This window comes from Bacillus rossius, chromosome 12, assembly GCF_032445375.1.
Source record: "Bacillus rossius redtenbacheri isolate Brsri chromosome 12, Brsri_v3, whole genome shotgun sequence".
Lineage (NCBI taxonomy): Eukaryota > Metazoa > Arthropoda > Insecta > Phasmatodea > Bacillidae > Bacillus > Bacillus rossius.
In genome coordinates, this window is record NC_086339.1 from 44,452,485 (window position 1) to 44,513,432 (window position 60,948).

The 60,948-nt window shown below is 41.9% G+C and overlaps 1 protein-coding gene across 2 annotated transcripts; it reads right to left on the reverse strand.

The window, feature by feature from the left end:
- Positions 1–21,948: 21,948 nt before the first annotated feature.
- On the reverse strand, positions 21,949–41,213 carry LOC134537889 (gastrula zinc finger protein XlCGF26.1-like). Of its 2 annotated transcripts, XM_063378803.1 has the most exons (5): positions 41,045–41,213; positions 40,281–40,337; positions 33,773–33,832; positions 33,639–33,695; positions 21,949–28,626 (listed from the first exon to the last, which is right to left on the reverse strand). In XM_063378803.1, the coding sequence occupies exons 3-5, from the start codon at positions 33,824–33,826 to the stop codon at positions 27,208–27,210; spliced, it is 1,530 nt and encodes a 509-aa protein (XP_063234873.1). In that variant the 5' UTR covers positions 33,827–33,832; positions 40,281–40,337; positions 41,045–41,213; the 3' UTR covers positions 21,949–27,207. The 2 variants fall into 2 exon arrangements, 1 of the variants encoding a protein (XP_063234873.1); XR_010076062.1 differs by lacking the exons at positions 21,949–28,626; positions 40,281–40,337; positions 41,045–41,213 and adding an exon at positions 28,633–33,313 and having other exon boundaries at positions 33,773–33,806.
- Positions 41,214–60,948: the final 19,735 nt, after the last annotated feature.

A 60,948-nucleotide genomic window follows, 5' to 3' on the forward strand; every position in this document is an offset into this window, starting at 1 on the left:
AATGTAGCTTGATAACATATTAGGTTTGTTTGACTCGAGGTCTCTTTTTGACCTGTCAACTCTCGGGGCGCCCTTTTCCGGAAGCAGTTAGGCGGATGGTCGTTTTACTCGCGGGGGCAAGTTGCTCTCAGGTCACTCAGGTCATGCTCTCGATGCTCCTCCTCTCGAGGAAGAGTTGCGAGAGCAAGTCGTCTGCTGGTTGTTTTGGCGCGACTTTGACGATGGAGTCAATATGTTATCAAGCTACATTTGGTGATGACGGTAATATTTCAATTAGATGACGACATTGAAGCGGAAAAACATTTCAATATAACTTATTTGACGTCCTTTATTTAAAAATCACAAGATTTGCAATCGTTTCCTAGTACAGGTTAGCTTATGCATACCACAAGCGGTTTAAAGTCAAAAAGCAATATTTATATATTTTTACCTTCATCGAGCTCTCTCATAATTTGTAGTCCAATATATGGTAAATCAATAACAACTTCATCTTCATATGAATCTTCATTTCCAAACAAATTTCTCACGATGTCTGCTATATTTTCCGCCATCATTGTTTAACAACAAATAGCGTTTTCTTCGTGTATTAAAAGTTACCGACTCTTTTTGCCCTCAGGTCAACTTGCTCCCAACTCTTTCAACTCCCAAGGAGCACGAGAGACCTCGAGTCAAATAAACCTATTGACTACATCGTCAAAGTCGCACCAAAACAACCAGCAGACGACTTGCCCTCGCAACTCTTCCTCGAGAGGGGCAGCATCGAGAGCATGACCTGAGTGACCTGAGAGCAACTTGCCCCCGCGAGTAAAACGACCATCCGCCAAACTGTTTCCGGAAAAGGGCGCCCCGAGAGTTGACAGGTCAAAAAGAGACCTCGAGTCAAACAAACCTGGTAAAAATTGGGTAAAAAAAACACGTTTCAAAATTATTTTTTTGTTCCCGAGACATAGATGTACTTCTCATACCTTTAATGTCCATGTCTGAGCTTTTTACATTCTCACCCTGCAAAAAAGATGAACTCGGAAAGAAATGTGTTTCTAATTTTTGACATGATGTCATATAAATCGATAAATGTCGGCTGCACGCACGGAAAAGCATGACTCATTGCCACGTTCCGCCTGAGCCGAGCGTGCAAGAACCGACCAACCACAGTGCGAGAAAATCTTCTATAATATCAAACAGATTAAAGCGGGCTTTTTAAAAGCAGCAATTTGAAAATTTGATTCTTTTTTGTCCAATTTCGTCATTTCAAATTAACAATTTATCGACATTGATTTGATTTCAGTTTATTTATATAACTAATTGTTCTCATTATATTTAAACAAATTATTTCAATTAAACTTGCAAAAACCGTAAATAATATTTGAAAATTAAAAAGTATGCAATTTTTCATTAATGTTTTGTTATGACGTTAACACGTAAAATAATCGTCCGTAAACCGACTTTACAGATAAGTAAATGGACCAGATGGAACATAAACACATCGTTTAGGTGATGGTTTGCTGCCAGGAGAGAAAATATGAGGGGGAAGGTCCGCCATATTGCTTGGTAAATAATATCGTTGATTTCGCCATTTGATTACATGCGAGTAGTTGAAAGTTTGTTAATTTATGTATCGTTAATTTGGTTTTTGAGTGTTGTAGGTGAATCTGTTGTAATTTCTCAAAAGTTTAGTTGGTTTAGAAGTATAATGTGTGATTTTGAACCAGTGTGACAATCTATAAAGCATTATATCGATGCAGTCCCTGCTGCCTGTTTAGAATTAATGAAAATTAAATAGGAGAAATTTAGAATGTTACTCGAGGGCGGGGTTCTTTGCCTCATGGCTGCAGGCAGGGACGCGTCGACAAAGGACTCCCCGGGCTGGTTAGGCCACCCAGGACTCTGTAACAATTAAAAGAACAAGTGAATATAACTAGATTTATTAGCACGTCACATGGTACATTACGTCACATGGTACATTACGTCACCTGGTACAGTATGCCGCCACATAACTGGCCGTATCATCGTCTACCTTCTCATCTCCGCACACACAGTCCTCGAATGGCGGTACTGATTCACGGTTTGCGGAATTCCCTGTAAATACCCCACCGAGGGTTGCAGGCTACCTTGAGATTGGCATTAGTGGCGATGAAGGCACGTGGCGCGTCTGGATGTTGCGGATAATGATACTCCGGACGGTGAAACAAAGAAATAGTTCAACTAATTAATTATTAAATGACCTAAGTGAAACACTGGAATTACACAACTATACGTGGCTGATGGCTGAAACTAATTCTAGCATTAATACCGGGGAATAGAGTCTAACATGGAAACGTCCCATAGGTCGGAATGAATCTGATACAGGAACACAGCTCAGATTAAATTAACATAATTACCGAGAGTCCATCCTCGTAGTGGCATGGGGCCATGTAATGCTGGGCGCAAGCGCGGCGGTATCGGGGCACGGAAACTCACTCACGACCGCGGCACGTCCCAGGAACTGATTCGTTAGTAAGTTACTGTTCGCGTTTGGCACAACGCCGCCCCGCGTGGGCAAAGTTCAATCTCCTGACGGAGGAATTATGGCGTGAAGCGCGGGGACATCGGCGTGCTGCCCAAAACGATACGAATTACTTATTAAGAGAAATGGCTCATGACTGAGCCACACACACTTAGTTACAGACCGTGTGACACTTCGCACGGTCGATTTAGGGCCGGCCATGGAGTGGATGAAAACAGATTTAGATTTTTACCTATGGAAGCTACATGCTGGTTTTGGCACGAGAAGTGAAGGCTCCACGTGTGCGGAGCTGCCGGCCCTGGTGAGTGCTGAATGGCGACTAACTTCTCTCCCTGGCAACCCAGCCAGGGAGGGCTCGATTTCCCGCGGAAAGTTACGGAGCGCGGGAAGATGGTGACTGCCAGTTTTATGACACAAAAGCATTTGCATCAACATGAATTATTTCTTTAAGAATATTAAAGACATAAAAAGTTTTAGTTAATTCTCTTAATTATAATTGCATGTCACTATGTTCAGATTGTGCATTGCCACACTCGGCCAGGCGCTCGCAAAACACAGCCGGCCGTGACTAGCGTCACGTCGTTCGGTGCACTGCCTTAACCTACTCTACCTGGCATGCGAGGGCGTGTTCGTTACACTAACCTAATTCGGGTGTTGACACATAACGGCCTGTGCTCTCAGAGGGAGTACCGACAGGCTGCGTCAATATATTAATATATTATGGCTTCGTGTGTTACGTATGGTTGTGTGAACAGAAGTTCTAGGAAAACTTAGAGCCAGTTACTGAAGTAAAAGCATAAAACAATAACCTTTCACAGGTAAATTGTGTTTGATTATTTTAGTGAAATACTATTTTTATCGGCTCTATTAGTTGCTATCTATATGATAATTAAGATGTAATAGACAATGTCGCAATTCCGTAGGACCAAATGTAATCAGACAGTATTGAAAAAGTAGTTTACGCATCAAATGTTAATAACTGTTGGATGGATTCAATGTTTTATTTATTGCTATTCTGTGTAGTTAAGTAAGTGTTAAGCCCCGTCTACAATAGCAATGTCCTAAACTGTGTCCGAAGGACACTCGTCGCTGATTGGTCAACGTGACTCTCTGACGTCATGCGTCAAGTGGGCGAAGGTCCGAACCTACCTGCAGGTCGAGCATGGTTCTTTCGCTCGCCACCGTCATAGCGATGACGCGTCGCCGGTATGACGGCTGAGTTATGACGACCGCGTGAAAATGCGAGCACGGATCCCATCGTCATATCTCTCCCGTCATCGCTAAGGCGCCTTACCTACGACGGCTTGGCAATCGATAATATGCAGAGGTTGCCAGTGAATTTACAGAAAGGAGGTGTTTTATTTGGCAGTTGGTTTATCTGCTAGCAATTTACAGCCAATAGAAAACTACCTACACGAAAACAAGATAGTGGACATTCATAAAACTTAGGCATGATGTGTCTATCGAATTATATATTTTCCACAACTATATTCAATATTTATATCATTTTTCATTGTACGCCTGTTGGTTTTCCGTAAATATAAGTTTTACAGACTATTTTTTGCCCAGTGAAACACTCGTCACGTCTCAGTCTCAAAATATAATAAAATGATTTTACATAGCAAAGTATTTTATGATTATTAAATAGGTAGTATATAAGAAGGTTAAGGAGTGTATTAGAAACTGTGAAAGTTTATAGTTTTTAATATGAAAATATTATTTAGCGATCTTGTGAAACGTGTTGCCCGTTATTATTAATTTTGTTTTCAATGGTCAGTTGTTATTACTTTAAATCATATGACGAAGAAAAAAAATTTAAAAACACTTTTCTGACTCGACGTGAAACATTACAATACTAGACTTGATTTAATCATTATTTGGTAATTTTCGTCACCGTTTAAGTTAATTTGCCGATTTGAAGGTACCGAAACAACTCGGTGTGCTATACGTCCCTTAAAGACTGTTCAAAAAATACTACTGTTATATTTAATTACATTATTCTTAGACGGGTTTATAGCATATTTTCTAGTGCACTGCAAGTTTTATTCACACTATTTTGTATCGTAGCATATGTATTGGGTGAATACGCTGATAATATTATTTATTTAGCATCTTGCAAGCTTGAACAATATAACACGAAGTCGGTGTTGTTAATTAAATGCCTGAATATAATTTATTAAGTAAACTGTAGTTGACAGTATTGTGTCTGCATTTTAAAACTACCAGAAGAGTAGAGGAAATAAAAATACCCATTAACGGAATTAATTACTTTCTGTTCACACAAGCCGCTCCTCTCACAAATTACAATTTTCGTATGAACTATAAACACGAAACCTCTAAACTCTACGTGAAACACTATTATTCCTACATTGTTACCATTTTATCATACTGAAAGTATCTGAGCGAATCTTAGGTGAATAAAATACGTTTCAATATGCGATACAGCAGGAGCAAACCTAAAAGTTACTAAATCTTTGGAGGAAATGCTTTCTGTTTAAAATGCGATAAAACGAAGGTTTAAAATAACCATCAGACTACTATGTATTTATCAGGGGTATTCTTGTGTATTTTCAACCTTATCAATGCATGTATTTCATTTTTACAAGTGATTTTTTAAATTACACGTATGGAAGCTGAAGGGGAAATTAGTAGTTGTTTTTAGAAGTTTAATAAGCCACATGATGTAGGTGTTTTACACTTAACTTTTATACAGAATAATTAACTAATGTGATGTTATCTTCTATCTAGTTGAAATATAACGTTATTTTGTCCTGACCTTTACTTTTTTTATTAAGTGATATGACAAAAGTAGGCAGATTGGCAGTTTTTTTAGTATGATATATTTTGGTAAACCTAGTATTGTGCAGTTAAAAATAACGAGAAAAAAGAATCAGTGCGTCTTATTCACACGAAACATAGAAACTATTTATTTATACGGCGTGATTATTATCGGAAACAAGTTGTTTCAAAGTTTGTTCAGAGAAAAACATAACTTTTTTTTAGATACATCGTATATCTCACACACGTAATTTCTGAGTAAATAGAATTGAGGCAAAACCTTAAATTTCACGAAAATATATTATTTAACTCATTTGAAAGAATTATTTCCCAGTATAAAATTAAAGTTACACACGTAGTCGGCTGTATGGCGGGGTTATGACGGCTATGACGGCCTTACGACGGGCAAACAATCCCGCCTTACCTATGACGGGCATGTCATAGCTAAGGCGTCTTCCAGAAGGCGAAAAAAGATCCATGCTCGCTTTTAGTAGCGAAGCGTCATACCGATGACGCGTCAACCCTATGACGGGCGAAAAAGAGAACCATGCTCGCCCACCTGGTCCTAAGACATTCGTCAATTTGAACTTTTTGTCCCAACCTGTGTACTTCGGACACAGAAAAAGAACAGAACACTCACGATATTTGAATTTCCGGTTCCCGTTTGAAAATGCGGTGTTTGTTTTTGTTATTGAAGGAAATGGAAGGTGTTGTAAGTCAAGAAAAGCAAGACGACATTTAAATTAGTGCTGTTCGATTGCTGTGATATGAGTTTATTTTTTTAGCATTTACATTTGCCACTTTGCCTTACTGAATAAATATATAAAATTGAACTCCCACAACTTTCAAAAGTTCAATCTCAAACTACAAAGCATCAAAACAATAAACAAAAACATTTTGTTTGGCACATTTACTGTGCTCTGGTAGCAACTTTAGAAATCAATACATTCGGACATCGGACATCGCAATTGTGGACAGGGCAGTTTTCGGTGAGACAATATGATGTCACTCACATTCGGATAAGGACATGGACCACGCACAGGTTCGGACTATAGTAGGCGGGCCTTTATCCGGCATACTTTTCAATTATGCTAAAGTTTTTTAATTTAGTGTAACAACAAATTACTTGATTTACAGCTTGTTTTTACATTAATATTATTACGATTCTTAAATCACAACGTTGCTGTATTCTTGTTGCTGTAGGTAGGTATCAATTTCTTGTTTGCGAGAATCAAATGTTTTTTCATGTAATTGGAGAATGATGTCATGTGAACATGAGCCAATAGGTGATTACGTATTGATTAATTAAAAACGGTGGCTGCGTGTATGCACGTTTTGGACAACTTATATTTATAAAGGTCAATTGATTACATTATAAATACTTTAAAACTTTGCGGACGGTTAGTTAGGTTAGTAAATCTACTTTAAAAATACTGTCAAATCATTTTGATGATTGTTTAGGAATTTCTAATTTAATATGTAGCTATCCTGACTTATCAAATCATTCACACAATCTCCCAATTTTTTTAATGTATCTATACAAACCTAATTAACCATCCAAAATCATTATTTTGGATGGTTAATTAGGTTTGTATAGATACATTAGAAGTATAACACGTGTGTTTGTTTGTTGTTTAAAACAGCTGTTCATGTAAACAATTTTGACGTTTCCTGGCAACAGCGTCCAGGGCTGGAGTGGCTTGAGGTTGGGTGAAAGGCCCACTCTGGTATGCTGGCAGCTGCTCCTTGTCTCTCGGATATTGGTGTTTGACTGAGATGCCTGCGTCCTGCCCTCTTGCTGGGCAGGGTAACAAGGAAAGGGAAAGGTACTAGAGCATAATCCTCGAGAGGCCACTCTAGGAGGAGGGTCCTAGAGCGTAATCCTCGAAAGGCCGCTCCAGGGGAAGAGGGATGCTAGAGCGTAATCCGGAAGGTTGCTCCAGCGAAGGATTCCAGAGGATAATCCCGAAAGCCGATCCGGAGGAAGGAGAGATAGAACGAATGAGAGGGGAGAGGAGGAGAGCAGAAGGTAATACACCCAATTCTAGATTCCTGCTGTATTTCTCCAGATTTCTCTGGGGTAAGGATCTCTGACTGGTACAGTACAAGCCAAGCTTATATACAAGTCGGTTACATTATCATTACAGTCAATATTTACAGATTTAGCCTTTGCAGCATGTTCTATAAGATGCCACTGACTGTCCTGATCATATGCTAATTTCTGACTCTGGATGCTCCCAACACGAGCGAAAGCCTGCTCCTTCCTTGAGTAATGACACAATGAATCCCACTTATTTACATTATGCAGCAGGCGCCAACTATTGGCGCCGGGTGCATCACCATCTTACAGGATAACTAGCTTAGGCATAGAGATTATGTAAAAAATACTCTGCGGTGTCGGGGCAGCCATTTTTGTTTCAGGGATGAGCATGTAGCATTCGCACAAGGGGGCCGAGGCCAAATGCAGGACACGACAATTAGACCCCTCCCTCTGTGGCCTTGGCCTGGATCGTCGCACCTGCCAGAGGTCAGTAACCTGGGCTTCAGTCCCAGGGCTGACCTCCCTACACTGGTCACTGCACTATGCTGAGGTTAGCCGTAACGGGCTGGTCCGATTAGCCGTTCCCGTGGTCGTAGGGTCCTGGAGGTACCTGCTCTGGTGGAGAGGGGCTAGTAGGTTCCTGGGGTTCGGGGTTTTTTGACAGATCTGTTTACTGTCTCCATGGCTGCAGGTGAATCCCGTTCTGGGGAATCCCTATTCCTTGGTCTGGAAAAGACTTTATTCCGGTTGCATCTTGCCTTTATGAAGGCGCCGCTCGGCGGCTGTCTCCATGACTGCATGGTCGATTTCCCCTTTGGGGTTCCTCCTATCTGGCACTACCGAAAACCACTGCCTGAGTTATTTTGGCTCAGCTTTGTTGTGGCAGAGCATGGGGAAGGAGTTTCTTGGGGTCGCTGGTCCCCTTGCGCCAACACAACCATATAGGGTGGTCTCTTTGTTGTTCTGTGCAGATTACAGGATTAGTGTTAACACCACACTGATTAGGGGCGTTCGGGTCACACATTCCTGTGGTGCCCCAGTTAAGTTCGGTAGGACGTTCGACCGAAGCATATAGTTTTATCTTCGAAGTCCAATGTCGCCTGCTGCTGTGTGAGCCAATTTTGGCCCAGCACGAGTTCTTCTCGACGGTCCTTTGCGACTATACATGGGATCTCCATCTCCACATCGGCTATGCAGCATTGCCCAGTAAGGTCATGGTGGATCCCTGGGTGGCATACTGGGCCATTTGGGGTTGGGAGTTAATAGGGGTCCCTAATATCTGCACAACACTCTCGCGCACAAAATTAGTGGTGGTGGCCGAGTCGATAAGGGCCTGAATGGGCTGCGAGTCCAGTTGCGCCTTGACTCTTGGCAGTTCTTGTTGTGGGTGGTGCTGTGTGCACATAATGCTCGGGGTAGGTCTACTTACGAGCCGAGCTTGGGAGTTGAGGTCTTCTACCTTGGGGGTGGGGGTAGAGCTCGTTGGCAACACTTTTTCCCTACAGGGGCCTACTGTGTTGAGGCTGTTCCTTTCAGACTGTTTGCAGCGGAGCACTGGGCAGTCTTGGCGAAAGTGTTGTTCAGGACAGTACCAACACTTCGGCAATATTTTGTTAGGGGTAGCATACTCTTGTACCGGGGTTGGTGGTGACCAAGGTTTACTAATTACAGTGCCCCTAGTTTCGAGACAGCTCGCTGCACGGCAGTAGCTCGAACCATAAGTTCGGATAAATTCTCGGGAGGTGGATGCCGCAGAAATGGCCGTAGGTTGGGCTGCACCAGCTCCAATAATGTAGGGAGAAATTCATTTGGGTCTCCCCCTGGGTGTAGCCTCTCATAACGTTTCCTTTTCTGTAGTAAGAAACTTTCGACATCCTCTCCTTCCTTTTGTTTGGTACCATATAATTGGGTGGTAAGCTTTGCCAGTCTTGGCTGGTTTCCAAAATGGTTCAGGAAGCCCCCTGTGAACTCCTCCCAGGTGTCATAGAACCCTTCATGGTTATCCCACCATCTATAGGCTTCCCCAAGTAGTAATAGACCTATCCGGTCCACCCATTTGGTGTGGTGGATTGCATATGCCCGTAGGGCTTGCTCCCATTGGTGGATGTATTGCACAGGGTCCTCATGATCCTGACCTCTAAAGGGCCGAAGGTGTAGTGGGATTAACTCTACACTGGGCGCAGGTAAATGACATCCCAGCAAGGTTCAGTGGTGTATCCTCCCAGCCTAGACAGGCGAGATGGTAGTCGCGATGGCAGGCCTGGCAGGTGATGAGGACTAGGGCTGTCCAAAGGCAGTTCAGTGCAAAGCAGTGCCGGGGAGCTGGAACTGTTGGCTTCTTCTCCACCAGAAGTTGTCTGCAGGGCTGGCATATGTGGATGTATGCCTGTTCAATACATTGTTCCATGAAACCAAGGCAGTGTAGGTGAAACTGGGCATTGCAGCATACACAAGGAATGCTTGGTCCATCTGGTGCACTGCAGCAAGGTGCTGCACAGGATCCAGATGACATATTTCAGATGGGTTGGGTGCCATCAGGTGTTTGCTGCACTCCTGGGAGCGAGAGGTGAGAGGGGGAGAGCAGAAGGTAATACACCCAATTCTAGATTCCTGCTGTATTTCCCCAGATTTCTCTGGGGTAAGGATCTCTGATTGGTACAGTACAAGCCACGCTTATATACAAGTCGGTTACATTATCATTAGTCAATATTTACAGATTTAGCCTTTGCAGCATGTTCTATAAGATGTCACTGACTGTCCTGATCATATGCTAATTTCTGACTCTCGGGATGCTCCCAACACGAGCAGCAGCCCACTCCTTCCCTGAGTAATAACACAATGAATCCCACTTATTTACATTCTGCAGCAGGCGCCATCTATTGGTGCCGGGTGCATCACCATCTTACAGGATAACTAGCTTAGGCATAGAGATTAGGTAAAAAATACCCTGCGGTGTCGGGGCAGCCATTTTTGTTTCAGGCATGAGCATGTAGCATTCGCACAAGGGGGCCGAGGCCAAATGCAGGACAAGACAACTTCTCAGCTACATAGGCGCTATATTGCTTAGTGAATGCCACCTTCAGGAAGTATCGGTTATATTCCATCTGGTACATTTACTTATATCTGCAGACAACCCCCTTTTTTTTAAGTTTTATCTAGCATAGATACACTGTTCTGTTAAATCATTCTAAATTTTATTTTCAAATATTTTAATTTTAGACTTCTCAAACCAAACTGTTTATTTCTGTGTGATTTTGACACCAACCGCCGGTGCTCCCTCTAACAATTAAAAGATACTGAATTAATATGAGAATTATGTGCAATTGTAAAATAATCAAGTAATATCAAAATTAACATTTAAGTCCAAAACTGGTCGGAGCTGTTTTCCTGCGCTACACGCGTCTTGGCATCTTGGCGCGAGGTCGCGCCGCGCTCTAGCGCCAGTTGCCGTCAGGACCTCACAGGGGTCGGTCGGTCGCTCTGCGAACGCAGAGCCTACAGTTTTCGCACCATGTCCAGTTCATCGCAATAGTCGTAAGTTTACCATATCTTAAAATTAGCTCTGCGCCCGACCCCACTCAGCCGTACGTTCTTACGTGCGGCTCTTCGCATAATCATTTTAATCCAAACAGAGATATTTCGACATACTTACTACATAAATTTCACATCCTAAGCATTCGGACAGCAGACTTAAGCCATACGCATTTTCGAGGCTTCGACGCCAGTGAATTGTAATTTGTTAAGGGCTTCTAACAAGTCTTGAGTATCATGGTGTACTAACTATACGTGTCTTCGATTTAGATACTTTTGACTGTGTAATTATATGTATTTGCAATCTAACCAAGTATAACTTAGTTAACCTGTAATTAGCCACTGTTACTCTCATATGATTTTCATCTAGCCGGGCTAACGCACAATTTGAAACATTCACATTGTAGTGGGTTAGATTGCAATCACCTTTAAGAACGTTTATAATATACTGCTGTCATTGTATGTTTAAATTCATTTACCGTAAAACGGGGTGAATAGGATCAGCGGGGTGAATAGGATCAGCAGGGTGAATAGGATCAAATTTGAGGAAAATGTAAATGATTTCATAATTAATTGAGCAATTATTAAAAAAAAAAAAATTGGTTATGGCATTTGAAAGGAAAAATACTGTAGAACATGAAAATGGTGTAAATTCAATTCAAAAGTTGCAAAACTGAATATTTGGAGGGTTGGCAACAGTTGCTTTAAGTATCAGCTGATTAGATAGCATCCATAACTTTAGTTGTTGTGCAGGTTAGGTGATTGGTATCAGTGTGGCTGTATCAGTAATTAATAGTTGTTTGGTGCCAGAAACATCTATATAATCAGATTTGGTGAGTATTATCTCTGTTATTTTTAATTGTTACTTTACAGTTTTTGACCTGATTATTGTAAAAAAAAAAAAAAAGGGGGGGGGGGGGGTGAATAGGATCATGACTGTAATTGTGCTGAATAGCAGATTTGAGTTTTAATATTGTCTGAAATTGTGTGTCAACTGTTTTGTATTCAACATGAGTTGAGAATGCACCAAAGGGAACCCGAAGTACATCGGGCTGGTTTGATAGCGAGTGCTTTGATGACTGGTTGAAAACAATAGTTGTGCCTTATTTTTCACAACTACAAGGTAAAAAAAATTTTGCTTGGAGACAACCTGTCCTCACATCTTTCGGTTGAATCTGTTAGAGTTTGTCACGATAATGACATTAGGATGATATTCTTGCCTTCAAATTCGACGTACCTCACCCAGCCACTTGACGTAGCATTTTTCAGGCCACTGAAAATTTGTTGGAGAAAACGTTTGAACAACTGGAAAATGGGAACAGGAAGGAGAGAGAGCTCAGTTCCTAAGGATGTTTTCCCGCGGTTGTTATCTCGGCTAATGAGTGACATCGGGCACAATGCTAGCTATAACTTGAAGGCAGGTTTCAAAGCATGTGGCATTGTGCCCTTTAATCCAGCAAAAGTGCTTGACCGAGTGCCATCTGCTGAAGAAAGGACACAAGCACTTGGAAATGACGTCGATTAATCACTAATTGAACTGCTTCGAGAAATGAGAGGAAAACCAGAAGCTAAACCTGCACGAAAACAGAAGTCCAGAATAACAGTAGAAGCTGGGAAAAGTGTTTCATACCACTATGACGAAGACAACTTGAAGTTAGTGATGAAAGTGTTGATGATCCAGATCCTGAACCCGACGAACATTCCGACAAACACATAATTTTGAATCACAATTGTAACAGTGTGACTACTTCTGGTCCTCACAGAGGCTGGAAATAGTAGCCAAGACATTGAGGATGTAAGCAACACCCCAATTCTTCCAGGTGGTTTTGCAATTGTCAAATTTCAAACAAGCAAACGAGAGAGGAGGTTTGTAGCACAAGTTGAAACTGTAAACGAGATGGTGTTGACTGTAAAGTTCCTCCATAAACGAGCCGGGAAAAAGGACACATTCTTCATTTTTCCAGATGTAGATGATATTTGTGAGATCAGCCATCAACAAATTGAAATTCTCCTCGTCTTGAAAAGAACACAAAGAGGGCAATATCACTTCCGCTGTGACACAACTTCTTTGGAGTGATTGACTGCACAATGTTGATTTTGTAATTTAAGTTTTTGGTGCCATATTTAGTAAGCAACTATGAGTTCATGGAATTATTTCTGTGCAATGTTATTTGTTAACGGTTTTTCAAGCTAGCTATCTTTGCTAGCTTTGTTTGCTACATTATGTTAGTTTTGTATTTTTCAGGATGTGTGTGTGTGTGTGTAAAGTTGATATAAATAAAAATTTTAATTAATCATGTTTAAAACCATTATTTATGTTTCCAATTTGTTTCCAATAAAATAATTTATCTTTACTGTGATCCTATTGGTCCCAAAACCAGTAGAATGGGTTAACTCACATAACACTAGTTGGTGATCCTATTCACCCCAACTTTCGGACTAATAGGATCAGAGCACTAAAAAAAATATATAAATATATATGCCATACTTAAATGAAATTCGGAACATACATTCGAAACTAGAAGCCAAAACTCAAAGAATGCAATAGTCATATTTGAAAACTACTTTTTTTATGAAAACCTACAGCCATTCGAAGTTATAAAATGATCCTATTCACCCCGTTTTACGGTACCATATAACAGTTGCAATCTAACAGCTCTACGATAATTTGCCACAGCCTTCGTGTTGTTAGTAACGATCACAGGATAGAACATTATACACGAGTTTGCAGCTTATCCTGTTCGCGTGCAACGTCAATGTGTTGAACCAATCGTGAAGCGATGGTCTGACAACAGACTCGGCCAGGCGTTGGACCAGCAAGTGTATCAGTCTTAATAAAGTGCATTATCTTTTCAGTCGGTTTCCCTTTTATTTCAAGGTGTCCTGGGTGGCCTGAACAGCCCAGGTAGTTTAAAATCACGACGTACTCCTGCCTGCAGCCACGAGGTCGGACCCCCCTTTTTGGCCCCTGAGATCATTTTCAACTTAATATTTATTCAAAACTTAATCAGGCAGCGGGAGTGGCGTCAACTTAACCTCAACAGTGAACGTTGGTATAGGTTAACCTCACGAAGTATAGTACATTAAATATTGTAAGCAAATGAATATTCATTATATCAAAGTGTTTGTATTCGAGATCGAATCAAATACGAATTGTAAAACAATTTGTAATTGTACATCAAATATTTGAATATTTGCTCATGCTGTGATACAACAGATCACAGAACACTGAACCTTTAATTTAAATAATTTATTTATGTTTTTCAGTATTTGTTTACATTTTTATTGATGTCAAATTGATATATTTTTCGTGTTTATTAACTTCTAAAGTTTGTGTTGGATATTGTTATGAGCATTGAATCATTTCTCTGTCTATAATGTAAAATATTGTCTTTTAAATACGTAATTCAAGGCCGGTGATTGGCCGATAGATCGGCGGATCTTTTGAACTGAAGTTCAAAGACATTGTTGTAAGAGACGCTATAATAAGACAGAAGAAAACAGCTTCTGTGTGCCATCTTGTGGCTTGTGTGTGCTCTTTTAAATAGTTTCTGGCATTGCTACGTCTCCCGAATTGGTGAGAAATTACGCCCCGAGCTTCGGCGAAGCTCTGGTAATATTAGTGTTATTGGGGCTTAAGCTGAAAACCAGATATCAGCGGATAATCAGGTATGACTATAGGCTGTGTTAAATCCTGATCTGTCGCCGTACTGAGTCATAGAACAAATTGTGTTGGTGACTATCTGCTGCTTAAGAACTCAAACTGTTTTTAATCAATCGTCTTTAAATACTTTTAAAGCCTCTAGGTTCTTGAATTTATGGCACAATTAATGTCTCACACGACTTCACTGAGAGGTCTTAATGTATTTAGATTCTCATGCGAACCAACGAATTTCGAACTAGCAAATTTTATTTTAATTTCCAAATAACTGAACTCTTGTATCTGTTGTGCCCAACGTAATTTTAATAATTAATTAATATGTTGTTTTACTTTTATGGATAAGTGTAAGCAACCTTATTTTTAATGGGAGTACATTAAAGGCGATAAAAGGTCTGCTGTATTTGGTGACGAATAAAAAGTGCTAGGTATAGTGTTATAACTTCAGTCCGGTTATTTAATAGCCATACCTCGTACATTTAACTGTGTACTCTGTGTTCAGACCTGGACAGCTTTTTGTATTAGATAATTTAGAGCCCTAGTATGTGATAGCATGCAAGTCAAGGTGTGCATAATACATACAGTATTGTGCAAATTAATGTGAACACGACCAAAAAAATTAGTATTTTGGTTATGACAACATTGTTATGTCAATTCTGGCAGTTATTTTGATGGCAAATCATAACCTTATGATCGCCATTACTTACTGCTGAAAACCTTGTACAATTATAATTTTTGAAATTTTTTTTAGGTTATGTCAGAGTTTTTTGATATTTTGCAAAAATATTTGATAATTTATAGGATTGTTACGATTGTTTGGCATCATGGATATTACGTACTCCAAGAAAAAGACGAAAGATCACGCTTTGTGAGCATATATCAATGACACAGAGAAGCATTTTAATGGAATGTGGTGTGAGTTTCGATGCTGTAAATAAACCATTAAAGCAGAAGAGAGAGAGATGGGATCTGTCGAAGTGCAGCGAAAAGGGAAATGTTGAAGGAAAAGAAAGACCACTCCTAGAGAAGATGCCAGCCTTCTGCGTAACACCAAATTACACCCAATTAAAACAAGCTACAACCTTCAACAAGATCTTGAACAGGTTGGGGTTAAAATCCATATAGACTATGTATGCAGAAGACTCTTAGAAGGTGGAAGAAAAGCCATAATGCCACAGAAAAAACAATTCTTGACTGCTACTACGGTGAGAAAGAGACTGAATTGGGCTAAAAAATTTGTCAATTGGACCAAAAATCTCAGAGATACACTTTCTAGTGCAGGGCCAACAATCAAAATTCATTCATATGGGGGTGGACAGAAAAACTTATTGCAGCCCTTATTGTACAATCAGTCAAACATCTAGTTAAGATTATGTTCTGGGGCTGTTTTTCGTACTTGGGACCTGTCAAACTTATTCCAGTAGAAGGAATAATGAATAGTGAAAAATATAAATCAATGATGTTTGGTTCAGGAGGCTGGAGAAAGTTCAAGCCAATGGAAATGCAATTTTTCAACAAGACTCGGCTCCATGCCATATTTATAAGAAAATGGTGAAATATTTAATGACAAGAAGATTGGAATTTTGTACTGGCCTGGAAATTCACCAGATCTCAATCTCATTGAGAATTTTTAGGCAATCTGCAAGGCTAGATTACAAAAGAGGGACTGGATGACGTAAATCAAGATGGTGAAAGCAGTAGTTCAAGTATGGTTTTGAGAGGAGGCAAAAAAAAATTGTAAAAATTTAGTTTTCAAGCCGTGATTAAAGCAAAGGGAGGCCATGTTCCTTATTAAATAATTGTATTTAAGCCTTGTTTATAGTTTTAAGAATTTTTTTATTTTGAATAAACAATATTATACGGGAAAAAAAATCATTGTGTTCACATTAATTCGCACAATACTGTACCTTTTACGCGTGTAAAGCTTAAAATGGTTCTCAAAATAATTTGGCAGAGAAGGTGAAGAGATTCTAGTAAAATTTTTTTCCTTTTCTCAAGCTGTTCCATCATCCACCAACTGAAATTTAAGTAGTCATTAGTGAATCGTTTGCAAACATTGAATTATTATTAGTTGTTCCAGTTTACTTGGGTTTGGACCAGGATATTTTTAATTTTACAATAATTTCAAAAGTTTAAAATGCACATGGTCTGGGTTACCCAAAATTAAGGAAGATAGTAAATTCATTCTATCATGCTTGTAGTTGAATATGTTAACAGGAAAGAATAGTTTAATTATATAATTATATATCACAGGTAAGTTCATTATATTTATCTGTAATTTTTTACATACACTGGTGTGTCACTTAAGTCTTAAAATTTTGTAAATACTTTTCGTGAAAACTAATGACATTTCTCTATTTACCCTGAAAACAGTGTTCACAAATTATTACTTGTTTCTGAGAAAGAAACTTTTTATTGTAACATGACATATCATGTATCAAACATATTAATTCCTGCTATACGTCAGGTTACGTGCTATCGCACGTAACAAGTCAGCGTTCCGCGCCTCCATACTAAAAAAATAAAATTCCTCTCGAGGGTTGATGCTTGAGTCTGGATGCTCAGTAGGATTCACATATAAAATTTTTTCATTCTCATTTACCCTTCACTGCATCACAAATTCTCAATATGAAATATACAAGTACTGACATATCGATAGGATAGAGTTGCTATGCTAAAGCATAAAGGCTACCTAATGTAACCTATAAACTGTATTTTTGCAGACAACAGTAAAAATTTTAAAACACTGTTAGCATAAATACAGGCACACCTTTAGTGTTTTAAAAAAAATATTTTTGGAGTGTTTTTATTTAGTTACGGAAAAGCTGCGACATGAGAGTTGTACCCAAATTAAAGTTCTTTCTTCTTCCGATTTTCATGCAGTATGGATGAGCATTGGTTGGTTACTGCAACAAGGCATTTACTCATACCATTGTATTATGGAAACAAACAAAAAAATTGACAAATTTAGTTGTTTAAAAAAAATGTTTTCTAGTCCTGTAGCAACCATGTAGTAAGTGAAATTGTGGCAGAGTTGGTTATGTATAAATCAGCTTTATACTGATGACCTTGCAGATGTTCTGATTATGTTCATGCCACACTTCATAGCACATTGTGTTGTTTCATCTGAAACTTTTTTATATTTGAATTTCTAAATGATTCTAGGTGCCATTTGTTTTTACCACCGGCATTTAAACATGTGCTGTCTGGTTTTCCGTTTTATATATTTTGTTTAGTATTAAGACATAAGCCCTACCTAAACATCCTGTATATATGGACATTGCGGAAATCACAAATATTTTCTCTTTGAAAACACTTCGGTCTTATTTCTTTAACACAACAAAAATGATTAATTCAAATTTTATCGCAAATGATGATATTCTGCTACTTTTGAATAACTCTTAGTAACTTTACCTCTATTAATTAAGCCAGTAATCTCCAGAATTATTGTAAATAAATTCTGCTTCATATTATTTATCCATGATACACACCCAACAAAATAAATGGCAGTGTGGTAAAATTAATGCAGTTTAAGATAAAAATATGTGTTTTTGCAAACAATTTCTATTGATTCTCCTGAAACTATTGAGTAAAGGCTATCGAACACGTAAACATGCGTAAAAATGTTTTTCTTTGTAAAAACAATGTATTTACTGAAAAAACCCTGAGAACTCACTAACAGAAGAAAAATCAACCAAATGTTGTCATATTAAACATTTCCAAATTTTTTGAGGTGCCTCAACATCAATGAAAGTGGTATCATCCATTTCACTTTTGTCAGCACAAGAAGACATCCAGAAATATGTTGTGATTTCCCTGACTTTCCCCTGTTTTCTAGTCCTGTAGCAACCATGTAGTAATATTGTGGCAGAGTTGTTAAGTATAAATCAGCTTTAAATTTAATCCCATTGTAAATTTAAGAATGGTAAACACTGACAGGTCAAACAAAATGTGGTGAGATTTACAGAGAAGAGAAATCCTTCGTTCCTTGAAAGCTAGGACACAACGATGAATCATGACCTACATTTGTTATTTTAATGTAGATAGGGTGTCAGAAATGGTTCTCTCCGGAACCAATGTATGTTTAATGTCCCTGCAAAGACTAAATAACCGATTTGTTAAAAGAAAATTGTGAAATATATACTGTTCATTGACAAATACTTTTTAAGTTGTTAGTAATCTATGTGTTTTAGTTTTAGCAGTTATAAAAAGGGGCCTTGCCTCCCGTTCAGTACAACTTATAACTTGTAGGCATAAGTGAATATTGAACTACCCCCAGAGTAATACATACTAGAGGTGGGTTGTTACAGCAATTTTCGGTATCTGTTCCAACCTGATACTGATACAGTAATGTACCTAGTTACAAGTCTCTGATACTTCTGTATCAGACGGTCCCAGGAAGCAACAAAGCTCCGCGTACGCAGACCGTGCGACCGGAAGGAGAATCTGATACATTATTTTCACGCCCGGTAATTCTCTACCTCTGTTACTCTCATGCCCGCCTGATACAACCAGTATTAATCAGTTCAACATTCACTGCAGTTCGTCCTGGCCGTGTATCACCATGTACATTGTTGCGGGCTGTCATGCTTTGTAGTTAGTATCTTTATAGTGAAATAAGGAATGGATAAGTGCACGAAAAAGACTTAATTTGCGTGGAATTTTTTTAAGGAAAATAATGAGTTTGCTAATTGTAATTTGTGTAAACAAAAACTGAGTTATAAATCATCATCGACTAATCTGAAGAAACATTTGAAATGTAAACATTGATATAGTATGCTCACTAATGCACGTATCTGTTTTTTTTTTATATTTTTAATTTTTGATAAAATCGTAATCTTTTAATGTATGAAAACACTAGTTACTAATTGTTTTCGAAAAAAAAAGTCCATATGTTGATTACATCTGTTATTAGTGTCAACTGAGAATTTATTTGCATTTTCATAGCTGTTAGGTGCACAAATATAAATATTATATCTTGTATTAATGTACTTTTTAATATTAAAATAATTAAAATTATAAAAAACCTAGAATTGTTGGAATTCATTATTTAAAAACCCAGAAACCCAAACACCATTGGAAAAACCCAGATCTGGGTAGAAAACCCCATGAGTGGCAGCCCTGCTTGTAACAATATCGCTTTGCGCCTCTCCTTCAAGGCTTCAACGCCTTCCCCTGCGCTTCCTCCCCTACATTCTTTCCCTTCTTTATCCCTTATTCGTCGTTCCTGCTCCCTCCCCTTTCACAAGCTCCGCCCAAGTGACCGTCATCTGCGATCGGGTACTGCGCTCATTGGCCGTGGTGTTGTTCCAGGTGAATTCTGAACTGATACTAAAGTCTCTGATACTTTTCAAGTGTACTCGTTTGCCGTTTCTGATACAGGTGCGTATCAGTGCCAAAGTATCAGGTTGATACTTTTCGACCCACCTCTAATACATACCAGCCAACTCATTAAATCCCTGTAGGTAAAATGTTTGTAAATTATGTAACTAGCATAAATCATATGGAACAAATTTTGCATAACAAGTACAATTCAGGACAAACTTTTTATCATAGCTTAATTGACTTAATATTCAATGTGATACATAACCAATTATGCCTTTGAAATATTTTAAGTATTAATATTTAATATAAATAAATATTTTTAATACAAAAAATTTTTACTTCAAACTTTAAAAATAGTATTTACATAGAGCTCTAAGAAACAAAGTATGTACATGTATTTGGACTAAGATATGAATATCAAAACTTGGTGCATAAAAACAACTAGCCTGATACACAAAGAAAAAACTCTTTACTTTTTTGTCAGCAACCTTAAATTTTTTTAAAATTTATTTTTTTTCTAACTCATTTCATTGCTGACACTAACACTTGTGTACAGCACATTTATTGAGGCTCTCATAACCTACAGAATTTAGGATCAACACAAAAATAAACCTTTCAGCCAAACAAACTACAGGAAAACACACAAATAGAATATTTTTAATGTCTTGTTACTCAAAACGTATTGGCAAAATGAACCAAAATAAAATTAAAGCCAAAAAAAAGTAGAAAAACTAAAATTTATTCGCCAAAAAGGGAGGATAAGCGCTGATTTAAACGTTAGTAAAACCTGATATAAAAATGAAAATATAATCTTAATACCGTATTTGCTCGCGTAAAGGCCCCGCCCACGTATAGGCGGTTTTTTGTAAACATTTTTGAGAAAAAATTTAAAAACGTGTTTTTTTTGGGTTTATCTGAGGGCAGGGCAGCTTGGCATGCATCAAACAGCAAGCCATGTATTGTGAGCGGCGGGAGGTGATTTTGTAAGCGGCAGTGATACAGAGACTGGTATTATAGTTTGTCTGTTCTCAGTAGAACCGTTGTGAGGCATGCCAGACGTAAGCAGTTAGTCCTATCTCAAACGACATAAAGATAAAGAAAGCAGGACTCGCGGGCTTGTGTTGATGTGCAGTGCGGGGGGGGGGGGGGGGGGGGGGGACACTTCATAGAGCATGGCAATCACATTTTTCTAGTTGCTATACAGTTTTATCCAACATCTGACACAAAAATTATAATCAAAATACCACGTCGATTAAATAAATATTACATTTGTTTTAACATTTAATCAAATTTATGGCATAAATTGGTATTGTTGAAATTAAAATAATATATTTACTTAAAAGAAAATAAACAATTTTTCGTTGGCATGTTGAACCACTTGTTTATCCAACAACAACATAATTAATGGCGTCGGCATTGAATTAAGCAATATTAGGTTTAATAAAAAAAATTCTAAGGAAATTTTGTGTTAATCTTGTTGAAATAGTAATCTCGTTAAATATTATCAATGATTTTTTGATTTTATGAACTACTAGCTAAACCCGGCCACGCTTTGCTGTGGCACAGTTTAATATTAATTCATTGTTTAATTTAATATTTTACTGTGCATGGCTGTGGAATGTAATAGAAGAAATAAAAATGTGTTTAGCTTAAATATTTTTATTGTAAAGCTAATGGAAGGACTACATTCCTTGTTTTCCCATTTTTTGCATAAACATATAGATCAGATGGTTTACCGACTCTGGAGCACCCGACATATAACTGTCCATGAGAGAAGCATTCATTTTCTAAATTCAAACCGCACACTTGCAAAGATTGTCCTTGTGCTTTATTGATGGTCATAGCGAACGCAAGGCGTATTGGAAATTGAAGTCGTTTGAACTCGAACGCCATATCTGTCGGAATAAGTGGCATTCGTGGAAGTAATACGTCTTCACCTTTATGAAGTCCAATCAAAATTGTTGCTTCAATAAGATTATCCATTAATTTTTTAACTACTAATCGTGTACCATTACATAATTTAGGCTGACAGATATTTCGAAGCAATATAATTGGCACACCAATTTTCAAATTCAAAATATGTGGTGGTAATCCTGGAACATCGAGTGAATTGAGAAATTCCGTTGGAAAGTTCACTGCTTCATTTTGGTGCACTACTGAATCAATAGATTTGTATGTCATTGTTTCACCTTCGATTCTGTTTATAATACTATTGTTCATATCGTGTACGTCAACATTTTTAGCCGCTAGAATGGCTCTTTCGCTCAACCATGCATGATTTTTGAATTTTGTTTCGATGTTTTGGAATACCTTGTCTACTAATTCCTCTTTTGAATCTACGATGTTGCATAAATCAGATGATAAGCTGATTTTTCCTGTTTCTGGATTTGTAGGTACAGTGCCGTTACAAACTTCAATTAATTGTCTTGAAAATATGACTGCTGTTGGATCGTTCTGAAGTTTAACTCGCATATTCGTGGTTAAATGCATTTTTTTTACTGTGCTCCAAAAATTTGAATATTTTTTAATTTAAACGTATTTTTATCAATAGAGTCGAAAGAATATACTTTCAAATTAAATAAAGTTTTTTATTCTTTCTTGAAATATATATATATATATATATATATATACATATTTGTGTAAATTATAGTCGTCAAGGCACAATGGTTGAGTAGCCAGATGTGCTTGAACTTCGACAATATGGTACAGCATCGTCGAGCGTGGTCACAACTAAGTTGGGTGACCATGATATTTAGTTATAGAAACTTTTTTTTCCGACTTTTCCGGTGGATTTTCCCAAACTTTTATTTCATATAAACACTCTTCTGTTAAAATGCAATGTTCTGTAAAAATTTCAATCCAAACCATCGTATACTTTCCGAGTTTTGTGGCCAAATACATACGGAAGCTAAATTTTTATATATATATATTTTAAAAATCACTGTTGTGAAACATGCCTGATTCGGTTACGTGTTGTGTTAACTACTGCTACAAGAGAAGAGATAATAATTTACTTTACTATAAGTTTCCTTTTGACGAAACTAGGTATGTGTAAATTATTAAAATGAAACAAAATAAAAGTTTTGTATAATTAAAATAGTGATGAGCATTTTGTTTTCATGCCCTACAGAATTTCATCTTTTTAGGTATGTAGTGTGTAGTCGCACATTGAGGACAAGCACACACGACATTAATACTTAGATACTGTTCTAAATGTCAATGAGTCTCAAATTCTGCTCAAACTTTCTGCTTATGTACTTTATTTATTCTAAATGTTTTGTATGTATTTTATTTTTAGGTCGAGAGGGAGGTGGGGTAAAAATTTTGTATTGCGTATCCAAGTCTATCCCTTGATACTAATGGCATGATCCTGAATACATTGAGCCTGTGGTAATGATGCTTGCTGTTTTATTTAGTATATCGAAAGATCCTGAATATAAAAAAAAATTCAGATGTAACAATGAATTATGATCATATTATTAGATTAAAAAAAATCCTGAAAAAACTTTGCTTTACTTCGTAACATAGTTTGTATTGTTATATCATTGTTATGTCCAGATCTTTCGAAGTACTGAATTAAAACAGCAAGCATCATGTGCCATACATGTGTCATACATGATCATGCCAACAGGATCAAGGGATAAACTTGGATACGTGATACGGAACAATTACCGAGGTGAGGGTTGCGATAAAATGAAGTGTCTTTTTGATGTTGAAATTAAGGTTTTTTTCCCCTCAACAATTGCTACACACCTGTCTTCAAGAAGTGAAGATAGGAGAAAGATTTGTACTTTCACCTAATCCATAAAGAATTAGATGCCATTGGTAACAGCTTCATTTCAGTTTTTGTGGAAAAATTGTACATCTTAGGCTGTTAAATTTGCCAGAAATACACATTGCCCGTGTTAATGATTAAATACTTCTGCACTTTTTTATGCATTAGTTTTGTTTGCGATTTGTAATGCAATTCGGTAATTCGAAAATCCTAACCTTAACTTCAATCAACATGGTTCTACTAGAACAGAAATTAGTAGTATAGTAGTTTTATTGTCCAAGTCGACTACAAAAATATACAATTATATTGTACATGTAGTATAGGACTCGTCAAGAATATTATACATTACGAATACACATTTAAGTACAATCATATACACATAAACAAAAATAATAGTAAAAAACAAATAATGTAAATCATATAATAATAATAATAATAATACATTTTTAGCATAGTTTTGCTTCTATAAAATCATTAATAGAATAAAAACTGAATTCCAAAAGCAAATCTTTCAGTTTTTTTTTAATGCACAAAGTTTGTTTTCTGATTTAAAATGTGGTGGAAGTTTAGCAGAGTATCTCGGACTATTTGCAAAACATTTTGTATGATGTTGTAATATATGAAAATTATTTTTTGTTCTAGTCGAATAATTATGTAAATTGAAATTCTGTAGTTCATTCAACTGTGAATGAGCAAATATAAGTAATTCATAAATGTATAACGATTGTAATGTTAAGACACCTAAGCTTTTGAAAAGTTGTCTGCATGAGGTACGATAATTAACATGTATTATTATACATACAAATCTTTTCTGTATTCGAAAAATTTTTTAGATGAGTCCGTGGAATTACCCCAAAATATTATTCCATATCATAAGTGAGGTTCAACATAACCAAAATAAATAATTTTTAAAGCATTTAGATTAGTCAGTTTTGAAAATGTTCTCATAGCAAATAATATTGAGCTCATTTTTTTAGTTAAATAAGCAATATGAGATTTCCAATTAAGATTCTTGTCAATATATATACCTAGTATTTTGGTTGAATTTGATTGAGATATATTATCACCATTTATCGATACAGTTGGGGGTCTTGCAAATTGTATAAGTTATTAAGTTTAAAATGCAGCCACGTTGTTTCTGTGTTATTAAGAATTAATTCGTTAGCCTTAAACCAATCTATGATGTCCCTAGTTAAAATTTTGATATTTGCAATTAAACTTAAAGGGTTATCTCCATATATTAGTGTCATCAGCATATAATACAATTTTCCCACTCTTAACATTTTTAGGCAAATCGTTAACGTATATAAGAAAACGCAAAGGTCCTAGTGCAGAACCCTGAGGAACACCAACAGATATTTGTTGCCTATCTGAATGAACATTATATTTTATATTGGTTAAGGGCTATATGTTGTACTACGATTACTTGTGTGAACGCTGAGACAAGCAAGATGGACATAAAAAAGGGCAGCAATTTATTTTAATCCGAAAATATGTTACATGTTATGCATTTTGACATGTTATGCTACGTAAACAAAAACATTTTTAACAGAAATGAGGTTAAGGCAAACACTGTCCCGAAGGTAAGAAATTTACTTATTGTTTTAAAAATATTGCTATCCTAAATCAATATATGTTAACGTTTACCGATATTTAGTTAAATGATTTGCCTTTTTTATAAGGAAAAAAAATAAAATCAATACATATTTATAAATATTAATGCATGCACGAAAGAAGTCACAAGCTCGCCAACATTCAGTGGAAGCTGCAAATTTCCCTACTATTCAAATTAGTGTTTTAAGCATATTAACTACAAATTGTACTTTCTAGGATCAATGTTCTATTTAAATTAAAATGTACTTATAATTCTAAATGTAAGTCCTACTCCAGAAGGTACATTATCTCGTTTTTAAGCCATTGCAACGTCGTTTTAATGTTTGTCAAGTTTGCATTTTTGTATAGCAACTAGGGCATTTCTGAATAAAAAAAACGAACTGCAATAGCATTGAGTGTCCTCTCTGTACTAGTACTTTATTTACTCTATGGTGCAGTGTTGACGGAGTAAAGAGGGGTGGAAGAGGGGAAGTGAAGGAGGAAGGGAAGTGGGTGGAGCAGGTACCTACACTCCTTTGTCTGGTTGGCTGGCTAGCTGGCAGGAGGGAGGTTAAGCCAAGCCACGCCACGCCTCTCCCCCCCCCCCCCCCCAGGCAGCGCTGCCCCTCCTTCCTCCGGACTAGCTGCCTCTCTCTCCCTCCTGCCTCCCCCAACCACCCTCATTAGAACAAAGATGCACGACTTGCCAGTCGTTCCGCTGTTTCATTTAATCAAAATTTAATTGGCTTTTAAATAAGTTGTGGCAGTATTTCATTTTGCTTTTATTAAATGTTAGTTTTTCATATCTGAAAAAAAGAAAAATCTATTTTTTCCTCCAAATTCGCATATAGGCCCCCTCCCCTTTTTTGGAGTCGAAAATTTGGGGAAAAAAGGGGGGCCTTTACGCGAGTAAATACGGTACAAATCGCAAACTTATTTACATTAAAAAAGATCTTCATAATGTTAAACATTATTGGTTCCTCAAAATCATCTTACTTATAAATATATTGATCTAAAATCTTAGCCACCATACATTCTCTGCATACTTACTCCTACCGCAATGATCTGAAGCCATAAACTAGCAAAATGAAATAGCAGTGATCACTAATATTCAATATACTTAGTACAAGGGTTACAAGGCAGCTCACAGAAATGCCTTTATATTTTGCACCGACATCAATACAATACAAACACATCAATAAATACTGTCATCATAACAATAAAAACAACCTACTATAATTTTTTTTAGTAAATTTTGGTATATATATTAAATTTTATTAATTTTAACTAGACCTATCCCTCACTTAGCAAGTCTTCAGATTGCGCGGATTCATTTAGCGCGATGTGAACTTTACTGCCCCTGTCTTGAATAGCATGTCTGTTAATTTCAGTTGGCACAAAATCTCGGCAGGCAAAAAGAAAAAAGTCAGCCAGCCGCCTGACGATAAAGTACATAACCATGTATCTCCCATTATGCGGAGTCGTATTTGTCATACAAAGTGCGATGGGAGGCATATAAAGATAAATGGTGTGACATAGTTATAGTTGAGTGTAATTTGACGCATTTATATTACATTAAGTATATCTTCCTACACAATTTTCGAACACATTAAATAAACTAGCCCTGCTATTTATGGAAACTAATGCTTCAGAATACGCGAATTCGAAATACACGAGCATTCTTAGGAACGAATTAGTCGTGCTAAGTGAGTGATAGTTGTATTAAAAGTTGAGCTAAAGATATGAAACTGGAAAAAAAAAGTGGGGAAAGATATGTACATAGTGTTTTTTTTGCCATTCATTCTCAAACTGTAACCCCAAACACTGGCAATCTGTTAACAATGTCTCTGCAGTGCAGAAAGTTATATCTGTGCTATAGCTATTTCAGGTGTATCCACAGACTTGGATTAATTTATTTCATACTCAAGAGATATTCATCGCAGAATGCATTCTGTTGTGCATGACTAGGTGATCATTGCGATTATTTGATTTACTACGGGTTATCATTTAAAGAGACCTTCGTCTGTATGTAATTTCATGTGTGTAATAAGTTTTTCTTTTACACTAAATGATTTACTACACATATCACAATTAAAGGGACACTCCCCTGTATGCAACCTGTTGTGAACTCTGAGAGCCGCTTTAGAACTAAAAGACTTACTACATAATTCACACTTTATAGCATTCTCCCCCGTATGTAAGCTGTAGTGTGCATTAAAAACTTGTCTCCTAATAAATGATTTACTACAAACATTACACTTGAACGGCCGTTCCCCTGTATGTAACCTGTTGTGCAATATGAGATCCCTTTTACAACTAAAAGACTTACTACATACATCACACTTAAAGGGATGCTCCCCTGTATGTACCCTCATGTGTAGATCCAGATACCTTTTAAAAATAAAAGACTTACCACATAATTCGCACTTGAAGGGACGCTCCCCTGTATGTAACTTGTTGTGTAAAATAAGACACAGTTTAGAACTTAGAGACTTACCACATAATTCACACTTGAAGGGTTGCTCACTTGTATGTAACCTGTTGTGTAAAATAAGATCCTTTTTAGAATCGAAAGATGCACTACATAATTTACACTTGTAGGTATGCTTCTCTGTATGTACCCTGATATGTACATTCAGATACTTTTTTAAACTAAAACACTTACCACATAATTCACACTTGAAAGGAGACTCCCCTGTATGCAACGTGTTGTGATCAATAAAGGTTTGTTTTCTAACAAAAGATTTGTTACAAACTTCACACTTGAAGGGACGCTCTCCTGTATGTGTCCTGTTGTGTACAATGAAATCCCTTTTACAACTAAAAGACTTACTACAGAGTTCACACTTGAGAGGACGCTCACCTGTATGCACGCTCTTGTGTAAATTAAAGTTTTGTTTCCTAGTAAATGATTTGTTACACACTTCACACTTGAAGGGACGCTCTCCTGTATGTGTCCTGTTGTGTATAATCAGTGACCCTTTAGAAATAAAAGACTTGCTACATAATTCACACTTGAAGGGTAACTCTCCTATATGTAACTTGACGTGTACTATAAGTGTTTTTTTACTACTAAATGATTTACTACACACATCACACTTGAAGGGACGCTCCCGTGTATGATATTTGTTGTGTTCAACTAAATGACGTACTAGTTGCTCTTGTCTTATAATTGGAGCATCTTTTTCTTGTTTGCTTGACGAACACAAATGCTGATGATGTTGAAGGCACTTGCAATCTGTTGAAACACTGACGCAAACGTCAGACATCAAACTAGTACCGCAGGTAGCAGTTTCTGCCTCTGTATCATCTTCTACTACACATTCAGTCTTGAGACATACACTGCCTTCACCGCTATAACTATCTCTTGTTCTGGAAGCTTCTGCCAGAGAGTTAGTCTCCACAGCAGAATAATCAAATGCCTGCAAAAAAATATTTATTTGAAAATGTTTTATAAGTTTACTGTAGCCAAATCTTACGTAGTATTTCACTGAATAATGTTTATATCAAGCATGTGCTAAGGTACACTAGGCAAATAATGACAGTAAAAGGAGTAGTATTTATTTATTTTGTAATAAATTAAAGGTTTTCATTTTGAAAATAACTAACCACTACATGTTTTTTGGATTCAATTAATGCTTGGACAGTCTAGAATGGTGGTATCTATTTTTAGCCGTCTTTTGTATGCATGCCTGCTTACAGTACAGCGCTCGCCAAGATAAACGTGAACACATAGTGCCCAACAAAGTGTAACAGACTTGTTTTTCAGCCAATTTTACTCAAATTTTCGACTTTCTCTGCTCAAATTTTTCACGGTTCCTCAAAAAACGGTGGTATAAACAGAATGGACGCATCAGAGGGGGGTCGCATCGGCGGGATTCTACTGTACTAGTATTGGCAACAGTCTACTTTTATTGCTATGTTGTGTTGTAAACATTTGTGTATTTATTATTTATGTATTTTACAAATAATTGTAAATTTTCTTGGGATGAATATTTAAAAATTCTAAAATTTATGATTTGGAGGTAGCTCCAAGGGGCTCGAGCTTCGCTGAGGAGAGGGTAATGCTGCATGTTACAAATTTCCAGAGTTTATGAAATCAGATTATTGTACTACACAGTTAGGACTCTGGGCTGGCTGCTCTGTTCACTCTCCGTGCATGTGTTGGACCGAGTAATTGGGGCGAGTATACGGCTGGCATGCAGATTGTACAAATTCTGTTGTCGTTTGTTTGCTGAGTGCTTGCACAGTCGCTGGCCGCAGCCACTGGGGTGTGCTGGTGCAACAGGCCGCGCGGTGTGGGTGCACACCTGGGTGAAGGGGGTAGCATGCTCAGCTGTCCTCGTTAGTTGTTTGTAAATTGGTTCCAACAATCATGGATTGTTTAGCGTAGGCGGTGAGTAGGGATTTAAGTAGGAGTTAAACTGAGGTTGGGGCTTGCTCAGGCGGAGACTATGCCTCTCGCTTGTGGCAACAAGTCCCCTAGTTTGCGATGTAACTTTTTAAGTTCACTCCGAGGGGAGGCCATGGCCTTTAGAGGTTACGATTAGGTTGTAAGAAGAGGAGTTAAGACAATGTAAGTATTTATATTTCACTTAGTCGGACGAGGCCAGAGGGGCTTGAGGAACAGTTGTCAATTTGTGCCGCAAATTTGAAATAATTGACACAAATTTATTTTTCACCAAAAACTCCTAATATAAACTTTGTTAGCCCATTGTTCATCCTGATCGAATCTTTTCTACAGGGTGTCTACCATATCTAGTACATGAAATTCCCTGATTTTTCCAGGTTTTCCAGGTCTAAAACTGAACTTTTCCAAGTTCTCTGTAACACAATTACGACATCCCACGAAACTGAAAAAACTGCATAACAGTACATTGACGGGTTTCAAAATATTTCAACTCACTTAAATTAGTAAAAAAAAATACCTTTTTCAAGACGTGGCCAAAGTGACTCAATTGATGGCAAATAAAACATGCAGCTACAAATATTTCACACACTTACTTTTGCAAAAACATAAGTAAAAGGAAGCTCCCATCAATTTCGCAATGACTCAACTTTTGCGGCTATTGCACTTGCTTCAGAACGAGCCAAATCCAACACTCGAGCCTTCTTCAACTGCAATGCCTTGATCTCCTCTTCAACTCTTCTTTTTCTGCCTTCTTCTTGTCTGCAGCTTCCTTTCCTTTTTGTTTTGTTTGCAGGGCTTCCTTACGCCTACAACTAGCATTTCTTACATACTGTAACATGGACTTGGTGATATCAACATGCTCTACACCTCCAGAACGTTGAACAAAGTCGTACATCTGTCTTTGTGCGATCAGTATTTCTTCCTGCAAGTTTTCAGTCAGCAAATTAGAATTTACTGAAAATCCTCTTTCCAATGATGCATTTCCATGGGAAAGTACCAACATCATCCTCACAAACTTTAGAAGGCCTGTTTTGGCAGCTACTGTATGTGCCTTAAGAATGAGCATCCACAAGTGATCAAGGCGCCAGTCTTCTCGAGAAAAAGACGAGAACAGTGCTTCAGAATCTTGCGAGCAACATACCAACTGATATGATCACTCAATGTTATCAGCTTCTTGTCCTTATAGCCACTTGTTTTAAAGACAACATTCTAAACTGTAATTCACACGCTGTTTCCTCACACCCGAATTTAAAGCCACAGACGGACATAAGCAGGAAATTCTCTTGGTAAGTTTGTACTTCAGGGGACTTTTGTCTTGAAGTTTTTTTACCATAACCTTTAGACAAGTCCTAACATTTTTCAGTAACAGGACAGACTTTACTGGTAATTTCTCTTTCTTGATGGCATGGCGTACTGCATAACCCAACTTGATATTGTTAGCAGTCAATAGATTTTCTTGGTTATCTACATCCAATCGAGATACATTGTGTTTCTCCCTAAAGCTCTTCAGTACCTATGGTTTCAAAAACTTTCCTGCCAAAGCTAATAAAATGTCTACCAGTGAATCATAGAGAAAAGGTGCCATGGGTGCTTCACTTTGGAACATTGTGAGAAACAATTCCAGTTCTAATGCCAAAGTGTAGAAGAATGTCAATTTTACTTTCTTCAAGAGCACTTTTCACTACACTGAAAGACACAGATGAAATAGAAACTTCACTAACAAATTTCTTTAGGTGGGGTAACGTTTTCATGGCACGCTCAGCAACTGTTGTATTCCATCTGATTGCACAAAATTTCTTGGAAAAAAGCTCTGATCCAGTTATTCTAATGTAATCTGCCCTCCTTGCAGGTAGGTACATGCATAAACAAATAGTAACTGTGCCTCAAAAAACTAACAACGTCCAATTGTATAGCAGAAATTCCAGTTTTGAAAGCACCATGGACCGTATGAAGCCCACAGATACCAATTATATAGCAACGATGGCGAATCTTCACCAAAAGTGTCTGTGATATGTATTTTAAAAGCTAACAAAAATGCCCAGTTTACGTTGAGGGCATCCATTGATGCACCTGTCGGTATAATCCGAACGTGGGAAGCACATGCTGCAGCACGTCACGTCAGCAGGATAACAGACCAGCTTGAACCAGTTTGTATCACGTGATTTAACGCCACTTCCGAATCCGATGGTAAATAAAAGAAAATGGATGTGGGAACTGTTCGTTATTTTCCATTCAAAAATAAAAAAATGGGGTGCGATTCACTTGATGCTACGTCAATGCAAACAGATCAATAAACAAAAAACGTATTGCAAACTACAACTTACCAAACAAAAATTCCCTGATTTTTCCCTGATTATTACCTGATTACAATATTCCCTGATTTTTCTAGGTTTTCGAGGGTCAGTAGACACCCTGTTTCTAGTAAAGTCCCGCTACGTTTTCCAAGCTCTGCAACCGAGAGCCTGGTGTGATTTCGCCAGCCAAGTATAAAACATCATTTTTCTTCCCGCCTCAGGTCACGAACGCGACAAGTAACAGTGTCTGGCTTCGTGACCGAGAGTTCTTTCCTCAGCATCGTCCCAGGATAGCCCTCTTCCCAGAGCTCAGCTTAGGTTAGCAGCTCCAGACACCCTCCTTTCTACTGTTCCAGAGCTGTCGGACACGTATATGCCCCCTCCCTAAAATATTTCTCACGAGCTAGCAGTTCCTTCCCCCCTTCCTTTTTCATCTTTTCCAGGAACTTCACTGAGGGCACTGACCGGGCCTTTAACCTCGGCTCTTGGCGAGCTGAAATCAAGGACATCACACTGGACAGTGAAAGGTCCACCATTGCCATCTCGTGGCGAAGATGCCAACTACTTTAATTTAGTTCATCGAATAGTGAGGCCTCTTGCGGCCACAACAGCTCTCTCTATTTTACTTTTGGCCCGACAGAGCGCATACCAGTTGGTCCCATAAGGGCCAGAATTACGCTAGTCCCTCTTGCGGGACTTTTGTGAACTAACCCTGAGTCTGTTTTGTCTAGGCCCCGACGGAGCGCGCTGCTTTCGGACCGCCACAAATGACCTCCGATGCCCCTTAAGTTAAGCTACCAGCCACCTTTGTTATTTTTACTTTTGGTCGGCGGAGCGACCTCTCGACCGCCATCTCAAGCCAATCAGAGGCCAGTGCCCCCACTTCCTAGGCCACCGGGCCCCTAGCACGAGTTTTACTTCATGCAGCCCAATGGATTGATTGATTCGTCCTTCTGCCGTCACTGTGGTAGTTTCTTTCCGGTGATTCTCAACCGCGACCCCTTTCATGAAGCAGTCTCGCTGCGACTAGCTTAAAAAAAAGGGATGTGATATCTAGATTGATATTCCCGTAGTTCTGATGCAACATTCGTGTCTATCTAAACTGGTTTTGTGACACCTGAAGTGAGTATTTCATACCCCTCACTTTGAACAATGCCTCCAATGAAATTGTCTTTGTGTGCGTATTCCCAAGCTATTATTGGCAACATTTCAAGCATTACATTTCAACAAATGTTTTGTAAATTATGCACATAATGTAGCAATCCATTTTAGATTTTTGAAAACATTCAGATTTTCGTATTGGAGCTCCCACCCTTCACAAAATTTTCTGCGCCTTGTAGTGGTTCGGGAATAGAAGGCACATGAGGGGCAAGCCAGTAGATGACTACACCACATGACATCCACCTGTAATAATAAAGTAGACAGGCTGAAGCCGCAAACTTTACCTTGAAAATGTTAACAAATCATACATATATTAACTAAATACCTATATTTATCGGTTGAAGAGAAAAGAAAACTCCCGACAGTAACTTATCTGGCTCACTAGAACACAGCCACTAAAATCTCCATTATTTGTTTTGAGAAAGAGCATGATGATTAGTTAGTCAAGTGTTTAAAATTATTTTATAACAGTAAGACAAAGAGAACTCCTCTAGTAAGTAGTAATGTAGCTGCTACGAAGAGAGACAGCCTGGCATTGTGACCGAGACAGAGTGAAACCAGGACTCACCTGCCACACAGCAGCTGGTTGGACGCCAGCCAGTGGAGTCTCTTCCTCGACCTCCTCCTGCAACACAACCACAGTGGAGAAGACTGCTCTGGTACAAGGAGACAGCAGCTACACACACTTGCAGGCTACTGTACCTTGATGCTGTCCACACAGACAAACTCCATCTCAACCACTGGCTTCTGTTCCATCTCCTCCTGCAACAAACAACACCAGTTACAAGCAGTAAACAACACCCCGTGCCAGTAGAGATATCTGGCAGAACAACATTGCATTTTGTGATACATACAATTCAACCTGCATTTTAAAAGTAATTTTGTGTACGAAAATTACCACACATTTGAATTATTCATATTTTATAGGTAGTGCAATTTAGGCTTTATTAAATGCTTTGCTGAGATACAATGTCAGCAAATAAATTTAATTTAGTTTACTTTCTGTTGCACTCTGATGATAATGATCACTTATAGTAGGTTCCCCTCATGGAAGGCAGTAAGAAACTATCATACAGCCCAGCACGGAGTAGGAGGAAAGAGAGGGCTCAGACACTCAGATGACACATGACGGAGGCATGGTCACGTCAGTAGAAGAGAAAAATAAACTGTGGGTTTATTATTTGAGAAGCAGTTAAAGCCCGGCAGGATTGAGAATGAAGAGGAGCAGACGAACAGGAAGTAAGGGCAGATTTGCATGATGAGGATATCACATGGAAAGAGGTAGAGGAAGGAATAAAAAGGATGAATTAACGGTAAAGCTCTAGGGACTGACGAAGCAGTAATAGCAATTCATTGGCTATACAGTGTGATGAGACTATCTGGAGAGAAAAATGCACACCAGAGAACTGGGGTAAAGGAATATTAGTTGTTAGTCTGAATATGATGTCATTGTTTCTGTATAAGATACATAAGGTGGATAATAAATGTCTATGGAATTTAAAAAGTCTTAGGTCTATGTTATATAGTATACACTGTACTTGCAACTAAAAAATGGGTCTAAGTAGATTCAACAATCCGAAAGAGAAGCTATAATTGGCATGGGAAATAGTTTATTAGAAATGAAATTGTTTTTTTATGAATTTTTTCAATTTTGTAAGTATCAGATTTCATTATACTATTCCAAAGTATTGGACAAAATTCAAGATTTGATCTAATTATATCTACGTATAGTGAAAGAATAATGTCTCTATTTCAAAGTAACTACTTAGTTGCTTAGGTTACTCATCCTAGAATATACTTTCTTTAAAAGTAAATAAATGATGTGACTACTCATTACTATCTGTTAGAAATGTGCCGTCTATTACTTTGGCCAACTAGCTGATTAGTTGGTTGTAAAGAGGCTGACTAGTCGGCCAAGCCAATCATTGTTTCAGGAGTATTCAGCAATTTCTGTGTTGTTTCGTTTACAGCAGATACGAGCGCATGTCGCAACTGCCGCCTGCGAACGTGTCGGAACATGTTTTGTTTACTTCGCAATGTTTCTTGATGTTTGCTTTTGCATGGGTCAGAGCAGTATTTTTGTGTAAAAAAAAATAAAAATAATACTGTTATTGTTCATTAAAGTGAAAGAGCTCAATTAAAATTTAATCCTGTCAAAAAGAAAGTCTTGTGTTTGTATTTTTTTTTTTGACCAATTGGACAATAATTCCCGTAAAGTCAAGTGTAACCAGTGCCAAATGATAATTTCTCGTGGTGGGCAGGGAAAAACAGCGAATACTACAAAGTATGAACAACCATACTAAATACAGACATTCAACCCTGATACCTCAGTTGATTCTACGATCAAATGTTAGGCCACATACGATTCCTCCCAGTCGCAAATCCAAGCAGAAGAACTACCTACAAGAGTGCCTACTCCGTCAACTTCAGTATCGTCAGAGGTCAGTTTATGTCAGAAAAGCCAGCAAAATATTGAAGATAGTTTTGCTGTACAATGGTCACGTGAAGACAAGATCAATAGACATCAATATTGCAATAGGTGAGATGATTGCACTTGACAACCAGCCCCTGACAATTGTTAAAAATACTGGCTTTACAAACTTGATGAGCAAAGTTAAACCAAAATATAACACACAGGGCAGAAAATATTTTACAGAGAACATTATTCCTCAACTTTACGAAGAGACTATATCTGAAATACGAAGAGTAGTGCTGAGTGCAACTGCAATTTCAGTCACTACTGATATGTGGACAAACATAAATAACAAGGAAATTTTTTGAGTTTTACAGCTCACTGGCTTGACGATAGTTTCAAATATCATCACGCAGTATTGCAAATGAAACATTTCCCTGAAACACATACTGCCAATAATATAAAAAACTGTTAAGAAGAAATTCCAACTTTGCGGGATATACATACGACCAAAATTCACGCAGTTGCGCGAGACAATGGCAGAAATGTGACGAAAGCAATAGACGATTTTGATTTTAAGCGAGTACCTTGTTTCTACAACTGACAATCAATACTGCTTTGAAACATGATACCATGGGACAAATACTTGTAAAATCGACACAAACTGTCACACACTTTCACCACTCTAATCAAGATCAGTCAAAACTTTGTGATTTGCAGCAAGAACTAAATTTATCAAACCACCAGCTTGTCCAAGATGTATGTACCAGATGGAATTCCACGTACTATATGATATATTGCCTTTTAGAACAAAAAACAGGCTGTTTCTTTATACGTACCTGGCTGAACAATCGCAAAATTTCAAAAATTTTTCTACTTAAGAGTGGAAAAAACTCGGAAAAAGCATTGAAATGCTGAAGCCATTTGAAGAGATTACCGAGATTATAAGTTCAAGTTGCTCTTCGGTGTCTGAAGTAATACCTCATCTGAAAACCTTACAGAAATATCTCTAAATTTACAATGATGAAAACAAAGAAATCATGCAAATAATAGTCCTGCTGGAAAATGATTTGAAGAGTAGGTTCGACTTGGAGCATAACAGTCTTCACCCTGGCTACATTGTTGGATCCAAGATATAAGCAACAGTTTTTCGAGACAGCGGATCTCATCACCATTAGATCTTTTTATTAGAATTTCAGAAAAATAGCATCAGTGATGATGAGAGCGACAATAGCACAGGGTAAATATTTACTTGGGCGGTATTTCCAAAAAAAAATGTTAAAAATCCGAAGATACCTTTATTTTATGCTCTTCAACTTCCTCTTTTCATTAAAATCGGCGGAGACTAGAAATTCCAAATACTTTAGGAGATATTGAATTTTTAAATTTCTTCATATGTAGTTGAGCGGTATTTGCGAAAAAAAATGTTAAAAATCCGAAAATACCTTTATTATATGCTCTTCGAATTCCTCTTTTCATTAAAAGCGGCGGAGATTAGAAATTCCAAATACTTTAGGAGATATTGAATTTTTAAATTTCAGCACAAAACCAGCGCATTCCTGTGGCGTGCGTGCACCATTGTTTCTTGTTTACGTACGAGTATCTATTTTTTTTTTATTGGATAATGATGTCACGTGATTGTTCGTGATAGGCCAGAATTCAAATGAACTAATACGTGATTATTTAGTTCAATTATTGTTTAAAACGGTGTTTAATTACCGCCTCCAAGTTACGTGAGTTTATAACGTTTCTAATTTTAAAGTCTTATTTGTTATTTTGATATTGTTGCGCAAGTAATAAGTAACAAAAAAATTTACGTGAGTTGTTACTGTACATCCTTTGTTACGGGTTTGTTAGGTAAGGTCAGTTACATTATAAATAATTTAAAACTAAAGAATAATTAAAATTAATTCACATTATTTTTAATATCACCTTAGTTTGAAAGTATTTATAATGTAACTGACCTGACCTAATCGACCATTTTAGTTTACTGTTCACCCTCTGTCCGGGTTTGTTTGGTCAGGTCAGTTACATTATAAATATTTTAAAACTAAACAGCCATTAAAATTAATTCACAAAATAATTTTTAATGTCGGCTTAGTTTGAAAGTATTAATAATGTAACTGACCTGACCTAATCAACCATTTTATTAATTACGCATTCACGATTCACGTATTCACGAACACACGGCAAAATAACAAAAATGGCGCCGCTCGAATGGTTCCACAGGTCTTGTATTGCAAAATTAAAAAATTTGATATCTCCTAAAGTATTTGGAATTTCTTATCTCCGCCGCTTTTAATGAAAAGAGGAAGTTGAAGAGCATATGATACAGGTATTTTCGGATTTTTAACATTTATTTTCGGAAATACCGCTCAACTACATATGATGAAATTTAAAAATTCGATATCTCCTAAAGTATTTGGAATTTCTTACCTCCGCCACTTTTAATGAAAAGAGGAAGTTGAAGAGCATAAAATAAAGGTATTTTCGGATTTTTAACATTTTTTTTCGGAAATACCGCCCAAGTAAATATTTACCTAGCACAGATAATCTACTTAGCAACTCCATCAATGAAGACAATACAGAAACAGCAATACACCAGAAGTTTTGGCAATGCTACCAAAAATTTTTATCAAGAAAAATAGAAGATATTCAAGATGACAGGTCAAGTCAGCTCATGGACTGCAGTCCTACTGTGTGTTACCAGTGATAAAGCGGAATGATGACCCATTTCAGTGGTGGAGCCGCAATAGTTCTAGGTATCCTGAAATGTCGCGCATTGCATAAGTGTAACTTAGTTGTCTCGCAAGTTCCGTTTACAGTGAGCAGCTGTTCTCAGAGGCCGGGAACATACACAAAACAAAAAGAAATCAATTGCTGCCAGATTGGGCAGAAGCTATACTTTCTACATCATAATTTACCTTTAATTATAAAATATAATAAATAAAAAAATATAAGGAGATGACATTATTGTTTGTCACAAATTTGATTTGATTAGGTTATGTACGGTCATAAATCATAAAGTAAGTTAGACTGATTAATTTTGTTTTTATGAAGCAGTTAATGTTTAGAATTTTTTGATATTTTTTTTTAACTGTACATAATGCACATGCAATCTTGCTTTAATATTACTTAGCATGTTAATAAAATAAATTCCTACTGTTTATTTAATTAAGAAGAAATATTTTAAATGTTTATTGAAGATAAGATATTATGTTGTATTGTTTGCTAATTAAGCTACTAATTTTGTTTGATAAATGTCATAGATATTTTTTTCTTTACAAGTAAGTAATTTTAGAAACTGATTAACAAAGGAAAGGTTAATTTGCTAAACATTTAAAAATGTGTAAGACAGATTATAAAATAAAAATATTAATAAACAATCAAGGTTTTTAATTAATGTAATTCCCCCTATATACATTTTATTGAGAAATAGATAGAAAGTAAGAACCGGATATTCAGCGCTCTTTGCCGAATAGTAGCAGACAATGAATGTGGCCGGATAGTCGGCTTTACCGACTAGTCGCTAGAAACAAACTGTTTTACGTCATTTTGCCTCTAAATGAATTAACGCTAATCTTTGATAGTCACGGACTACAGGAATACTTTTGCATTAATGCAAAAATATGGTTATATATGTCAACAAAATGCAAATACAGACTAGGTGCCATAATCTTTACCTGTATAAACAGCTGATACACTGTATTATTGAAAACCATAATTTCACTAGAATAATCACCAAAGCATGGCGGTGGTAGGGGTCTGCAATGCCACAAGGACAAAAAAAGGGCATTTGTTGGAAGGGGTTTCAATATTTTTTTTTGTTTTGTTAGATAAAATTTATAAATAGTTTTCTCAGAAAAAAAAAAGTCTGGTTATTGGAAACTACAAGATCGAATTTATTTTGTATTGTTACCATAAGTTAAATTCCTAAGGTATATACCACAAACAAATGTAATATTATTATAATTCAAGTTAAAGATACACTTTGCAGGTAGGTTAAATAGTGCGTAGGTTGTATTTTTGTTATATACACTTTTGCAATACTTGTTTATAAAACAGAAAACTATTAAAAACTTAAATAATTCTTCAGTGTAAATTTTATTCATAATATTGGTGTAAACACACACAAATATGCTTTTCCAAAGAAAGCGATACACAAAAACATTCAAATAGAAGAATCTTTTTGTACAAATTTAGTTTGTTTAAAGTATTTTTTGAATCAGTAGGGTCTACTAGATAAGTTAATTAGTAAGTTTCAAACTTTTCAAAAAGTCATACTTAATCCAAAGAGGACCATAAGGGTGTATCAAATATCACATAACCATGCCAAGCTCTTGTAACGGGGAAGGTCGTCTTGGCAAGCAGGGGATGGCCTACACTGATTACGTCACAAGGGTGCGTGCACGCCTGAAGTCTGGCTAAGAGACCACTGACGAGGTTCACCTCATCACAATAACAATCACTGCTCGCTTAGTTCTGACTGCTGAAGCACATATATACTCGTAAAATGAGAAAAGAGAAACATAATTGCTTGGCACATTTTTATTCCCCTTATATAATCTTATGAACTCTTATGTCAATTAAATTTGCTATATTTGATTTCCATTTCACTCCTTTGTTCAGTATGGCTTTCCGATTCTTTGAAGCATAGACTGGACAGCCACTCTCGAAAAGATAGCAGACCTGGCTCAAATTAGTAGTTGAAACATTGTCTAACAGTATTTAACAGTGGTTGCTACGAAGAGAGACAGCCTGGCATTGTGACCGAGACAGAGTGAAACCACGACTCACCTGCCACACAGCAGCTGGTTGGACGCCAGCCAGTGGAGTCTCTTCCTCGACCTCCTCCTGCAACACAACCACAGTGGAGAAGACTGCTCTGGTACAAGGAGACAGCAGCTACACACACTTGCAGGATGCTGTCCACCTTGACAAACTCCATCTCAACCACTGGCTTTTGTTCCACCTCCTGCAACAAACACCAGTTACAAGCAGTAAACAACCCCTTGTGCATTACTAACTCATCCTCTGCATGATTTTTAAAACAATTAATTCTTTTTTTTTTTTTCCGACTATTAATATTTCGGGCATTTAAGGCGTCTACATAATATAAAGAATGAGACGAATCTAATATGTTGCAAAGGAACACTAATGCATTAACCAATGGGACATCTCAGTAAAATACATATGGAAAATTGGTCATGGAGCAGGGGGATGTGCGTTTCCGATGACGGATGTTCGTCGTTAAAAACTTGGGTGCCACCACGTGGAACCACAGCTGAGGCAATGACGTGATCCGTATGGGTGCTAGGCTCGATTCTTCCTCCAGTATCCGACCATGAAACTCACCCGCTCTCAGGCATGCCACTTACAAATTATAGTAATTACATGGGTTTTAAGGTGTCTTATAGTGCCATAGTCTCGTGATGGTCGCTCGAACATAGACGTCCAAAATTTTGGTAAGGTTATATTTATTTTTCCATAACTGTTACAGAGTAATTGAATTTAAACTTTAAAAAGAAAGTTACTTAAAGTAAAAAGCCAATGACACGTACAGTAGACCCTGGTTTAATGTTCCTGCTTATATTTTTCTGCCTATAACATCATATTTCTTAGGTTCCATCACTTTCTCAAGCAAACAATAACATCTCATCCTCTTTTCTTTTACAATCTGAAAATTTTTTTTTAGATCGCAAATACATCGAAGTGTATTATAAAAGAACTAAACTAAAATATTTCTTGACTTTAACATAGAGCGCAGCACGTGTTCTTACAGCAATAAATACAACGAATGGTTTTCCATTTATAATTTACGATTGTTCTCATCTTACCTTGAAAATATTTTAGCAATATATACCTATTAACTCTATCATTTGTTGAAAATACGGGGGAAAAAAAGCGAATTTTCCGACATCTTATATTAATGTTTTGTCAATATAATAGGTACATTTAGAATTTTATTTTTACAGTTAAATTTAGGTATTGACGTCGTCCGACCGACGACCATCCCTAAGCCCGACCTGCACCCGCCAGTATACTCTCCCCCTAACGGAACGCACCCCTGGCCGTGGACCACCCGAGTCGAGCGAGCCACCGAGCCGAACGGCCAAACCAGACATTATTATTATAAAGCACACTAAATCCGAGTGGACTAGAGACGAACCACACCCATTCCCCCTCAAACAATTAATTACGAATTTTGCGACCTTAAAGTCTCTTCCAGACGCAGTCATTTAGTTTTTAACGTAATGAGGTCAAGCTTGGCGCGGCAGGGGCCGACGCGCCACCGGACGCCATGCCAGTTCCGCAGTTCTACTCGACTCGCGGACCGGAACGGACCTACGCCCCACGGAGAGACCACAACCATTGTCTTCATCGCAAGTAACGTCCGGTAAATATAGTCATTTAGCATAAGCCAAACCTTTTTCTATTCACCTCTCCGTGCGTGCCCGGTCCGTTTTTTACGGTTCAGGACCTAATCCGACCGCGTAAACGTAAAGACGTCCCGCACCACACCTGGTGCGCAGGGTCGCTCTTCAGCATACGGCACGGGCCGTCTCCCGCAAACCACAGAACTTTTCTTAAGGCCACGCGCCTTCGCGCTGACCACAAACCCGCAAGGAAAACTTCGCCAAGTTTAGTGGCGGTGCGTGTACCACCCCAGTGGGCACGGCACCAGCGTAGAAACAATCGCTTACGGGACTGGCCGACTCCAGTCACCCACAAACTCTGTGTGCCACGTCATTTGTGCGCGCCTAATTTTCATTAAGTGTACTTTGTTAACGTAACTTTGCGCCACGTCATTTGTGTGCACCTAATTTTCATTAAGTGTACTTGTTAACGTAAATTTGCGCCACGTCATTTGTGCGCGCCTAATTTTCATTAAGTGTACTTGTTAACGTAACTTTGCGCCACGTCATTTGTGCGCGCCTAATTTTCATTAAGTGTACTTTGTTAACGTAACTTTGCGCCACGTCATTTGTGGGCGTCTAATTTTCATTAAGTGTACTTTGTTAATGTAACTTTGCGCCACGTCATCTGTGCGCGCCTCTCTTGCACCAAGTGTACTTGGCCTGCATACTGTTACCCGAGAAACCAGTGCCACGAAACATTGAACATGTACCGGCCTGCACCTCGCAACGGACAAGTAGCCCTCAGGGGCATGTCTGTGCTCAGTAATTGTATGGTGTGACGTCAATCCCTTGAATAAAGGCATGTCGCTACTACGGCAATCCCACGCATTCTTCTTTAACGTAAATTCCCAGGCAAGACCGCCGACGGTTCTAGCGGACCACGCTGGGGCAACGAACCACGAACCCTCATTGGTTAGACACCGAGCTAGCCTGGCGCCCTCTCAGAACATAAAACGTTAATCAGACCAGCCACCCCGCTAGAACTCGCGCCCGGACTCGAACACGAGACCGCGGACGACGGCAGTATTATGGCTTTAATATATAATTTCTAAAAAAATATATAGCATATTACTTCAATATTTAACCAATATTTTTGTTATATTGACGCCGACCGCCAATGCTCCTCTATGTCGCATAGACCGCTATGCCTCATCAACGTCTCGCAAAAGCGTGTGCACTGAACACGCTCGTGCGCGCAGCAAAGTGTAGTTCGTGCGACGAGGCGAACGCCATGCAACGAGTGCTACGCTGGCGGAAGGATCCGGCCGGGTGTGGCATATCCCTCCGCCGCACTACAACAAATTATTTTAATTATATTTTTCCACAGGTTTTTATTAAACATTATTTTTCATTAATTAATAATACAGTCCTGTCAAAATCATGTTTCACTGTGCGTTTTGTCCCGAACCTGGCCGGTTCAGTTTCCCGCGAAATTCACACGTTTCCGCTGGAGGGCTGGCGGGGGAGGGGGGTCGCGCGCGGCGACACCGGCAGTGTCCTACGAGAGCTCAACCAGGCCGGCAGCCTGCGCGCAACGCGGTACCTTCAACCTTTGCTTTCACCGACATGTAGTTTTCAATAGTGTAATATCTTTTCAACCTTTTACGTACAGTTTCGCGGTCGGCCTCAATTTACCGTGAGGTATTTAACTTAATTAAATCAGTGCTCCAAGATGAGTGTTCTACGTCGTACGTAAGTACTGTGGGAAATTTACGTGAATTTACGTCGGCGCTTCACGCCCCAACTTAGCCTACAGTCTACTTAGTTTTGGCCCGCACGGGGCAGCCAGCAGGCGACGCGTGCCATCGAACATAATAACGATTCAGTCCCTGGGACATATCTAGGCATCACGTAGAGTCGCCGGTGACACGGGCCTACGTGCCACTAACCCAGTTTATTAAGTGTTAGGTAATAGTGAAGTGTATTGTTCGTCAAGATATCGTGCGCCATGTCAGAGTGTATTTTTGTAACTATCGCATCACGTGTACAAGTCCGCCCCTCACGCGCATTACAATCGTGAGCCGCCACTGAGGAAGTGAGCTGCGCGTGTGACTAGTCGCGTCGGGCAAACCGTTACGGCCAGAACGGGCAGCACCAAGTATTGGGCTGTGCTGTATTAAACTCACTAAATATCTTCCAGAAACTTTGTTTTATTCTTCAGGCGTCCCGAGTGGCCATAACAGCTCGGGGGGCCCACTGCGTTAACCCCTACCTCTAGCCACAAGGCCGAACCCTCCCTGAGATCACGAACCCGAGCAAAAATCACGTCTAAATAGTCATATGTAGCGGGGACGGTGTCAAAATTACGCCCGACTAGTGTGGCTCTCATTTTATTAAAAATTAACTTTCAAATTTTTCAAATTTATTGTGCTTCAAATTAGTGTACCAGTAAGGGCTTGCGTAGGAACAAAGGAATCGCGCGGAAACGTACGCGACGCGCAGACGGCCAAAGGAGCGTGCACCTGGCGATAGGCGCGTGTCGAGTTACGCGCCAGGCACGCATCAAGTTACGCGCCAGGCGCGATAACGGCTGTGGGAGCGGAAGTCCGCGCGCCTCACACAGCTACGCGCCGAACATGAGCATGAACATGAGTCGTGACGAAGCGGCGAGCATGCATAGTGGAGCAACGTCACAAGTCACCATTGGTCACTAGAAATGAACGACTTCCAGGAGGCCTACGAGGCATGGGCAAGCGAGGGCTACCCATGCCCAGGGGACAACTGGGAGTACGAATAACAGGACGAATGGAAGGAGGACGACACCGCAGCGGACTCCGAGGGGCCGGACGTAATCCGGACACCGCTACGACAGCACATAACGCAGCCCGCATCGCCACTACCACACGCGGCCAACCACCACGCCGCGGTAACAGCCATGACGCCGCCCGCGTCACTGACAACCCAGACGTCCGTCCTCAACAGGACGCCGCCTCCGACGCCGCCCCCACCATATGGGGTGGAGACCACATCACCGTAGATGGAAGACGTCACACCCGTCCAGCCACTGTGGTACAATTGGCACGCAGAGACAGGGTGGACACGTCAGGCCGACGCAGACACGCCGCCCCCTCCGCCTCCGACGCCACCCCCGCCATATTGGGTGGTGATGACATCACCGCAGATGGAGGAGGCCACACCCGTCCAGCCACTGTGGTACAATTGGCACGCGGAGACCGGGTGGACACGTCAGGCCGACTCAAACACGCCACCTCCGGCACCACCAATGACGACGCCCCCAGCCGCTGAGAAAGCGACTGGCGCGGCCGTGCACACCGACACAGCCACAGGGAGAGGCAGCTTGGCAGGCAGCCAGGTCGCCGATCACACGCAGCGTCACTGCGGATCCACCACGCCACCTCCAGCACCACCGACACCGCCCCCAGCCGCTGAGAAAGCGATTGCGCGGCCGTGCACACCGATACAGCCACAGGGAGATGCAGCCTGGCAGGCAGCCAGGTCGCCGATCACACGCATCAGCACTGCGGATCCACCACGCCACCTTCAGCACCACCGACGCCGCCCCCAGCCGCTGAGAAAGCGAAGGCGCGGCCGTGCACACCGACACAGCCACAGGGAGAGGTGGCCTGGCAGGCAGCCAGGTCGCCGATCACACGCAGCGTCACTGCGGATCCACCACGCCACCTCCAGCACCACCAACGCCGCCCCCAGCCGCTGAGAAAGCGACTGGCGCGGCCGTGCACACCGACACAGCCACAGGGAGAGGCAGCCTGGCAGGCAGCCAGGTCGCCGATCACACGCAGCGTCACTGCGGATCCACCACGCCACCTCCAGCACCACCGACGCCGCCCCCAGCCTCTGAGAAAGCGACTGGCGCGGCCGTGCATACCGACACAGCCACAGGGAGATGCAGCCTGGCAGGCAGCCAGCCAGGTCGCCGATCACACGCAGCGTCACTGCGGATCCACCACACCACCTCTGGCACCACCGACGACGCCGCCTCCAGCCACTGGGAGAGTGACTGGCACGGCCGCATGTCTCAAAGCCGCCACATCGCGACCCAGTCCGGGAGACAACCAGGTTGCCGACGACATGCCACAATGCACAAAGGGCATGTCACTTCCGCCCGCCGCACACATCACAGAAGGCGTGTCACCTCTGCCCGCAGCACACGTCACAGAGGGCGTGTCACCTCCGCCCGCCGCGCACGTGACAGGGGGCGTGTCTCCCCCGCCCGCAGCGCACTTTACAGAGGGTGTGTCACTTCCGCCCGCCGCGCACGTCACGGAGGGCGTATCACTTCCGCCCGCCGCGCACGTCACAGGGGGCGTGTCACTTCCGCCCGCCGCGCACGTCAAAGTGGGCGTGTTACCTCCGCCCGCCACGCACGTAACAGTGGGCGTGTCACTTCCGCCCGCCGCGCACATCACAGGGGGCGTGTCACTTCCGCACGCCACGCACATCACAGTGGGCGTGTCTCCTCCGCCCGCCACACACGTCACAGGGGGCGTGACACTTCCGCCCGCCGCGCACATCAAAATGGGCGTGTCACCGCCTGCCGCGCACGTCACAGGGGGCGTGTCACTTCCGCCCGCCGCGCACATCAAAGTGGGCGTGTCACCGCCCGCCACACTTGTCACAGTGGGCGTGTCTCCTCCACCCAATGCGCACATCAAAGTGGGCGTGTCACCGCACATCACAGTGGGCGTGTATCCTCCGCCTGCCGCGCAAGTCCCAGTGGGCGTGTCACCTCCGCCCGCCGCGCAAGTCAAAGTGGGCGTGTCACTTCCACCTGCCACGCACGTCACAGTGGGCATGTCACCTCCGCCCGCCACGAACATAAAAGTGGGCATGTCACCGCCTGCCACGCACGTCACAGTGGGCGTGTCTCCTCCACCCACCCTGCACGTCACAGGGGGCGTGTCACTTCCGCCCGCCGCGCACGTCAAAGTGGGCGTGTCACCGCCCGCCGCGCACGTCACAGGGGGCGTGTCACCACCGCCCGCCACGCACGTCACAGTGTGCGTGTCTCCTCCACCCGCCGCGCACATCACAGTGGGCGTGTCACCTCCGCCTGCCGCGCACATCAAAGTGGGCGTGTCACTTCCGCCCGCCACGCACGTCACAGTGGGCATGTCACCTCCGCCCGCCGCGCACATCAAAGTGGGCGTGTCACCGCCCGCCACGCACGTCACAGTGGGCGTGTCTCCTCTGCCCGCTGCGCACGTCACAGGGGGCGTGTCACTTCCGCCCGCCGCGCACGTCACAGGGGGCGTGCCGCCGCCACGCACGCAACTGTGAGCGCGCCACCTGCGCATGCCATGAGCGCCGCTGAAGACGTCACGCCACCTCCGCACGTCAAGCGCGCCGCTGAAGGCGCCATGCCGCCGTCGCCTGCCACGCGCGCCACCATGGGAGTGCCGCCGCCTGCCGCTGAAGGCGCCGCGACGGCGCCGCCGCCCACCTCGGCCGCCGATGACGCTACCCACAGGTACCCGATGCCGCCCCATGGACAGCCGCCCCGGGTGTACCAGGTCAGTGTGCCGGCGTATCTTAAGTGTGTGTGTGTGTGTGTAGTGAGGCGTTGATGCACATAGCGGTCTCAGAGAAGGGGGGGCCTTTGACGCCGACCGCCAATGCTCCTCTATGTCGCATAGACCGCTATGCCTCATCAACGTCTCGCAAAAGCGTGTGCACTGAACACGCTCGTGCGCGCAGCAAAGTGTAGTTCGTGCGACGAGGCGAACGCCATGCAACGAGTGCTACGCCGGCGGAAGGATCCGGCCGGGTGTGGCATATCCCTCCGCCACCACTACAACAAATTATTTTAATTATATTTTTCCACAGGTTTTTATTAAACATTATTTTTCATTAATTAATAATTCAGTCCTGTCAAAATCATGTTTCACTGTGCGTTTTGTCCCGAACCTGGCCGGTTCAGTTTCCCGCGAAATTCACACGTTTCCGCTGGAGGGCTGGCGGGGGAGGGGGGTCGCGCGTGGCGACACCGGCAGTGTCCTTCGAGAGCTCAACCAGGCCGGCAGCCTGCGCGCAACGCGGAACCTTCAACCTTTGCTTTCACCGACATGTAGTTTTCAATGGTGTAATATCTTTTCAACCTTTTACGTACAGTTCCGCAGTCGGCCTCAATTTACCGTGAGGTATTTAACTTAATTAAATCAGTGCTCCAAGATGAGTGTTCTACGTCGTACGTAAGTACTGTGGGAAGTTTACGTGAATTTACGTCGGCGCTTCACGCCCCAACTTAGCCTACAGGCTACTTAGTTTTGGCCCGCACGGGGCAGCCAGCAGGCGACGCGTGCCATCGAACATAATAACGATTCAGTCCCTGGGACATATCTAGGCATCACGTAGAGTCGCCGGTGACACGGGCCTACGTGCCACTAACCCAGTTTATTAAGTGTTAGGTAATAGTGAAGTGTATTGTTCGTCAAGATATCGTGCGCCATGTCAGAGTGTATTTTTGTAACTATCGCATCACGTGTACAAGTCCGCCCCTCACGCGCATTACAATCGTGAGCCGCCACTGAGGAAGTGAGCTGCGCGTGTGACTAGTCGCGTCGGGCAAACCGTTACGGCCAGAACGGGCAGCACCATGTATTGGGCTGTGCTGTATTAAATTCACCAAATATCTTCCAGAAACGTTGTGTTATTCTTCAGGCGTCCCGAGTGGCCATAACAGCTCGGGGGGCCCTACTGTGTTGACCCCTACCTCTAGCCACAAGGCCGAACCCTCCCTGAGATCACGAACCCGAGCAAAAATCACGTCTAAATAGTCAGAGGTAGCGGGGACGGCGTCAATATTATGTTTTGTAACAAAGGATTTTTAGCAGCATAGTATATTAATTACACTAGTTTTTATCCATACAATAAAAAGTCTTCATGTGTAGGTACATATTTTAAAAAGACTCGCAAATTTAATGTTACATCAATAGCATTTGCAGTTTGCTACATTATTACTTTCAAAATTAGAGTAAAAAAAAGATCAAGTACCAGCTAAAAATCGCATGTATTCAGGGGGAGCAATCACAGTTTACCTGTGATCGATAAATAGTGGTTTTAATCATCTCTATTTCCAAATAAATATTTTGAAGGCATCCATGAGCTTCATAGGAAAGTGTCAACAGGTGAAGTACATTCACGTGAACCTTCAACTGCGTGTAACACTATCCTTAAAAAATACTAAAAATGATTAAGCTGAGTAAACAGTGTTCAAAAGGGTAATCTAATAAATTATAGCCAAGGATGGATGCAAAGGTTAAATTAGCAAGTAATGAAATTAATACATTTCGTTTAATCCTGGGCGAAAGCCTCACGTAAATCCTTGTACAAATTCACCATTCTTTCACATACAAAAGTAATACTGAGTATTTATTAATACTGATAGCAAGAAAAAGCAGCGGTACAAATGTCACGGCAAAATACGTGAACGCATATCTAAGTTTTCTTTAGGATTAAATACTTGATAGAATACATGATAGAAACTTGATAGATACTTGATGGATAGAAGTTTTACAATTAATATAACGCTTACACACAGGGATAATGAATGTCGTTAACACAGACAAATGCCTCATTAGAGAATACAAAAACGTTAAATGAACATGCAGGCGACCGCGGCCTGACCTACACTAGGCGGTATAAAGCTTACTGTAAAGCATGATAAGGCATGATATAAAAAGAAAACTCACAAATTAATACATTAAATACATTACGTAAAAACAAGAGTGAAGACATGACGGGGAGAAACGTCAAACAAACTATACGTGGTATTAATACAAAAACGAGCAAGGTAAAGAAAAAGAAATGCCAAATAGAATTTAGAAGGTGACGGCCGAAATAAGAATTTATAGTACAGCTATTACCAAGTACCGATTACATGACTGTAAGGGTCACCACCTTACAAAACACTTACGTGCATTCTCCCCGCTGTCACACTCTCTCTCTAAAGCAATTAACTGACTACATGCTTAATTCAGCACCGCACGACCAGCACCGACTGAGTGCTAACGAACAAGAAGAGCCTTCAAGGCAATACACCTAGTTTTAAGTAAGAAAGAGGGCGCCACGCGCATGCGCGGACACCTCACGAGGGGAAGTCAGACACAGCACTAGACGCAGAGAGGGGGGGGAAAGTAGGAAGGGAAGGAGCACCGAAGTCCGCCGCGCGGCGCGAAGTTCAAATGACGCGCACCAACCACTTCAATTTTTACATCTGTAATTTTATTCAAATAGGATCGTGTGCAAAAACAAAATTTAAGTGCACCAGGACACTAGTGCTACATTTCAGTGATGGCTAACGCTGCTTATTCGATATATCGAAGGTATGTAGAGTTCGCAGTTACAAGGTTTTTGGCACCCTGGCCGCTCTTCTAACACCAGCGCTCCCTCGGAGACACTGATGTGGTTATTTGACTACACTCCTTAGACACCATGATCCTCCTCCTTGACTTCCGTGCTGACCCATTACCAGCACGGCTCCACCACCCTTCCATTACCCTGATTCACTACTTGTTCGCCCGACCATCAAGTAGTTAGACCCACAAGGACCTTTGACGTCGGAGGGGTCTGGACATCGTACCTTCTACATATAACCTCGCAGGCCTTTGTGCCCATGTATAGTGTCATGTGTCCGGTGTATGTACATTTGTTATTAAAAGATAACTTTTGTAGGGAAACCCGTAAGAGTACCCCACCTAAAAAAAATCACTAATAATATTTTGGTAAATAATTTCTGATACTTTCTATGAAAAGCAGTTTTTCTATAATTTTACTGTTTCTCAGAGATTTAAAAAGTTATTATTTGTGTAAATGCATTTATCAGAATGTGATTGATTAGACTTACATTTAATGTCCATATTTTACACTTGGAGTTACTCAGAAACTTTAAAATTAATTCTAAAACATTCGGTATTGTTTGAGTACCTAAACGAAATGATGAGAGACAGATGCGCAAATATAAGGCACCAAGTTTTATTTATTGTTTATTTTTTTATTTTTTCAAGTACTTAAGCATTTCTGGTGCTTTTTGTATGTATTCTTGTCGCGGCCTCGTCTGATGAAGAATTTGAGATGGGGTGGACGTCACTCGGTCGTTCGGTAGTCGTGGTGTTTGCCCGGCGCCAGCTCTTGAATAGAGCAGCCTCACACTCTGAGGCGGGAGTGGACCGTTCGGCCCATTGCAGCTGACCGAGGACGTGCTTGCGCGGACGGGCCTTAAGGGACGATGGTTGCCATCCAACTCATGGGAGGTAGAAGGAGGAAGGTGCCCGCAGTCTCGCCAGGAGTCGCTAGCTGAAGGTTAGAAGTAGGAGAGAGGGATGCCAGCGGTTTCACAAAGAGTCGCTAGCGGATGGGTACAAGAGAGAGGGAGAGAGAGAAGGGAAGCCCGCGGTCTTACTAGGAGCCACTAGCGGATGGGTTAGAAGTAGGAGAGAGGGATGCCAGCGGTTTCACAAAGAGTCGCTAGCAGATGGGTACAAGAGAGAGGGAGAGAGAGAAGGGAAGCCCGCGGTCTTACTAGGAGCCACTAGCGGATGGGTTAGAAGTAGGAGAGAGGGATGCCAGCGGTTTCACAAAGAGTCGCTAGCAGATGGGTACAAGAGAGAGGGAGAGAGAGAAGGGAAGCCCGCGGTCTTACTAGGAGCCACTAGCGGATGGGTTAGAAGTAGGAGAGAGGGATGCCAGCGGTTTCACAAAGAGTCGCTAGCAGATGGGTACAAGAGAGAGGGAGAGAGAGAAGGGAAGCCCGCGGTCTTACTAGGAGCCACTAGCGGATGGGTTAGAAGTAGGAGAGAGGGATGCCAGCGGTTTTACAAAGAGTCGCTAGCGGATGGGTACAAGAGAGAGGGAGAGAGAGAAGGGAAGCCCGCGGTCTTACTAGGAGCCACTAGCGGATGGGTTAGAAGTAGGAGAGAGGGATGCCAGCGGTTTCACAAAGAGTCGCTAGAAGATGGGTACAAGAGAGAGAGAGAGAGAAGGGAAGCCCGCGGTCTTACTAGGAGCCACTAGCGGATGGGTTAGAAGTAGGAGAGAGGGATGCCAGCGGTTTCACAAAGAGTCGCTAGCGGATGGGTACAAGAGAGAGGGAGAGAGAGAAGGGAAGCCCGCGGTCTTACTAGGAGCCACTAGCGGATGGGTTAGAAGTAGGAGAGAGGGATGCCAGCGGTTTCACAAAGAGTCGCTAGCGGATGGGTACAAGAGAGAGGGAGAGAGAGAAGGGAAGCCCGCGGTCTTACTAGGAGCCACTAGCGGATGGGTTAGAAGTAGGAGAGAGGGATGCCAGCGGTTTCACAAAGAGTCGCTAGCAGATGGGTACAAGAGAGAGGGAGAGAGAGAAGGGAAGCCCGCGGTCTTACTAGGAGCCACTAGCGGATGGGTTAGAAGTAGGAGAGAGGGATGCCAGCGGTTTCACAAAGAGTCGCTAGCAGATGGGTACAAGAGAGAGGGAGAGAGAGAAGGGAAGCCCGCGGTCTTACTAGGAGCCACTAGCGGATGGGTTAGAAGTAGGAGAGAGGGATGCCAGCGGTTTCACAAAGAGTCGCTAGCGGATGGGTACAAGAGAGAGGGAGAGAGAGAAGGGAAGCCCGCGGTCTTACTAGGAGCCACTAGCGGATGGGTTAGAAGTAGGAGAGAGGGATGCCAGCGGTTTCACAAAGAGTCGCTAGCAGATGGGTACAAGAGAGAGGGAGAGAGAGAAGGGAAGCCCGCGGTCTTACTAGGAGCCACTAGCGGATGGGTTAGAAGTAGGAGAGAGGGATGCCAGCGGTTTCACAAAGAGTCGCTAGCGGATGGGTACAAGAGAGAGGGAGAGAGAGAAGGGAAGCCCGCGGTCTTACTAGGAGCCACTAGCGGATGGGTTAGAAGTAGGAGAGAGGGATGCCAGCGGTTTCACAAAGAGTCGCTAGCGGATGGGTACAAGAGAGAGGGAGAGAGAGAAGGGAAGCCCGCGGTCTTACTAGGAGCCACTAGCGGATGGGTTAGAAGTAGGAGAGAGGGATGCCAGCGGTTTCACAAAGAGTCGCTAGCGGATGGGTACAAGAGAGAGGGAGAGAGAGAAGGGAAGCCCGCGGTCTTACTAGGAGCCACTAGCGGATGGGTTAGAAGTAGGAGAGAGGGATGCCAGCGGTTTCACAAAGAGACGCTAGCAGATGGGTACAAGAGAGAGGGAGAGAGAGAAGGGAAGCCCGCGGTCTTACTAGGAGCCACTAGCGGATGGGTTAGAAGTAGGAGAGAGGGATGCCAGCGGTTTCACAAAGAGTCGCTAGCAGATGGGTACAAGAGAGAGGGAGAGAGAGAAGGGAAGCCCGCGGTCTTACTAGGAGCCACTAGCGGATGGGTTAGAAGTAGGAGAGAGGGATGCCAGCGGTTTCACAAAGAGTCGCTAGCAGATGGGTACAAGAGAGAGGGAGAGAGAGAAGGGAAGCCCGCGGTCTTACTAGGAGCCACTAGCGGATGGGTTAGAAGTAGGAGAGAGGGATGCCAGCGGTTTTACAAAGAGTCGCTAGCAGATGGGTACAAGAGAGAGGGAGAGAGAGAAGGGAAGCCCGCGGTCTTACTAGGAGCCACTAGCGGATGGGTTAGAAGTAGGAGAGAGGGATGCCAGCGGTTTCACAAAGAGTCGCTAGCGGATGGGTACAAGAGAGAGGGAGAGAGAGAAGGGAAGCCCGCGGTCTTACTAGGAGCCACTAGCGGATGGGTTAGAAGTAGGAGAGAGGGATGCCAGCGGTTTCACAAAGAGTCGCTAGCGGATGGGTACAAGAGAGAGGGAGAGAGAGAAGGGAAGCCCGCGGTCTTACTAGGAGCCACTAGCGGATGGGTTAGAAGTAGGAGAGAGGGATGCCAGCGGTTTCACAAAGAGTCGCTAGCGGATGGGTACAAGAGAGAGGGAGAGAGAGAAGGGAAGCCCGCGGTCTTACTAGGAGCCACTAGCGGATGGGTTAGAAGTAGGAGAGAGGGATGCCAGCGGTTTCACAAAGAGTCGCTAGCGGATGGGTACAAGAGAAAGGGAGAGAGAGAAGGGAAGCCCGCGGTCTTACTAGGAGCCACTAGCGGATGGGTTAGAAGTAGGAGAGAAAGATGCCAGCGGTTTCACAAAGAGTCGCTAGCAGATGGGTACAAGAGAGAGGGAGAGAGAGAAGGGAAGCCCGCGGTCTTACTAGGAACCACTAGCGGATGGGTTAGAAGTAGGAGAGAGGGATGCCAGCGGTTTCACAAAGAGTCGCTAGCGGATGGGTACAAGAGAGAGGGAGAGAGAGAAGGGAAGCCCGCGGTCTTACTAGGAGCCACTAGCGGATGGGTTAGAAGTAGGAGAGAGGGATGCCAGCGGTTTCACAAAGAGTCGCTAGCGGATGGGTACAAGAGAGAGGGAGAGAGAGAAGGGAAGCCCGCGGTCTTACTAGGAGCCACTAGCGGATGGGTTAGAAGTAGAAGAGAGGGATGCCAGCGGTTTCACAAAGAGTCGCTAGCAGATGGGTACAAGAGAGAGGGAGAGAGAGAAGGGAAGCCCGCGGTCTTACTAGGAGCCACTAGCGGATGGGTTAGAAGTAGGAGAGAGGGATGCCAGCGGTTTCACAAAGAGTCGCTAGCAGATGGGTACAAGAGAGAGGGAGAGAGAGAAGGGAAGCCCGCGGTCTTACTAGGAGCCACTAGCGGATGGGTTAGAAGTAGGAGAGAGGGATGCCAGTGGTTTCACAAAGAGTCGCTAGCGGTTGGGTACAAGAGAGAGGGAGAGAGAGAAGGGAAGCCCGCGGTCTTACTAGGAGCCACTAGCGGATGGGTTAGAAGTAGGAGAAAGGGATGCCAGCGGTTTCACAAAGAGTCGCTAGCGGATGGGTACAAGAGAGAGGGAGAGAGAGAAGGGAAGCCCGCGGTCTTACTAGGAGCCACTAGCGGATGGGTTAGAAGTAGGAGAGAGGGATGCCAGCGGTTTCACAAAGAGTCGCTAGCAGATGGGTACAAGAGAGAGGGAGAGAGAGAAGGGAAGCCCGCGGTCTTACTAGGAGCCACTAGCGGATGGGTTAGAAGTAGGAGAGAGGGATGCCAGCGGTTTCACAAAGAGTCGCTAGCGGATGGGTACAAGAGAGAGAGAGAGAGAGAGAAGGGAAGCCCGCGGTCTTACTAGGAGCCACTAGCGGATGGGTTAGAAGTAGCAGAGAGGGATGCCAGCGGTTTCACAAAGAGTCGCTAGCGGATGGGTACAAGAGAGAGGGAGAGAGAGAAGGGAAGCCCGCGGTCTTACTAGGAGCCACTAGCGGATGGGTTAGAAGTAGGAGAGAGGGATGCCAGCGGTTTCACAAAGAGTCGCTAGCGGATGGGTACAAGAGAGAGGGAGAGGGAGAAGGGAAGCCCGCGGTCTTACTAGGAGCCACTAGCGGATGGGTTAGAAGTAGGAGAGAGGGATGCCAGCGGTTTCACAAAGAGTCGCTAGCGGATGGGTACAAGAGAGAGGGAGAGAGAGAAGGGAAGCCCGCGGTCTTACTAGGAGCCACTAGCGGATGGGTTAGAAGTAGGAGAGAGGGATGCCAGCGGTTTCACAAAGAGTCGCTAGCAGATGGGTACAAGAGAGAGGGAGAGAGAGAAGGGAAGCCCGCGGTCTTACTAGGAGCCACTAGCGGATGGGTTAGAAGTAGGAGAGAGGGATGCCAGCGGTTTCACAAAGAGTCGCTAGCGGATGGGTACAAGAGAGAGGGAGAGAGAGAAGGGAAGCCCGCGGTCTTACTAGGAGCCACTAGCGGATGGGTTAGAAGTAGGAGAGAGGGATGCCAGCGGTTTCACAAAGAGTCGCTAGCGGATGGGTACTAGAGAGAGGGAGAGAGAGAAGGGAAGCCCGCGGTCTTACTAGGAGCCACTAGCGGATGGGTTAGAAGTAGGAGAGAGGGATGCCAGCGGTTTCACAAAGAGTCGCTAGCGGATGGGTACAAGAGAGAGGGAGAGAGAGAAGGGAAGCCCGCGGTCTTACTAGGAGCCACTAGCGGATGGGTTAGAAGTAGGAGAGAGGGATGCCAGCGGTTTCACAAAGAGTCGCTAGCGGATGGGTACAAGAGAGAGGGAGAGAGAGAAGGGAAGCCCGCGGTCTTACTAGGAGCCACTAGCGGATGGGTTAGAAGTAGGAGAGAGGGATGCCAGCGGTTTCACAAAGAGTCGCTAGCGGATGGGTACAAGAGAGAGGGAGAGAGAGAAGGGAAGCCCGCGGTCTTACTAGGAGCCACTAGCGGATGGGTTAGAAGTAGGAGAGAGGGATGCCAGCGGTTTCACAAAGAGTCGCTAGCAGATGGGTACAAGAGAGAGGGAGAGAGAGAAGGGAAGCCCGCGGTCTTACTAGGAGCCACTAGCGGATGGGTTAGAAGTAGGAGAGAGGGATGCCAGCGGTTTCACAAAGAGTCGCTAGCGGATGGGTACAAGAGAGAGGGAGAGAGAGAAGGGAAGCCCGCGGTCTTACTAGGAGCCACTAGCGGATGGGTTAGAAGTAGGAGAGAGGGATGCCCGCGGTCTCACGAAGAGCTACCTAGGATTTTTTTTCATAGCTTAAATTATTCTGTGTATGGGGAGGGTCCAGGTTAGGGGAGGACCTAAGTGTGTCTCAGGCTAAAGCCTATACACTCTAGCATGCAGGTTTTTAACCATGCAGGACAAGGGCGCATGCATCATGTGCTTTTGGGGTTTACTGGCCAGCCATGGCTGCGATAGGCGCCATGGCTGACGCCCCATTGGTCGTCTAGCTTAAAAGCTAACTAATGTGACCCAGGTAAAACCTGCATAGACACAGGGAAAACCCTGGGCCGGGTCATGCGGAGATCAAATAATATTCATTAAGCAAGCAGGTAACTACTGGACAAGAGGGAAGAGGGTGCAAGTAAGAACAGTTAGGCGGGGCTAAAAAATCAACCATGCAGGGTTTAGGTGCTTGTGCCTTGCGGCACGCATTTAAATGTTGGGCACTCGTGGGTTATTATTAGCCAGGGGCGCATGCGCCCCCAGGGGCAGACGACTTCACTCGTCAGCCCTACAAAGCTGCCCAGGCAGCCACAGTTAAGACAGATTACTGAGAGCACAAGTGCTCTCGACAGTGGGCAGTCGAGCCAGTAGACCAGCTCGAACTGCGGGCGCACGGAGCAAAAGGCAGCCTGGCGTTGCGCCATCTTCATCTTCCTTTTTCCAGTCAACAGCCGATGACCTTTCAATCCAGGGTGGGGGTAAGTCTTTCAGGTGAATGAAGTATCTTGCGAGTCGGACCCTCTTGACCTCCAAAATCAGGGAAAAGCAGAAATTTCGTGTTAGTTAAGGGAATCATCGATCACATGAACGAAAAGGGTAATAAAAAGGTTTGGTCACCCAAGAATGTGCGGCACATGATCTTACGATATTTCCATGATTCGACTTTAGGAGCCCATCTTGGGTGTGCGAAAACCGAAAAGAAGATACGCAAAGAATTATTTTGGGAAGGTATGCACGGGGAAATTAAGGATTATGTTAAGAAATGTACCGACTGTCAACTAACCAAGCAACCTCAAAGTTCGAAAATGGGAATGTATTCAGTACAGACTCCTAAGAGAGTGTGGGAGAGAGTATATATTGATATATTTGGTCCTCTTCCACACTCAAGTAGGGGGCACAATTGCCTCTTAGTTCTGGTTGATGGTTTTTCTAGATATGTCGTGCTAATGCCACTTAGGAACATGCAAGCAAACTCCATTTGTAGCAAATTGGAGAATGAGATGTGGAAGGTTTTCGGTAGCCCCGAGTTGCTTATTTCAGACAATGCAACCTACTTCACTTCGCAAAACATGAAAAACATGTGTTTCCGTTGGGGAACCAAACAAGTTCATACCAGCCCTTACTACCCGTGCCCGAACCTGGTGGAGCGGGTGAACAAAACAATTATGGCTGCTCTTACCATTTTCCATCACGAGAAACAGAGGTGATGGGATATTGATTTGTCATCCCTGAATGTAGCCTTAAACTCAGTCCCACATGGGGTGACTGGAAAAACACCTTGTATGGTGATGTTCGGTAGAGAGTTGCCGCACCCACTATTAAGTCTTTGTGGCATTCCCCCTGGATGTTTCGAAGAGTCAGGCAGGAAGTTAGAAGAAGTTTGGCGAGAAACTCAACAAGCCTTGAATAAAGCCCACGCGGTTATGGAGAAGAAATACAATAAAGATAGATCGGTGTCTAATATCGTTGCTGGTGATTTAGTGGTGTGTAGGAAAGTCAGCCTAAGCAAAAAGGTGGATTATGTATCCAGTAAATTGTGTCCTTATTATGATGGTCCCTATCGGGTGCTGTCTTTCCTCACTCCAGTTACCGTAAATTTGGGGTATCCTGATGAGGGATTCGTCATCAAGAAAGCCCACATCTCGTCGGTGAAAAAATTTATACCTCCTTAGACTAACAGCTGGTTTAATCGGTTATCCTTCGAGCGGCATGCGTTCTATTGTCTGTTGAGCTTCTTATCTTGTGAGGGTGTTAATTGTTTTTTGTGTTTCTTCTTGGGTTTTTTTGCTTTTGTTGGGTGGGATAATTTTGGGGTTTTGAGTTATGGGATTTCTTGTTGTCACTGTGTGTTTTGTAGGTTGTGAGTATGCTTCTCTTTGGGATGCCGTTTTGCTGTATGCTTTTGTGCCGAGAGGAAAGGAGCAAGGTAGGATTTTTTTTGGGAGGGGTGGCTGTGACGAGTTTGGCCATCACCTGTTTGTTTATATTCTTCGTCCGGGTGATGTTGTGCCCGTTTAACCGTAAGGCGTCACTGCTAGCATTGTGCTGGCAGCACCCCCTTTTTTGTGGTGAGTGCGACGCGGGAAATTTTGGTTTGTGAGGTTGGTGGTTGCGTTGTTCTTTTGTTGTCTGAAACATAGGAAGGGAGAAAACGAGTTAGGTGGAGTGGGACGAGGTGGGTCAAGCTGAAGAGAAACAGGCGAGCTGTGATTAAGTTGTTTTCGGGGAGTCTTGGAGACGAGACTATAACGGGTAGCGTCTAGGAAGAGTGTTGGGTTTGACAAGGGAAATAAGGATTGACGAAGAGTTGTACGACTCACATAAGAGGTTGTGGATTCGCGGTGCGCGAATAGTATAGCAGTGAGCTATAACTTTTTTTTGTGTCGTGTTGGTCTACGATGGCAGAAATTCCTAAAGTGGAATTGCCCCGTTTCTCCGGTAGCAGCCAATTCCTGTGGTGGAGTTGTCCCGTTTCTCCGATGGCAGAAAATTTCTGTGGTGGAATTGTCCCGTTTCTCCGATGGCAGCAAATTCCTGTGGTGGAATTGTCCTGTTCCTCCGATAGCTGAAATTCCTGAGATGGGATTATACCATTTCTCCGCGCCACAAGCAGCCATTTTCCTGGATTTTGCCTGTTTTTCGAGGAAGGGCAGAAATCATCGGTGACCCAGGTTGGAATAGATTTTAGTTTATATTGGATAACGGCCTGATTACTGCACAATCAAAATTTAATTGCGGTGTGACACTTTTGAAGAATTATTGTGGCTATTGAGAAGCTGTATTGTCCGCATTTGATATATAAATATATTTATATATTTGTAAAGTCATAAATTTTTTATGTGAACTTGATTGATGACAATATACAATTTTATAGAATTATTTAGACATTTATGTGAGTGTATTAGCCACCAGCATGTTTGTAATCTGCAAAACCGTTACTTTTAGTGGCAAATGTGGCATGAGGTGATCTTAGGAGATGTATATAAATGTATTAGCCACCAGCATGTTTTTAATCTGCAAATGTCGCATGAGGTGATCTTAGGAAAGTTATATGAATGTATTGCCCATTTGCATGTTTGTAATCTGTAAAACTCTTAGTTTTAGTGGCAAATGTGGCATGAGGTGGTTTTAGGAGATTTATATAAATGTATTAGCCACCAGCATGGTTGTAATCTGCAAAACTGTTAGTTTTAGTGACAAATGTGGTGTGCAGCTATTAATATAAATTGTTGTTGTTATTACCTTTTTCACTTTTGAAAATAGTTCTAAATAATAAAAGGAAAAGTTCTAACGCCTGAACTTAGTGTTTATTTCTTCGAGACTCTCCCTCTTCCCCTTACTGTACCGGTGGGAGAAGAGAGAGAAACTCATTTCAACGGTTTCTGATCACGCCGCCCAGGGCTACCGCTGGCTCCAACAGGGCCCCAACTTGAAGGCACCGCCGTCTCTTCCTTCGGAGTTCCGATGCGTTTCAGTTCCGTTGCGCGCGCAGCAGTCCACAGCTCCGCAAATTCCAGCCCGCAGTTCGTCTTCACTTAGCATTTTTTCAGCACATCGAGCTCCCCTGCGGTGCCTTCGCCGACAGAACTGCTTCCCGCCACGCGCCGAGCTACATCCAGGCTACCTTTCACCCCGATAGCAGTGATAACGACTCCACCAGGCCGGCCAGTGGTCCGCGGGCTGTTATTGGTTATTCACAGCCACTCCAGCGAGATTGCAACTCTCGTGCTGGGATCCCGTATCCGCCACCCGCGGGACGCGGTCGATAGCAGATGGTGTTGCTAGGCCGCCCCCAGACAGCCACAAATCCCCCGCGCACTGCCAGCCTTCGATTACCCAATAGGTCGTAGGGAACTCCCAGCCAACAGCCCGCGAGAGAGATGCGCACGCCACGAGAGACGACCGCCAACAGCTACCTAGGATTGTTAGCCTGTATGATTTATACAGTTCTTTTCTACATTTGTTCGTCTTAAAACTTTACTTATTGTTATCCCTTTGGATGTTTTGCATTTACATTGTTACTAACAAGGCTACGAAACGTACTTACACTACACACTTAATACTCTTCATAAATATTTACAATCATAACATGTATTAAAGTAACTATAATACATTGTTAATATTCACAACTGCCATCTGGTTAAGAGTAGTGGCACTACAAGGCCATGGCCGGAATGTTGCGCCGCGGTCAGGACTGTGACACGGGTTTTAATTTAAATAAAGAGGAGGTACGATGTCATTCTTAAGATGCAAAAGTTGAATTCGTGCAATCCTCAAGAAAGAGACAGGCAGTAAAGCAGGCATTGACTTCTGTAAGTTTTTCTGTAGTGAAATATGTTGCGATTTGTTGC

Coding starts and splice junctions, on each gene's coding strand:
- LOC134537889 (XM_063378803.1), bottom strand. CDS start 33,826: ATGGAACAGAAGCCAGTGGTTGAGATGGAGTTTGTCTGTGTGGACAGC. Junction 33,696..33,772: donor TCTGTGTGGACAGCATCAAG/GTACAGTAGCCT, acceptor GTTGTGTTGCAG/GAGGAGGTCGAGGAAGAGAC. Junction 28,627..33,638: donor AACCAGCTGCTGTGTGGCAG/GTGAGTCCTGGT, acceptor ATTTTTTTGCAG/GCATTTGATTATTCTGCTGT.